The following is a 72,089-nucleotide window of genomic DNA, read 5'->3' on the forward strand; positions in this document are numbered from 1 at the left end:
ACCACTAACACCACTTCCATCACAAAAAAGGCCCAGCAGCGCCTCCACTTCCTGAAATGCCTGAAGCGGGAGAACCTCCCTCCTCCCACCCTCACCATATTCTACAGGGGCATCATAGAGAGCGTTCTGACCAGCTGCATCTCCGTGTGGTTTGGAAACTGCAAAGTCGGTGACCTCAGCCAGCTACATTGGCTCATCAAAGCAGCTGCCAAGATCATCGGAACATCTCTCCCTCTGCTACAGGACATCTTTCACAAACGCTGCATCAGTAAGGCCTCCTGCATCGTGTGTGACCCCTCACACCCCTCACATGGACTCGTTTCCCTCCTGCCATCTGGCAGACGCTATCGCAGCATTGGCGCCCGATCCTCCTGACAGATAGCTTTCTCAAAGTGTATACTCACTCCCCTTACCTCAGTCTCAAGTGTGTGTGGGCGGTTTATCCTTCAAGCTCGGGTCCTCTACCAGAGGCCTGGGAGCTTGAGGGTCCTGCGCAGTATCTTAGCTGTTCCCAGGACTGCGCTCTTCTGGACAGAGATCTCCAATGTTATTCCCGGGATCTGCTGGAGCCACTCGCCTAGCTTGGGAGTCACCGCACCTAGTGCTCCGATTACCACAGGGACCACCGTTACCTTCACCCTCCACATCCTCTCGAGCTCTTCTCTGAGCCCTTGGTATTTCTCCAGCTTCTCGTGTTCCTTCTTCCTGATATTGCTGTCATTTGGAACTGCTACATCGATCACTACGGCCATCTTCTTCTGTTTGTCTACCACCACTATGTCCGGTTGGTTAGCAACCACCATTTTGTCCGTCTGTATCTGGAAGTCCCACAGGATCTTAGCTCGGTCATTCTCCACCACCCTTGGGGGCATCTCCCATTTTGACCTTGGGACTTCCAGGTTATACTCGGCACAGATGTTCCTGTACACTATGCCGGCCACTTGGTTATGGCGTTCCATGTATACCTTGCCTGCTAGCATCTTGCACCCTGCTGTTATGTGCTGGATTGTCTCTGGGGCATCTTTACACAGCCTGCACCTGGGGTCTTGCCTGGTGTGATAGACCCCAGTCTTTATGGATCTTGTACTCAGAGCTTGTTCTTGTGCTGCCATGATTAGTGCCTCTGTGCTGTCTTTCAGTCCAGCTTTGTCCAGCCACTGGTAGGATTTCTGGATATCAGCCACCTCCTCTATCTGCCGGTGGTACATACCGTGCAGGGGCCTGTCCTTCCATGATGGTTCCTCGTCTCCCTCCTCTTTCTTGGGTTTCTGCTGCCTGAGGTATTCACTGAGCACTCGGTCAGTTGGGGCCATCTTCCCAATGTATTCTTGGATGTTCGTTGTCTCATCCTGGACTGTGGTGCTGACACTCACCAGTCCCCGGCCCCCTTCCTTCCGCTTAGCGTACAACCTCAGGGTGCTGGACTTGGGGTGAAACCCTCCATGCATGGTAAGGAGCTTTCTTGTCTTTATGTCAGTGGCTTCTATCTCCTCCTTTGGCCAGCTTATTACCCCAGCAGGGTACCTGATCACGGGCAGGGCGTACGTGTTGATGGCCCGGATCTTGTTCTTACCATTCAGCTGACTCCTCAGGACTTGCCTGACCCTCTGCAGGTACTTGGTGGTTGCAGCTTTTCTAGCGGCCTCTTCATGGTTCCCATTCGCCTGCGGGATCCCCAGGTACTTGTAACTGTCCTCTATGTCTGCAATGTTGCCTTCTGGTAGTTCAATCCCCTCAGTTCTGACTACCTTCCCTCTCTTTGTTACCATCCGACTACACTTCTCCAGTCCGAATGACATTCCAATGTCATTGCTGTATAGCCTGGTAGTGGATCTGGATCAGTGAATCAATGTCTCGTTCACTCTTGGCATACAGCTTGATGTCATCCATGTACAGGAGGTATTCTTCTTATTCTTATTTTTCCTATATTTATTGTTGCTCTTTTGCACTGTATGGAACTGGAGCCTCGTCGTCTTGTCTCTCTATGTACTGAACTGTACATAGCAGAGATGACAATGAGGTTGACTTTGACTTTGACTAAAAGTGCTTTATAAATGTGTGAGTGAGCTATGCAGTAATAAGCACTTTGAGTGCTCAACTGAGTAGGAAGTTACTAAATAAGTTTATTTAACATAACATCATGCCATCTTTACATTTTTTCTTAATAAGAGTGTTTTAATACACTATGTCTATGACACAAACTTTTATTATTTGTAATTTCGCATCATGAAGAGAATAATAAATGATATTTATAAACACCATCAACTGTGAACAGCTTTATTTCCCGTAACGCTGTGAACCACAGAACAGGGGGCTGTAAATAACCACAAAGCTGCACAAAGTTCATATGTTAATGCAAACTGACACTTGTAGGAAAACACCTTCTTACTACATGAACCCTACTATAAGCTAAACCAGAACACCTAGCAGTGCAAATTCTTTTTTTTTTTCTTTTTTTTTTTTTTTTTTTGTGTCCCGTTTGGATCTTTAGCCATCAGAATTGTTGTTTTAAGGCCAAGAAAGATGCCAAGCGGATTTATTTTACCAAGTGGATCATCATGGCCTTGCCATATTGGTCCATTTAATTGACCTTTTATTATAATTATGAATTTATTTTATTTTCGGTTTCTACAAACAGGACAGTCATGTCTGTCCCGTTTGTAGCAGTGCAAATTCCGATCAGTGTCAGACTACAGTTAACTGGAAACAACAAGAGGGAAGAGGTGCTGTGGTCTTACACAGAACTTTAAAGTGGTCAAAATGATTGAAGGTCAGTTTGAGCTACAGGTAATGACAGTTAATGATCTTTTGTCTGTTCAGTCTTTCTAACAACTTGTTCAGCTTCTTCTAGGCTGCTTTATTTTCCCCTTTGTGCACTGCTGGAATGTTCAAAGGCCCAGATGTGGTTTAAAAGTCACAACACGTCTGACTTTATAAAAGCTTTAACACATGAAACCCTTGGTGAATAAGAGCTTGCCTGCCTTTGCAAGAAAATAATGGATATAGCAAGCTCTGCATCTTATCTTAAAGACCTCTTAGTACCATCATTCCAATAGAGCTCATCGCTCTCAGACTGGAACTTGTTGTTCCTAGAGTATTTAAAAGTAGAATGGGAGGCAGAGCCTTCAGTTTTCAGGCCCCTCTTCTATGCAACCAGCTTCCAGTTTGGATTTGGGAGCCAGACGCCATCTCTATTTTTAAATTTTCCTTTTTGAGAAAGCATATAGTTGGGCTGGATCAGATGACCCTGAATCCTCCCTCAGTTATGCTGCAATAGACGTAGACTGCTGGGGGATTTTCAAGAGTGTTTCTCCTTTACTTAGAATGCGTTTATAAACCTCTCTGATTTAAATCATTCATTATTATTAATCTCTCGCTCTCTTCCATAGAATGGCTTTTTTCTGGTTTCTCTCCCTTCACACCCCCAACTGACAGTGGCAGATGGCTGCTCCACAATGTAATGTAATGTTGGACAGACCATCACACCATAATTTGAAGTAACAACTGAATTTAACGGATTGTATTTTGTTAGATCATGAAGCATTCATGCATCAACCCCCCACCCCCACGCCCCCACAGTCTGAATCTCACCTTCACGTTTCCTGTAAACACGTTGTGTCACCAGCAGAACCACCAGAGAAACCAGTAGAACCAGAACACAGACTGTTCCAACAAACAACAACACATTGGTAAGAGGAGGTGTGGATGTAGGTGGAGGTGTGGATGTAGTTGGAGGTGTGGTGGTGTGTTTCTCTAAAACAAAGCAAACACAGTCATTAAGTTGTCGTCACATAGTGAATGTTGAAACCTGCAGAAACACAGACAGGTGAGTGTGTCACCTGTGACAGTGATCCAGCTGGATGGAGACTCTCCATGACCGCTGATGTCACACTTGTAGAGGCCTTCATCAGACCTGGAAACATGCTGGATGGTCATGTGACCTGTAGGCTGCTTCCTGATGAGGGAGCCATCTTTATAGAAAGCAGCTGGGAGGTTGGAGGGAGTGGTCTTTGTTTTACAGAGCAGAGTGACGTCATCTCCCTCCATCACAGGGAGGACAGGACTCTGCAGGATCACTGATCCACCTCAACACAGAGACAAACTACAGCATTTCATCCATTTACACACAGCTTCATCAACACTAACTCCACACACTCAGCTTACCAGTGACTGTCAGGTTAACCATGTTACTGATGGGACCCTCTCTGGACTCACACCAGTAAACTCCAGTGTCCAATGGGTCGATGTAGCTGATGTTACAGGAAGAACCAGCTGGTTTTCCCCACCCATCTCCACACTGAGTCTTCTGTCGTGTCTTTGGGTTTCTCCTCAGAGTCCATCCAGCAGAGCTGTCGTCCTCCTCACAGCTCAGAGACACAAAGTCGTCTTTAAAAAACTGAGAGCTACTCGGACTCACAGTCAGACGAGCAGCCAGGAAGAGGATATGATGTGAATCAATTTTCAAAAGAGAATGACCAACTGAGTTTCATAATCTTTTACTGTTTCAACAACAGTAACACAGCCACCCAAAATAAAACATATATTGCACTATAAACATATAATGCAGTAAACATCACGTGTCTTCAGTATTCCTAAATCACTTTACATTTAAAATGTGATACTGATAGTAAAGACAGTAGTCAAGCATGCAGTCAGATCCTGGCTGGTCCAGGTTCAGTACTCTCAGATGCACAGTTATAATTAATGTTATTAAAAACACCAAAAAAAAGGTGGTTTTGGATTTAATGCCTCAGTTTATAGAGACAAGCTTTATTGAAAGTTTATACGTGGCAGACAGCATTAAAAATAAGATGCAGAAAATGTCTATTTAAGACTCTTTGAGATGTTTTGGATGATCACGATGAGGTCATTGACCTTGGTTTGTTGTGCAGCACAGCAGTAAGTTCAGACCTAAAGAGAAATGATATCAGTCAATCTGAGTTTTCAGCTGGTTCACATTACAGCAAAGCTCCTTCTGGTACCATGTCTCCCCTTTAGGGGACTTTTAGCTTCTGCTTAGGCCTTTTCTAGCTGTTCGTTTGTCTGTTTTTGTTTTTAAAACTATATCCATAAATATCATGAATGTGTCACAGAGACACAGACAGCTGCTAATCATTGTCAGTAACAGACAAATAAAATAGGTTCAGTTTCCCACTTCTGGGATAGCTGAGGTGAACGGCAGCAGACAGAAGGTACAGCCCCCTGTGTCAACATCCACCTGTCAATCAAACAGGCCACACCTACAATAATATCAACTTTAAGCCTTCATTCCTCAAGAAACAAATTAAAAATACACACTTTAAAATATGTTCTTTCCTGATTTCTCGGTTTTATGTACAAACAACACTGGTTCATCTGTGATTCATAAGTCAGTGTTAAATAGCTTAATGCTTAAAACTGTGGCTCAAGACTTTTGCACAGTACTCTGTCTCACAACATATGTCACCACCCTTGTATAACTCAGCTGATATACTATAAAAACAGTTAACTGCATTTGGAAGTGAAAGATTGAACTTACAGAGCAGCTGCTGAAGAGATGCTGGGTTCATCTTGACTGAGCTCAGACACAGCAGTTAAATCAACTTCCTTCTGCATGCAAGGCTACATTTACTGCTTTGTGGTTTTCTTGTTGACATTACGACAGCTGATTTAAAATAGCACAGATGATCAAACTCCATGTGACCATGTGACCTTTCTATGTTATGCTTTAAAGCGTTGTACTTTTGTTAAAATGGTAAAAAAAAACAACAACCCTGTTTTTCAACTGTCAACTTGAGAAATAATGTTTAGCAGGTAGCTGTTGTGTGTTTGGGGCTAGTATGAGACCCTCTCTCTCCCACCCTCCCCCACTAAGTGAGTTGGAGGAAGGAGCTGTTGTTAAGGAAAGAGGGCCATACAAGCAGGAGGCCTAAAATAGTTAGTGCATACCTTTGTCAGTGTGTTAACTCCAAATGTTTGTAATTCACTTCTTCAGTCAGCAAACCCAGGGAGTAGAACTCTTTGAACACAACCATTTTTCACCCAAGCCTTTGGTGATTGCAGAGATACTCAGAATTCCACCTTAAGGCATAGTAGACCCTAAATTTCATCACAGCACCCCTAAAAATAACTACAGTAATACTAGTACTGATGATGTATTTTACTATTATTTTGATATTGTTTTCTAATGTTATATTTGCCAACTGGAGAGAGTGAAAAGCGGCCAGTATTGTTGATGTCTTAAAGAGACAGTGACCTCACACAGAGGCGTTTCTGCTTGTTGATGATGAAGAGGTAATTTAATGACACAAATCAGTGATGCCGATTTAAAGAACACTTTAACTACGGCAAAAGTTCAAATTGTTCTGATGTTGTGACTTTGTCTGCTTCTTTATATTTGTTCTCTAAACAGCGTCAAAAAAGTGTCGCAAAGCACGAGACATAATCCACATGTAAACTAAGCTTTGCAAATGTGTGCAATGATTTGCGTGTAAATTTTGAGGACCCACACGCAGGTGCTTCAATCCACACACATATACAAGGCAATCTGACCACCACGTAAAACTATTTTACAAATGTGCAAAAGCCAAATAATTACTGATCGTTTAAGCACAGTTTACTAAGTTCAGCTTCCTGAATTTGAAAATTTTACCTTTTGAAAACCTTTCTGAACGTACAAATATCTAAAAGTACACACGACATCACTCTTGCCCACAAAACCTTATCCTCCTAGGACCCTGCGTCCACATATGTGGACATCACATTTTGGGTTATTTAGACCAAAATACTCAATTTTGCTCTACATGGGCCTGATAGCCACTTACGAGTACATTATACTGCTACTCTTGTATCAAAATTTTAAATGAATATCCTCATATGTGGCTCTTATTTTTCTTAAAAACAAAAATAAGGTAAAAAAAAAAAATCTGGTAATTCTTTATTTTCACATTCATCGGGCCCCAATATGCCCAAATATCAAAGAGAAATTAAAAATGCTGTGGAAGAGTTCGGGTCTTAGGAGGTTAAATATGTGTGTGCGAATCACCGCACGGATCACTTCTCACACCCATGTGGGGTTTGAGACAAATGTAACGCTGGCAGCTTCCCACAGAGCCACATATGTAAGATGCGTTCAAGTCCCAGGGTAAAACTGACATCTGGGCTTCCACTGCATGTATGTGTTTTTTTCTTTCAAATAAAATGCACGCTTCTTTTTCTACATAAACGGAACATAGATTTACCATTATCAGCTTTATTATTTTACTTTGTTAAACATTTCTATTCCTATTGAAGATCAGGGGTGTGTGAGTATACCCACTCCTGTTTCTTCACATCCCAACTCTGGATTAAAATGTAAAGGTGCAAAAAAACGAAACTGTCACAGCTGTCGAGGAGAGCCGTGTGGAGGTAAAAGGACCCTAATGCAGGCAGTTGACTGATAGTGCAAGTGACGTTTATTTACAAGTAATAGAGTGACGGAACAGGCAGTGAGGAATAGTGATGTGACGTTCTGTATCGAGGCTTCAAAGCTTGTGTCGAGTAATGGAGGGGGCGTTTCCGCGATGCGCGTTTCGAGGCTTGCTTCATTTATGGGAGGAGCTGAAAATGATGACGTCCGAAGCCTCGCTGCCCGGCTGTACCACGTGACTGGTTCATGAAGTGGTTCGAACTTTGCCGCGAGCTATGACAGCGATATAAACCCCTCAGACTTCATTCAAAATGTAGGTGTTTGATGGAGAGTTGCGGTTAGTGAGAGTTTGGAGACAGTTTGGAGGTTTATGAGAGTGAGGAGAGAAAGTCAGGAGAGAATGGAGCCAGCTAAGAAGAGGAGGATGTCCTCCCCTGTGTGGGAACATTTTAATTTTATTCCTCCCAGCAAGGTATGTAAATTTCCACAGAAGATGTATTTTCATAATACTGATGGTGCAATACAATTTATGTTAAGCTGTCTGTACTTTTGTAAGGTGAAGTGTTTGCTATGTGCCAGGGAGCTGGGATATAACAACAACACCTCATCCATGCTTAGGCACTACAGAGCTTTGCATGAGAATAAGAGGAACACCGAATGTGGAGCAAGACCAGGTGAGCCATCAAATGCCATGATAATATAGCATGCAGTAATGTTACTAAATGATATAACAATATTATACAGCTGTAATAAGTTACGTGTGTGATATTTATATTTGTGCTTTGTCTTTATTGTCTTTCCTCAGGAGAACAATCTCAAATAGATGAAGACCTGGTTAGCATGGTGATTGAGGACTCCCAGCCATTTAGCATTGTGGAGGACAAAGGATTCAAAAGATTTGTTAAATCATTAAATCCTAGCTATGTTCTCCCCACTAAAGGTCATAAAAGCAGTGAAAATTTAGTTTTTACAGAATAAAATGTGAACAGGCAGGACTGAGGCCTCAGTGTGTAGCTGTCCATACCTCAACGTTACAAAAGCACAACCACTGTCCACACCCCAACCACACCTCACCTCACAGTAAATGATCATTTTCCATACTGCCAGTATAAATATACACAGTATACTGCCATCTCAGGAGACTGAAAAGATTCGGCATGAGCCCCCGCATCCTCAGGACCTTCTATCACTGTGCCATTGAGAGCATCCTCACTGGATGCATCACCACCTGGTATGGCAACACCACCGCCTACAACTGCAAAGCTCTCCAGCGTGTAGTGCGGTGCTCTGAACGGATAATTGGAGGTGAGCTTCCCTCCCTCCAAGACATCTACAGGAAGCGCTGCCTGAGGAAAGCGGGGAGGATCATCAAGGACTCCAGTCACCCCAGCCATAAACTGTTCAGACTGCTTCCATCAGGAAGGAGGTTCTGCAGCATCCGGTCCCGTACCAGCAGACTGAGAGACAGCTTCTTCCATCAGGCCATCAGACTGCTGAACACGTCATAGACACCTCAGCTTCACTACTGGAACTTCAACACTATGCACTCCACACACTGTACAATAATGCCACTGTTTTGCACATATTCAACTCTGTATATTTTTATATTTTATTTTTTTTTTACTATTTAATTTGTAAAAATGTGTACACACACACACACACACACACACACACACACGTAGGATAATATTTAGTATACACATCCAGAAATGCATACACTATTATATATTGTACATATATTTATTAGTTTCAGATTAGCCATTCTTGTATTTTGCTCGTTTGTGTTGTTGTGTTTGCATATCCCTGTTGCTTGTGGGGCTCGCACACAAGAATTTCACTCGCATGTGCTGTGCCAGTGTGCCTGCACATGTGAGGTGACAATAAAAGTGATTTGATTTGATTTGATCACTACAATATAGATGTTTGACACACTCCTTTTGTTGTTGACATTTGCAGGCTGTGTGCAAAAGGCCACGCTCTTCAAATTCATGCCAACTAATATTTCTACGTCCAGTAGGTGTCCTACTAGAGCACATGAAGCTTCACGCTGGGGTGAACCAATTGGATTAAGAGCTTCAGTGCTTCATGAAGCTTCATCTGCCCATCACTAGTGAGGAATGACAAATGACTGGAAAACCTAAACTGGGAAAACTAAATGACAAACATAAGAAACGGGGTGCAGCGCAGAGAGCCGCAGACAGAGGAACAAAACACCATGAAACACAGACGAACAGGCAGGAGAACACACAGGGCTTAAATACACACAGCAGTAATCAGGGGATGAGAGACAGGAGGGCAACACAGCTGGGAGAAATCAGAGCTGAGGGGACAGGGGAAACGTAACCTGAACACACTCACATGAGACGGAGACCTTCAGAATAAAACAGGAAACTCAGACACAGAGAACCAGACAAGACAATGAACCACACAGACAGATTCACAAACAGACAGTGTGACACCAGAGGCAGACAGAACACAGAAGTGGGACCAGGGCAGGCACAGAACAGAAACCTAACAAATGGCAAATTATAACAGAATACATACTCAGAATAAACAAAAGCATAAAGAAACACAAAACACTGAGTCGGCAGACTCAGGACCATGACAGAAACAAACAGCCTCAATGTCCTGTCATCAGTGACAGGACCGTGATGGATGCCTGGTGGAATTCTGACTGACTGTCAGCTGGTGGGTGACTGTAACCATATCCCCCACCTGTGACCAGGACGATGCAACCATGATTATTAAATCCCATAATAGCATCACTTACTACATTTATAACTTTCAAATGTGTTCAGGGATTTATAATTATCACAGAATCACAATGTTGAGGCTGACTATAAAATATTGATGTACGCTTACAGCAAATAAAACACAGGTTGTGCACACCTGACAGAAAGTGATGCTTGCATTTTATGATTTTATGATTATTGCTGACTGGTGTTTCTGAACATGAATGATTATTTTATTGCACAGCTCATGGTCTAATGTTCAAATGTAAATACATTATGTGTAAATACTTTTGGCAGTAGTGTATATGCTGACAGCCTCCTGCAGCAGCTCACCCACACTGGACACCTTTTGAGAAGAGAACTGTTTTCCCTCCCGATCAACCTGACAGTTTGCCAATTTTTTTTAGAGGCAGACCAAAAATCTTTTTCAATTTTTAACATCTTCATCATGTTTTGTACAATACGTCCACCACCCCTCCTGTGGACAAGTCCTTGCTTTTCTTCCATCTATTGTCCCTCACACCCAACATATCTGTCCTCCTCCTATCTTCATTCTCTCTGGTGTGATTTTACAGAACATAAAAACATTTACAGTGACTGCTCTCATCAGCACAATCCTGCCTTTCCTGCTCTCCTGCTGCCTCCTAACATTCTTTTTTAATGACCTCCATGTTTTGCAGTTGCTTCCTGACACATTTCCTTCCTGACAAAGCCCTGCCCATGTATGCGGGTTTGAGATCGACAGTAAGAGTGCATACTGGGCTGGGCTTCCCTGTCGTGTACACACTCTGTACTACAAACATTTATCACACTTTCATTGAGAGTTTTAATGCAATTAAGCATTTATTTTCTGCTATACAAAGACTCTACAGGTGCCTAGAGCTCTACACCTGTAGATTTTTTTTTTTTATCAAGCTAAGCTTCCTCGTGTGATTAGTGAAATACTTCCATGCTTACCAAGTGTAGCTTATAAACAATGTAAGCTGCAAAGAGAGGGAAGCAGTGGTTTGTGTTTTTGGAATGATAGATAAAAGTCCTCATCAGTGTAGTAGGACTTGACTTAAGCGGCCAAAGAAATGCAGGAGACTGATGCTGTCACCGTTTTGTGACCCAAACAATATTTACAAAGAAACAAATAAGAAACTCAACTCCAAATTAACTCAGTTCAAATAAACATAACTGAACTTAAATCAATGAAAATTACGGTCAAACTGCACACAGCTACACTGACCTGGTCCTTTCTCCTCAAACACCTGAGTTCTGCTTAAATAATAATAATGGATTGCATTTATATAGCGCTTTTCGGGACCCCTCAAAGCTTTAAAATACCACTATTCATTCACTCTCACACACTGGTGAAGGCAAGCTACAGTTGTAGCCACAGCTGCCCTGGGGTAGACTGACAGAGGCGAGGCTGCCATATCGCGCCATCGGCCCCTCTGGCCATCACCAGTAGGCGGTGGGTGAAGTGTCTTGCCCAAGGACACAACGACCGAGACTGTCCGAGACGTGGCTCAAACCGGCAACCTTCCGATTACAAGACGAACACCCAACTCTTCAGCCACGATTACCCCAAATAATCCACTTAACCAAACAATTTCACCACTGGACTATTCCATTCAGTAGGTAGATAAGATGAAAATGATTATATTCAAACCTCTACTGCCACTCTTTACTAGCAACATAAACTCTGGTGTAATCAATACACATGACAATAAATCTATTTCTCCATAAACCCTCTAAAATCAACTTTCTTAAATTACAAGAGTTTTCCCCCTTCGCTTGGTCTCTTCCTGTGACCTCAGATGAACCCAGAAGGTATAAAGCAGGAAGTAAAACTACTTTCCTCCTTTTGTTTCTGGAAGACAGGTAGGTAAGGTTAGTTCTAACTAAACCAATTAACAGTTGAAATAAATAACATGTTAACTTAACAAATTTGTAGGAATTGATTTAAACCAAAATGTTATATTATATAATCTGTAAAAGTGCAAAACATAAACAAACCCGGGATAGTAGACGTTTGCCTATTGCAGACTACATATGAAATATGGTTAAATCGTGATCGTGTGGAAACGTAACCTGATCGTGGCTCAAGAGTTGGGAGTTCGCCTTGTAATCGGAAGGTTGCTGTTTCGAGCCACGTCTTGGACAGTCTCGGTCGTTGTGTCCTTGGGCAAGACACTTCACCCACCGCCTACTGGTGATGGCCAGAGGGGCCGATGGAGCAATATGGCAGCCTTGCCTCTGTCAGTGCGCCCCAGGGCAGCTGTGGCTACAACTGTAGCTTGCCTTCACCAGTGTGTGAATGGGTGGATGACTGGGTGTGTAAAGTGCTTTGGGGTCCCTAGGCGGGACTAGCAAAAGTGCTATATAAATACAGACCATTTACCAATATTATCATAAAATAAATAATGTATTAATGACTTAAAAAAATCACACTTTTTAAACTCATGTAATGGTTTATTTAACTCCTGGTAAAGGTGTATAAACTCTTAATTTAGCCTTTGAAAACCAGTTCTGAAGTTCATGATTTAACATACTAGATGTGTGACTGTAGCTGGGTGTGAATATATAATAGAACTTATAAGTTAAGTTATATAATAAGTTATAACTTATAAAATTGTAAAAATTATCGTAAAGTGTATAATTTATTAACAACTTTTTTTTTAATCACACTTTTTAAACTCGTGTAAATGTTTATTTCTGACACCCCTGGTCCTCCATACTGATCAGGTGAAACAGTGGTTTATTAGCTGGTATGACATCATACCATCCAATGAAGGCCTCACATTATTATTTTACATTCATTATTAACATTTAACCTTCACACCTTTAGAAGCTTTTACATTTTAAACTATGATCTTTTTGAACTCTAACCTAAAACAGAAAAAATCTTTTTACTAGATTCTAAACACTTGATTATACAGACAGACGAATAGGCGCCACCTTACCTCATAATTTCCTGTAATTTCCTTTTTTCATGCAGTGGAATTTCCTCTCACAGGGGCACAGGGATATTGCTCAGGGTATCAGTCATACACCGCATAAAATAACTTTAGGTAAATTTAATAGCTTTAAAGAGCATCTGTATATTCTTTATTATTGTTTTTTTAATCCAGGAAACTACCAACAATGAAGCTGTGGGAGATAAGAAAGGAAATGCTGTTAAAAACAGCTTTAACCGCGTTTGTCCTCTCATGTTTCCTGGGACGTCTGGACTGTGAAGGTAAGATGTGTTAATCCTGTAAAACATTAAATTGTAGTTAAATTCAAATGCTAATATACAGTACAGGTTCAGTACATCAGCCTCTCAACTGTCTGGCCTTATGTACAGGTCCTTTAGAAATAAACTATGAAATAAATAACAAGCCATCGCTGTCTGGTACACAAACATCAACAAATTTCTGTATTAAACACCCTGAATGTGACTGACAAGTACAAACAGGTTTTTATACCTTTGTTTTATCATTTTGTACAGACTCTGGCCTTTTCCACAGAGTATGTGAAGCCATTTTACCCATTTTAGCTCAGTAAAACCCACACCACAGTCTACAAATGTTAAAAAAAAGCGTATAAACTCTGAAGTTAGACATTCAAAACCCACTGAAGTTCATGATTTAACATGCTTGTGATGGACCGAGTTGAAAAACAGGAGGAGCCCAGGAATTATTAGAAAAATATGGTTTCCATTTATTTAACCCCCAAAAATTATATTTACAAGACTAATAAAGGTTGAGCTCATAAAACAGGTCACAGAAACAAAACTGAACCCAGGCAAAGACTGCAAACTTAAACCAAATGACTGCTCAAACATACATAATTGACCTAAACATATTTCATGTTTAGGTCAATTATGAAAAATGACATACAAGGGTATATATAATGGCTGATCAGACCATTGTGACACATGAGGGGTAACAAACAAAACACAATCATAAATCACAAACGATGCAGTACAATCTAGGTTGTTAATAAACTAAACACTAAAGAAGAAAATCAAAAACCCCATTAAACCCTAAACTCAAATATTTAATTAAATACAAATACTTTGTTTTTAAAGTAAAGAAAACACACATCCCCCCCCCCCCCTTCTGCAGGAAGTGGTGGTATGGTCCAATTATCTTCCTTTGTATTTAATGGTTTCAAACCCTGGCTACCATCTTTTTGTCCGGCAACTCCCAGGGATGATAGCAGGTAAGAAATAAAAAGACAAAGGTTAGTCAGAAAGCAAAGAAATGAAGTGGTATGAATACATAAGTAAACTAAATGTGCGCGCTTACAAATAGAACAAATGTATCCAAACCAATCAATAAAGTTATTGGAAACTAAAATGTATTACTATGTTCAAATGAAGAATGAAAATACGAAAGTTACCGACTTTAGAGTGTGGCCACGGGTTTGGCCATCACAATGCTGGATGTGTAAACATATCTGGGTCTGAATGTAACGCAGTAAAGCTTTTTTTACTCGCTTATAAATTCTCACAGAATTTACACAAAAATAAAAACTCAGGTTTCTGATATTTGAAGCACAATAATAAGCGTGTTTGAATTATTGGATGCATATTATCTTTATGACTGACCTGTTTTCTTCTTATTTTAGAGCTAACAGTCAAACAAGCAAAGGATGTAACTCTGGAGTGCTATGGCCCCAGTGATGCTAACATAATGATAAGCTGGCAAATGCCTGACCTGCAGTCAGAGTATTATGTGTTCTACTTCAGCGATGAACACATTCACAAAGACAAACAGCATGAATCATTTAAAGGTCGAGTGGAGCTGAAAGATCCAGAGATAAAGAATGGAAACTTTTCTGTGATTCTCAAAAATGTCGCCATGAACGACGCTGGAAAATATGAATGTTATGCTGGATACAACAGACAGAGACCTCAGCTTTTGAAGAGCATCAACCTGAAGGTAAAAGAAGAAGGTGAGTGTGAAGTTGAGCTGCTTCCTGGTTGATGATGTTTGTTTCTAAAGATGTTGTTGATGAGACTTTGTAGAAAGCATCTGGTCTGAGTGATGTGATCAGAGTGCAGTAGATAATGTCTGACAGCAGTTTGAAGAGGAAATGGATTCTGTTCTGTTCTTCACTCATCACCTACCTGACAGCTGACACCTCACACCTGTTTCTCACCTGCAGGTCAGACAGTACTCGATAAGGACAAAGACCAGAGGAGTGGAGCTGATGGCGTAGAAGTTGACATGTCGATTTCCGTTGTGCTTGCTGCTGCTGTTTTGTTGTTTTAGCCGTCTGTTGAACTGCAGCCAGTTTGAAAGGCCACAGATGGAAATATCACAGTGTATATTCACTCCACCCACCCACTCAGCATTCACAGTGACAGATGTGCTGAGGACAGACAGAAGTTAACGATGCACAATTAAACTGGAATTTAGCACCTGGAGGAAACATTAAGTTATGTTCGTGTTTGTGATTATCTGAAGTTTCCTGCTCAACATACATGTTTGTTTACATTGTTATCTGCTGCCTTTTTTAGTCACCATCAAATATCACTGAGCTATTATGAATTCTGAATTTTACATTTTGATATTTTTGTCCTACATATTTTTCATTTTACATTTTATTTTTATATTTTACATGTTTTTTGCATTTTTAAAGGCTTAAAATACTGTTGAGAAGGAAGGTTACATTATATGGAAAGAAGGCCAAATATAAGCCCTGACGGCCATCACTAGTCCACTGGATGACTTTGAAAAATATAAAATGTGAATTAGAAAAGAAAAAGTAAGATGTTGGACTATTTACTGTATTTTGTCATTAACAGTGGATAACATCATGAGAATCGATCATAGATTAATTTTTTAAAAACTATTAGTATAAAGAACAAAGTTTTTATAACAAATTCTCAGGATTGATGAATCTGTAACATCAGCAAAATGTTTTACACTTGGTCATGTGCAATAAAGGACATGTGAATGAATCCAGTGCATGTACGAGCAGATTAACACCAGCCTGGCTTGCAACAAACACTCTGAGAGATATCGTTGTATTATTGTTAGATATGCTGTTTCTACTACTTTACTTTCAAACCATCTGTCCTCTCTGTCCAAAACGTGAACATCGGCATCCTTGAAAGTGTGACCTTTGACCTTTAGGTGCAGATGTAGAGCTGAGTCTTGCCCTGTCGAGGTGGCGCGTCTGTTTTGTGGCTGTTTGGTCTCACCAGTGTAGAGGTCTGAGCACTCCTCGCTGTACTGCACAGCACACACTATGTTGACTGGCTTGTGTTTGGGAGTTTTGTCCTTGGGATGAAACATCTGTGAACGACCATCTCTGAACAGAGGAGGTGGCTCACAACACCGACTGTCCGCCACCTACAACCCAGTTTTGAGATCTTGATCACATCCTGCAACAGCTGATCTCAGTAGGTCACATGACAGGATGAGGCAAGATCTCACAATGGTGGTAAATGTGGTATTGGAACCATTTTACCGGTTGTAGGTTGATTGGTGGGTGTGATTGCAAACCTGCTTGATCAGGGATGAGTTCATTCCTTGTGTTACAGTGCCATCTTGTGGTGGTTTTGAGAATCGTTGCGAATAGAGTTTGTGCAGTACATTTAAGAATGGTGCGCTTCTTTAATCGGACTGTTAAGAGGCCCGTTCCAATAATTTTTATTCCATATTTATGCTGTAATGATTTTTGTCCTTTTTCAGAGAATCCACATATTATTTAACACTCATCTACTATCACACTACATATAAAATGAATTGCATCTCTTACAGCTCGATCCCGTGGTGTAAGCCTCTCCTAATGACCGAGGATAACCAGAGTAGCACAAAGTTGAACAGACGCGCCTCATTCTGAGCAGAATTATTCAATTATGTTTTCATACATGTGCGGATGCAGGTGTGTGAGTGAGAGAGCAAGAGAAGGACTGAAAGAAAGCATGGAGGACTTGACTAAACCATGTAATCAAGATGTAAATCAACTTTGGGTTTGAATCAGCTCCAAGTACACAGCTGAGTGTGACAAGTGTTGTTGGCTTGTTTAGAAACATTTTGTGTCCTGATAGAATCAAAATTGTATTAACATCAGCTTCTTTTCAGCAGTTAGTAAGTTTGTGTCTCTTGACACTGTGGGGAAAATTGTATTTCATCTTATTTAACCTCACTGTATAAGGCAGGTACCTACATGACCACGACAAAAAAACAAACAAAAAAAACCTTCCTACAGCTGATTCTATCCACTCATGAGTTTTTTTCTCTTCTTTTCATCCTGCATTGATTCCTTTGCAAATGATTTTATTAATAAATCTGAGGATATCAGTTTTGGTTTCAATGGTCAGTTTATTTTTCCACAGCAGATGCCAGCTGGATTGGGAATTATGACCATGTTTAGTTAGATCTGGTGACTACTCTTTGCTTCTTTGCCTCTCACTGGCAGGTCACAGTATATGTTAAAAACAGTATATGCTAAAAGTACACAGGGTGGGTCAAAATTTGACCACCTTTCACAATTTTTTCCCATCATGTTGGAGGCTTCGTAGCTTCATTAGTACAGATGATAAACTGATTAAGTGCTAATCAAAAACTGCAACCAAAACAGTTTTATAATCCCAATTCCAAAAACAGGATCCCGTGTAAAATGTAAAGAATCACATAATGCAATGATTTGCAAATCTCAGAAACACAACTTTTAATCACTGTAGAAAATAAAATCGTCAAATGTTTAAACTGGTAAAATGAACTGCTTTAAGAAAAAAATGTCTGCTTAATTTGTATTTAACTTATAGAGAAAATTGATGTAGAAAACATCAGGCAGGATCTTTTAGGCTGTGTTTGGCCCTGTGTCATCACACAGACAAGTATCTGCCTTTTTCCCTAAAGCCTCTTAAGATCCTGCTGAAACAGGTCATAAGATTGGGACCGGAATCTCTGTGGTGACAAAAGAGCCTAGAGAAAGTGTGTAAGCAGCCTCATACAGTCAGGAGGAGTGAAATGTATCATTAAACTCACAGCTCAGCTCCTGGAAGCAGTCTCCTATAGACGGGTTGGACTTAGACTGGAGTTTCCCTCAGTGAGAGGCAGCGAGAGGGCATGAGTGTTTCTCCGGTTCAGTACCTGTAAACTGAGGTTTCCTGTGATGGATGAGACAGTTGTCTTATTTCACTTTGAGCTGAATGTTTGTAAAAGGACCCAGAAATACTATTCAAGTGCACTGAAACCTGGCAGTTCATCAGTCACCATTACAGGTCTGGGACCCTGCATTCTCACGCTGTATAATCTGCTGCTGTCACTTCATTCGGCTTGGTGCTCTCCTGCCTGCCATTGTGTAATAATGACTCTTAGCTTCTTTGTTTGTTGATGTTTTCTGTTCCATAAATCTGTCTGATACAACACCCTATGTGACCGATCTCCTTTACTCACTCGATTAGTTTCTATTTCGGTGTAATTAAAAAGCAGTATGTCCAAAACCAACAACAGGCCACCAGGAAACAGATTTAAAGGCTGCTCTGAGAGTCCTGACAGGGACTAGAAAGAGAGAGCATATTTCTCCTGTTTTGGCTTCCCTTCATTGGCTTCCTGTTAAATCCAGAATTGAATTCAAATCCTGCTCCTCACATACAAGGTCTTAAATAATCAGGCCCCATCTTATCTTAATGACCTTGTAGTACCATATCACCCTATTAGAGCACTTCACTCCCGCACTGCAGGCCTACTTGTTGTTCCTAGAGTATTTAAAAGTAGAATGGGAGGGAGAGCCTTCAGTTTTCAGGCCCCTCTTCTGTGGAACCAGCTTCCGGTTTGGATTCGGGAGACAGACACTATCTCTACTTAAAACTTTCCTTTTTGCAAAAGCATATAGTTAGGGCTGGACCAGGTGACCCTGAATCCTCCCTTAGTTATGCTGCAATAGACGTAGGCTGCCGGGGGATTCCCATGATGCACTGAGTATTTTTTCTTCAGTCACTTTTTTCACTCACTATTTGTTAATTGTCCTCTCTGCATTAAATCATACTTGCTATTAATCTCTGGATGTTTTCCACAGCATGTATTTTATCCTGTCTTTCTCCCCTCACCCTCAACTGGTCACAGCCCTCCCTGAGCCTGGCTCTGCTGGAGGTCTCTTACTGTTTTCCTTCCCTTTGTTGCCAAGTGCTTGATCATAGGGGGTCTTCTGATTGTTGTGTTTTTTCTCTGTATTATGGCAAGATCTTCACATTACAATATGAAGCATCCCAAAGGAAACCGTTGTTGCGATTTGGTGCTTTTGTATTGACATTATATTGGATGGGTGTTCTAAACCAGAATTTGTCTTATACTGTCACAAGATACATCATTTCTATGAGGCCTTTCAGGTGAAGCTCTTTTTTAAAGATGAACAGCTCTGAAACAGGATCCTGTGTTTTTTAGAACTCCACCCTTGTTTTTCTTTTTCGTTCTGAAACAGATTAACTCCACCTTCCTTGAAAGGCAAACACAGCGAGCTGCTGAAAATAAACACACCAGTCATCCCACTCACTTTAGTTCAACAACTTTGGGGTAATGTAGGCAGATCTAAGTCTCTTTAACCTTCCTAACATTAAAGATAATATTTTAATAACACCGCAACATATTTACTTTTACAAATAGAGACAATATGAACCAGAAAAACCTGTGTGGGCCTGTCACTGTGAAAATTTGAAGCCTCCAGTTTTTGTTTTTTTGTTTTATCTGAACCAGGAAGTGTTTTGAATGCAGGGCAGAGCTCTGACTCTGCAACAAAAGGGTAAGGTTGAGGGTAAAAACCTGTTTCAGTGTAGCGTACAGGTGTTCAGCAGTACTGGGAACAGTGGGTGTGTTAGTGGAGGCGCTTAATGAAATGATCCCAGGAAGCACTGAGTGTTTATACACCCACACACCATCAGGCTGTTTAACTCCTCTCTGGAGGGGAGAGGGAGGGGAAACAGGAGGACAAAGGAGGGGGGAACAACTAAGCTGTAGTGCCTCTTCACTGTGCAAGGCTTTTTGTTAATAACCAACGGTGCAACAGACTCACAATACTTGAAATGTGCAATTCCCTTGTATTCTTATTCCTATTTATTCTATTTATCCCTTTTGTATCCTCTGTATTTATATATGTGTATATATGCTATTCTGCTCACATTCTGTAACTTCTGTCGGTGCTGTGCTATTGGAAACTGAATTTCCCAGAGGAATCCACCCGAGGGATTAATAAAGTTTTATCTTATCTTGTCTCTCTTGTTGTTCTTCCGTCAGCCCAAACAACAAAGATTTGGGATATTTAACAAGGTGTAGCAGGCCTCCTATTTTCATTACAGATAACTCGGTTCAAACTTTAAATGTTGTTTGACAACATCTCACAGCTGTGTTTCAACATGTTTTTTGACAGCATTTCCTTTATAACCTTTTAACCTTTATAATAGGTAACTGACTTGAGAATCCAAACATGGCTCTCAGTGCTGCGTTACTATTTGTGAATCCAGCTGAATTTAAAGCGAGTTCAGTGTCACCTGTAGAGGCAAACAGGAGGCAGGGAGTGAAATCCAGCAAACAGACACACATGTCCCAGCAGGCATTTCATCCACTTCTGCTCACCAAAACTGAACAAAACTATTCTGAATTTCCAAATGATGAACAGAATAATCTGTGTCTTCTGATGATGGATGTGTTAAAGTTCTTTATTATGAAATCTGAGACTAATCAAAAAACACGCCAAGGGTTGATGGTGCACCAAAACATAAATACAAATAAGTGCCTCTAATTATTTTATGGTGTCTGTTTCCACACGTGCCCCGACTGCAGTGAGAAGTATTTCTTACTTCCGCCGCGGGGGTTGTGTTTTTAGTAGCGTTTGACACATGTGCATTCAAACATGCTACTCCCTTGAAATTAAAGATAACACACAGATAAGGAAGACAGGAAAAACTGTTTGTTACTCTACCTTTATTTCCAAAACTTTATAGTTAACACACACAGACCCTGTTCGTTTCTGCTGTTTCCTAAGCACAGAATGTTTTTCATACCTTTTCTGCAAGAGTGTGTGGAGATACAGAAATTCTTTTATTGCTGCCATATAACCTACAGCATTACAATTGGATTAATAACATTCTTTACAGCATTATTCCATTTAATAATATTTCTCACAGTATTGATATTGCATTAAAGTCGTTTATTGAAGATGTTAATTTAGGGATCCTTTTATTATGTTAACTTTTATTACAGGTACGGCCAGGAGTATTTCGTACACATTGCATATTTGTGCTTATTTCGAGTTGATGTTCGGTTCATTAAAGGTTTTAAGCTTCACTGGTGTGACTGTCCACGTGATCCATGGTGTGGGAAACTAGAACATAGAAGGATGATTGGATGCATGCTTACAATACATATAACACAGATAATCTAGGAATGTGTCAGGCCTGAGGCCTTAACTCATTTAGCTTCCAACTGCATTTTGGTCTACTTGGTAACAGATGACTGGAGTTGACAACCAGCCCTCAGAGACCTTGAAGGCTTGAAGTTATTACCTTGTTTGGAAGGTGTTATAGAAAAGAGTAGTTCTATGTCTGTTTATAGCCATCTAAGATGTACCATTTACTGTAACTGCCGTCTTTAACCTATTTTTACGCCATGTGGGGGGGGGGGGGGGGGCGTGTACCTCACTGCTTTATAAGTGTTCTCAACATGTATTTTTGTCAGAAGACGTATGCTGATGTTTTCTCCTGGGTGTTAATAAACTCACCGTTTGATTACACTTTTCTGGGGCCTCCGTGGTTTGTGACACTGCTCTACATTGATTGATTTCACGACAAGTGTTTTTTTTATGAGTATGTGGGTTGTGTTAGTAATGAGGGTGTTTACAGAGTTAGACTGACTCTAATGAGAAGGATGTTAAATAAATTAGAATGGGATTTTCTATAAGTCCCAAATGTTGACATTTTGCAGTGTTTTCATGAGAAACAGGGAACATGAGAGCTCGTTGTAGCTGTTGCAGGCCTTCAGATGGGCCTGTTTTATACAGAAAAACACGAGCAGGAGACACAAGTTGTGTTCAGTCTGCAAACTCTTCCTCATCTATTTATTAAACAGAATTTCACCATCTTTTTTTGTCCATGTACACATTGTCATCTTGTCGTCACTTAAAAACACAACGTTAACTCAGGTTAAGATCTTTAAACCCACCTGGTTACCTTGTTTGTTTAGGTGTAAAATTACACAATATTGACCTTTTATTGATCCCTTTTACATGCAGTGTAACTTACAACTAAATCCTCCTGCTCTGCAGCTTCAATAATATATCTGAGCAGATTCACTAACACTGATTAACCTGCTTATTATTAATCACTTTGTAAACTCTCTTTATCTCAGGTGTTAAACATCTACAACCCACTGAGCAAACTGACCTCGGAGTGACTTTTATCTGCCATTTCTGTAACACCAGATGAGGTCTTTCAAGTTGTGGACCTAGTTTGGATATATAGATGTTCAGAATTGGTCATGGACTGATGGACCCAGTATAGACATGATCTGCACGTCTATCCCATGTCCAATGTTTAGTGGGTAGGTGACTTAAGGTTCACCTGTCGAGTCATCTGAGGTCTGGATCAAATCTTCTTCTCCTGTGTTTTGGGTATTGTGAAGGTCATACAAAAAGCAAGAGCTAGCGTAACAAGTATAACACTAACTGTTAAACAAAAGTCCAGTCCAGAGGATACATCCTCGTTCCCTTTGCCTTTCCTGTGTCCTCCTGTCTGACCTGCAGGTGAGAAACAGGTGTGAGGTGTCAGTTGTCAGGTAGGTGATGAGTGAAGAACAGAACAGAATCCATTTCCTCTTCTAAATGACTCACCTGGAGGAACAACTCTCAGGTAGACGGTGCTGATATACTCAAAAATGCTTTTCCTGCCATTTGTTCCTCTCTGGACCACGTAACACTGAAATGTTCCAGTGTCATCACTCGTCACATCCTTCAGAGTCAAAGACGCGTCTCCGTCCTTCATCTGTCTGTCCTGCAGATCCACCCGGTTCACAAACGATGGAAGCTGGTTGAATGAAACAAACTGCTCACCCCGGTACATGAGAACATGTCCTTCCTGCAGGTCAAGTCTGAACCACTCCACAGCTCTGATGGGCATGCTGATGTTTGGAGTTTGACATGGCAGAGACACGTTCTGTCCAGACTCAGCTTTGATGATTTTCCCATCTGAAACAGGGGAGAACCTTATTAGTTCACAGACAGAGAGCCCGCAGAGCTCAGCTGAACTAAAAAGTCTTTTTAATCTGAGATATGGTGAGAGATAGAAGTATCTGACACACCGTGAGTTCCTGCAGTATGTAAATACATTCAATTAAATCAGAGGGAACATTTATAATAAATAGTTAACTGAGTATTCTAACAATTACCCACAAAAATGTTTACTTTAAGTTTTCATCTCAGATAAGTGTGTGTTAGCTTTGGCAAGCATGCATACATCATTGATTAGTTTATGTGTAGATTTGCCAAAGTGTTGAAATATATACCTTATTTTAAATAAAACCGTTTTAAAGCCTTATTTCAGACTCACTGTTGCAGTAAGATCAGAAGGACCTGTTTTATTATTATTATGAGCAAACAGGATATGTTGACAAACCAGACTTACAACAACAACACAGATAGGAAACAGTCATTACACATTCAACAGCTGTACACAGATCTGCATCTTAAGGATAAAGGACACTCTTTTGAGGATGCCAATGTTCACATTTTGGACAGAGAGGACAGATGGTTTGAAAGAGGAGTGAAAGAAGCCATCTATGTCCACTGTGAGCGACCATCTTTGAACAGAGGCAGGGGTTTACGACACCAACTCTCTGCCATCTATAATCCAGTTTTGAGATCCCTTCCCAGACGCCTTAACACCCACTCACATCCTGGGCCATCTGACCTCAGGAATTGGCATGATAAGGTGGGGCCAGGTTTCACAATGAACTCACCCGAAACTCTGGCAGATTGGGACCCACGCCCAGTTTCCCACCTTGGCTCAGGCAATTAGAGGATCATCAGGGGGTCCTTTTGTCCTCTGTGGGGGGTCACTCCCACTAGGTTTATATCTGGGACTCTCCACCATTTGACATTAGAACTGAAGAAGCTTCTCGGATGAGAGGTGAAGTCCAGATGCTTTTCTTTGCAAGCTCCTTTGACTATTGTAGAGACACTGACGCTGCCCTCAATGTAATAAAGGCCTGACTCTGTCGTGAACTTAGGAGTAGATTGTAGGAGACCCCTCCCCCACTTGAACTGTGAAAGTAAAACAGAGAGGAGTTAATGCTGAGTGGAAATTCCCCAGAGAATGTTTGGGTGGGGGTCTCAACATTTGTAACTGGATAACTGTGGTCTGGAAGGGAGAGGGGTTTTATGACCTCTAGGGAGTCACCTACACCCACAGTGTTTTAACTGTCACGCACACACATCCACATGCACACTCACTCATGTGCACTCACACATACACACAGGTATGCGTACACAGTCACACACGAGCGCTCACATAGACACGAGGGAACGCGCACATGTAGGCATTCATGTGCTCGTGCACATAGACACAGACAGAGTTGGCAGCACACTGTGGGGGGTTTTATGATGGGGACGCTTCTATAAAGCTGGCTGTAACGAACAAAGGGGTGAAGATTTTGCAGAGGGGCACCGGCCTGGCAAGTCTTCCCTTCTAGAAGATGCATGCTTAAATGAAGATGAATGAAGATGAGTAAAGATGAATAAAGGCTTTGTGAAAATGACTACTGAGTCCGGTGCCATCTTTGGATGCTCGAGGAATAAAAAGAACCGGGGTAAAACTGATTTCGCAACACTATCAGCGTGGTAGATAACACAGTTGGGGTCACTATATTGAATACTTGGTATGAAATGAATTTTCTTACTCTATAGTGTTTGAAAGCAGAGTTTTTTAGTTAATATTTCTTAATATTCTGTTTTAATTTTTTTATTTTTCAGTGTTGCAATTTGTAGACAGTCCCTTAAAACTTAGGCTCATGTATGTCTGAGATCAACTCCTTTGAATGAAAATGAGGTTGTAGATTTTTTAATAACATGAAACGATGGTGTTATTGGAGCTCTGATGAAATTTCTGATAGAAGTTCAAAAATGGTGAATTTCAAGTTAACCTTAAAAAGGGAAGCGATGCAACTCTAATTGAGAAAAATAAGAACTTGATTTCAACATGTGTTTTGATAGCATTTTCCAGACCTCTCATTCATAAACCTTTGACATAAACGCCATAACCATATTAATGCGGCAAATCTCCGTTAGCGAGTTAACATGAATCGCCCCGTGCATGGTCCTGCACAGTGCTAACGAGTTAAGGAGCTAACGTGTTCTGTCCTCACTAGATGTGGGCGTGATTTAGCTTATCCAGTTTGACAGACAGTGAACAGAATGAGAAGAAGAGAATGCTTTGAACTGAGATTCTTCTTTACTTCGATCTGCATCTCCAGTTTACAGGCCATGTTACTGAGGCTTCTTATACATGATATCCTTTATCCATTTTCATTACTCTCCTTTCTCTTTTCTTTTTGTAAAAAGGCATGCGTGGGCAAAAGTTTCACCTCCACTGAGCACTTGTAGCAAACTAGCTGGGCATAACAACTTCCCAAATCAAAAACCCTGGATTAACGGAGATGTTCGCGCGGCACTGGCGGCACGGAGCACCGCCTTTGCCTCCGCGAACACATCGGACTACAAACACGCACATTACCAACTCCGGAAGACGATCAAAGCAGCCAAACGTGAGTACAGGGACAGGGTGGAGCAACAGTTTGACAACCCTCAGAGTATGTGGCAGGGACTAAACACGATCGCAGACTTTAGAGGGAAAACCAGCACACCGCAGACCACGGCCTCTCTGTGTGAGGATCTAAACGTATTCTACGCTAGATTCGACACAGCGAACACCATGAGACCGGACAGTGTGCGCACCGCGGATGACGTCAGTGCGCACACTGTGTCTGAGGAGGATGTGCGGAAGTGCTTCAGGAAGGTGAACGCACGCAAAGCTACTGGTCCGGACGGGATTCCCGGCCGCGTCCTCAGGTCATGCGCGGCTCAGCTGGCTGGAGTGTTCACGCACATCTTCAACCTTTCCCTCTCTCTGTCTGTAGTCCCAGCCTGCTTCAAAATGGCCACCATCGTCCCTGTACCCAAATCCTCCACCATCTCCTCATTGAACGACTGGCGACCTGTAGCCCTGACCCCCATCGTAAGCAAATGCTTCGAGAAGCTGGTCAGGGACTTCATCTGCTCTGCACTACCCGACTCACTGGACCCTCTACAGTTTGCATACCGCCACAACAGGTCCACTGATGATGCCATAGCCCTGACACTACACACTGCCCTGTCACACCTGGAGAAGAGAGACACGTATGTGAGGATGCTGTTTGTAGATTACAGCTCAGCATTCAATACCATCGTTCCCTCGAAGCTGGACAGGAAACTGCAGGATCTAGGACTGAGCAGCTCCCTCTGCAGCTGGATCCTTAGTTTCCTGTCTGACAGACGCCAGGTGGTTAGACTGGGCAGCATCACCTCATCCCCCATCACACTGAACACTGGTGCTCCACAGGGGTGTGTACTGAGCCCTCTCCTGTACTCACTCTACACCTACGACTGCACAGCCACTAACAACTCCAACATCATTGTGAAGCTTGCGGACGACACTACAGTGGTGGGTCTTATCACCAACGGTGATGAGACGGCTTACAGGGAGGAGGTCAGCGCCCTGACCCACTGGTGTCAAGACAACCATCTCACCCTCAACGTCGCAAAGACAAAGGAGTTGATAGTGGACTTCCGGAGGTGCAGAGAAGTACACACCCCCATCACCATCAACGGCGCTGCTGTGGAGAGAGTGAGCAGCTTCCGGTTCCTTGGCGTACACCTGGCTGAGGATCTTACGTGGTCAGTACACACAAACAAAACAGTGAAGAAGGCGCAGCAGCGCCTCTTCTTTCTCAGGAGACTGAAAAGATTCGGCATGAGCCCCCGCATCCTCAGGACCTTCTATCACTGTGCCATTGAGAGCATCCTCACTGGATGCATCACCACCTGGTATGGCAACAGCACCGCCTACAACTGCAAAGCTCTCCAGCGAGTAGTGCGGTGCTCTGAACGGATAATTGGAGGTGAGCTTCCCTCCCTCCAAGACATCTACAGGAAGCGCTGCCTGAGGAAAGCGGGGAGGATCATCAAGGACTCCAGTCACCCCAGCCATAAACTGTTCAGACTGCTTCCATCAGGAAGGAGGTTCTGCAGCATCCGGTCCCGTACCAGCAGACTGAGAGACAGCTTCTTCCACCAGGCCATCAGACTGCTGAACACGTCATAGACACCTCAGCTTCACTACTGGAACTTTAACATTATGCACTCCATACTGTACAGAAATGCCACTTGTTTTGCACATATTCAACTCTGTATATTTTATATATTTTATTATTATTATTATTATTATTTTTTTTTTTTTTTTTTTACTATTTAATTTGTAAAAATGTGTATACACACACACACACACACACACACACACGTAGGAAAATATTTAGTATACACATCCAGAAATGCATACACTATTATATATTGTACATATATTTATTAGTTTCAGGTTGGCCATTCTTGTATTTTGCTCGTTTGTGTTGTTGTGTTTGCACATCTCTGTTGCTTGTGGGGCTCGCACACAAGAATTTCACTCGCATGTGCTGTGCCAGTGTGCCTGCACATGTGATGTGACAATAAAAGTGATTTGATTTGATTTGATTTGAGTACCAACTGTGGCCACAAGAGGGTGCCAAATCATACAAACAAAAGCATATTACCACATTAAAGTTATACCAACACATAACGCGTACAACATTTACTAAAATATTTGTTACTTTGTATATTTAAAACACAATTTTAAATGTAATCTAAATATTACAGGAAACTAAATATTTAGCTAACATGCAAATTTATATTACCGGTCAATGGAAATACCAAAATAAAAGCTTTACGAAAACCTCCAGTGCTAAAGTGTGCAGTAGTGGTCCGGTTCTTCTTACTGCCATAAGCTGCTTCACTTCTTGCCTACCAGCACAAACACGATTTAGCTGAAAACATCAAAAGAGCCATCCAAAGGTTCAGCAGTAGTGCACCCTCAGCAGCTGCAGTCTCCACCTCACAATCACCGCAGCACATGTCCAGCTGAATCTCTGGAGTTTAAATGAACCCATTTTCTCAACCATATCTAAGGCTTAACAAAATCAGAACTTTCACTGACTCTACTTTCTGGAGCAGGGGCTCACATCTTTAAAAACTCCTCAGTAGCATCTGATCGTGTCATGTACTCATAGACAGCAAGAATCCAAACATGGCTCTTCGTTGTGTGTTTCTATTTGTGAATCCTCTTGAATTTAAAGCAAGTTCAGTCTCACCTGTAGAGGAAAACAGGAGGCAGACAGACAGTAAAATCTGGCAGAGAGACGAGCTTTTCCCAGCCGGCATTTCATCCACTTCTGCTCATTCAAAGCTAAATAAAACTATTCTAAATGATTAAGCCTTTTTCCCCCAGGAAGAACAGAATAACTATGTTTTAAACCTGACTAGGTTAAACACTGGTCAGTGTCATATCAGCTCTGCATGCTTATTTTCAGCCTCTCTCTCTGACTGTCTCATGAGGAAAGAGGAGTTGATGTTGATTATGAAATCTGGGACTATTTAAAAAACAATGCCAAAGATAATGACGTTCGTATATAAAAATAACAGGGAGTGCCTTTGTGGGAGAGCAGACTGACTTCTTTTCTTTCATTAGTTATTTGAGGTGTGTGTTTTAACAGATGCCCTGATGAATACATTGTCTCCACCCAAGCATTACATGGGTGTCATCCTTTCTGTCAGTAAACACTATTACTCAAGTACTTTTGATTTAATTATAAAAAAATTTAGGGCTGTAGAGTGGGTTCATATTAACAGTCAAAACATTTGTTTTACATTGACCAAGTCTTCCAGTTCAACTTGATGATTTATTGTCCTAAAACTGAAAAGAAAAACCGTAAAACTGCTATTAGACTTGCAAGTGCGTTAAGGAGATTCTTTGTCCCCACTGGGGAGTGATCATTACCAAGAGTGGCTACAGATACTGTCAGCAACCATGTCTATATGGATGACATAAAGCTATATGCAGGAGTGAATGAGCCCCCCCCCCCCCCCCCCTGTGAGTGCCAGAACCAATATCCTGGATGAAACAACAGAGATCCATGAGTACATTAGGAGGGTGGCCACAACTGGCCATGTGATTAGTTATTGCATCAGGCAGCAAAAACCTGAGAAAGAAGAAGGAGCGAGGAGAGGAGTCATCATAGAAGGACAGGTCCCTGTATGGTATGTACCACCAACAGAGAGAAGTAGTGAGACAATCCAGCGCAAAGCAGCTGGTACATGGTGCTAGCAGTCAAGGCATACAGGGAACACCATAACAAAGGTGCTGTGCATAATATACAGAAACATCTGTGACAAGTATGGCCTGGAAGTCCCGAGATAGTTGAGAATGACCAAGCCAAGATCCCATGGGACTTCCAGATACAGATGTGGGAGTGATGACAACCAATAAAATTCAAAAAGATAATTTATTAGGACAATGATCATAAAAATGAAGGGCTAAAATAGTCCAGTTTCGCACTTGCAATAGGGATCAAACACACAGTCCAAGGCCAGAGTCAGCTACACTACACATGCCAACAGCTGTAACAGTGAACAGCAGTTGTCCTCCACCCACCACCCTGAAAGTAGTAATCCAGCAATCACCCCGGCCTCAGCAGACAAACTCTGCCTTTAGGCTGCAGCATATACTAGGCCCTGGCCTACACAGAGAGACAAAATATCACATCAGTGTTTGTAGTGTGGACTATAAGTAGACCAGAGGATCAGTACAATCAAATACACCTGCCTTCAATTAATCCAACACACAGCTTGCTCACAGCAGTTGTGAAACACACAAACAACTCCCATGCTAGTGCCCATTTCCCACAGCAAACACAGAGATGAGTTAATATAGGCAATACTGGTCCACCATGTTAGTGACTTTGCCTAATCATGAACATTGTAATAAAGTATTTTTTATTTTATTTTATTTTATTTTGAATAACATAATATGTTTATTTATATTGTAAGTAAGTAATCACTAAGTAAGCAAGTAATTACAGTACTTACTTATTTATATAGCACCAACTTACAACAACAGTTACCTCAAGATACTTTTTATTGTAAAGTAACCACGTTACAATAACAAAAGGTGAACGATAAATGATAAAAGCTGAAGTTATTTAAAACTCGTGCACATACGCACACATCACAGGTTCTGTTCATGCTCCTGCAAAGTATAACAACAACATCTCATTGATGACGCATGAAACACGTAAATACCGTGATAAAAATCTTATACGTATATTCTTTGGACTGATTCCAGATCAGATTAAAGCTGCACCAACTGGTTTAACAGGATAGAAAGTTCTTGCCCTCATTCTCTCCACGACGAAGCAAAATCTCTCTCAGATACATACACACACACAGCAGCTGCAGCACCTAGTGCCAAGTACCGTATCATTTTTACATTTGTTTAAAAATATTAATGTCCTTGCAGTGGATTTCTTAGTAAGCAAGGACAAGCAAGTAGCTGTGGGACCTTCCTGGTAGTGGGTCCTTTTGTCCTTTCCCCTTTGTTACAGGTGGTTGGATGTTACACTCTGGAAATGGAAGTAAGGTGAGTAAGTAAGGTGAGTGTTATTAACCCTCTGTGGTCCACGGACACGCTGCACCTCCACATCACATGACTGATTTAAGCTGACACAGCAACAAGCTGCAGCCACGTTGACTCTCTATTTCAGCCCATATTGAATGTTCGGACTTCTAAGTTTTTAAATTTTAATTACAGGCCAGTAAATCCACAGTTGTTATAATTTATATAAGCCATGCCATGCCATGCCAAAAACTGTTGTCACGTTTTGCTTTGTTTTTGTGTGTGTTTTTTTAAGCGTATTCTAAGGACAGCGCGGAAACACTAAAAGAAAGAAAAAAGTCACCTCTTTCCCGTTCTGTCAAAAAATGTCTCATGTCCACCAATTAAAAAGAAAAGTCACCACCAGGTTATGCTTGTTTAGGAAGAGGGGAAGGCAGGGCAGGAGACAGAGCGAGCAAGTTAGGGAGAGAGAGAGAGAGTTTTTAGATGTGGGCAGTGTTGGGCAAGTTACTTTGAAAAAGTAATTAATTATAGTTACTAGTTACTTCGTCAAAAAGTAACTGAGTTAGTAACTGAGTTACAATATTCTAAAATTAATTAATTAAAGTAACTATTGAGTTACTTTGAAAAAAATGTTTAACCCTCTGGGGTCCAGGGTATAATTGGCCATTTTTAACTACTTTTGATTTTTCCTCCACATTTTACCTTTAAAAACTATTTACTTTGCCTTGTTTTCATTTTTACATGTATTGTATTAACACAATAGATCTAAAATCAGAAAAAAAAGGAAAATCTGAGTAGAAAAAGTTATATTTTTTACTGTAACAACCACAAACATGTTTAATGAATCATATTTCATAACTTTAAATGCAAGTATAAATTGTCAATTTTAAAATCCTATGAACAAGTTTTGCAAACAACAAAGTTATTTGTTATAGGTTATACACTGTAAAAACTGTGATTTGGGTTAATTAGTATCTAATAGGAAAGTAATAGTAACTATTACTCAGTAAAAGCATGTATGTGTTGTTTTAATTAAATCTAAGCAAAATTAAACATTTTTGAGATGTTCAGTTATGTAAATTTACACAATTTTGTTTGGGGTAAATTAAGCAATAGTTTGTTGAGCAGATCTAACAAAAATGTATGAGTACCGTGAAAAAATAAGAAATCTAATAGATTTAACTAATGAAAGCATTTTCATTTCAATCATTCTACACTTCCGCCTGTTGTCTGTTGTGCCACGTGCAGAACACACACGCTTCAGCAGTGGATGATCTCCATTTGTCCGAGGTAAGATTGTCTTAATTTGTACGAATATACGACACGTTTTAAACAATAACGTATAGCAGTTTTGAGTAAAAGTTCTAAACAGTATGATACTTCAAAATTAGATTAATAATGACCACACAGTATTGTATTTTTACGCAAAATGGCATGAAGTGGACTGCTAGCATAAGGTCATTTTCCAAGCCTTCGTGGCTATGTTACTTCATAGCTTTGACTAACCACGTTTTACCATATTAAAAAAATATATCAATGATGTATTTCGATGGGCTGTAGCCTCCCTCATTTACTTTTAAAATTTTTGAAAAAGTTTTGCACTCAGTGGTGAGTGATGTAGTTAAAATCATTTGTGCATACAGAGATACAGAGATGACCTTGTGTAGATTAAAAGGACATCTTTTCAAATATGGGAAGATATATACAGTATATAAATACACAAATAGTGTTATTTTATGTCATGATCTGTCACCAAATCAGTACAGAAAATAGGGTCCCCTTTTTAATCTAATAAAGAGTTTCATTGTTTTATATGTGAACCTCACCTTTAAAAATGTTTGTATTAATTCAAATTTGTCTTTAACAATTTGTGTGTGTAAAATTTTTACTTTGGAGAGTGTGATTGTTATTAATGTTGTGTTCTTTTTAGTTGTTGGAAGATCCCTCAACTTAAATTCAGCTGATCAGTATGTAGACTATGCATTTTGAATAGGTTTTGATGGATGATTGTATTGAATTAAACTACTAGTTCTGAAATTGAAGCAGCAGAAAATGACTAAGTTGACCCTACTTAATCTAACTCAACTCTGCCCATTTACATTTCATTCTAGGTTGAACGAGATAGAGCTCCATGTAATCACTGATGACCAAATGGAGAAGTTGTTTCTTCCATCAGGGATCCCACTAACAGTAGAGGAGCTGCAAAGTGTTGTGAAGGATACCTTTGGGATTTCAAACGACTTCAGTCTTCAGTCTTTAAAGTAAAGACTGACATTCTCGAGAAGTTGGCTGAAACTGTATTTTCAATTATGGCCTATTCTTCCTATTATTTTGGGGCAAGCACTAGTGAAGAATTTCAGTGCATACAATCTAAATTAATCAGAAAAATGTTATATTATAAATTTTGTATATGTTTTATATTCCACAATAAAAACAATTACTGTTTGAATGTTGTCTTTGTGAAATTGATTCATTTTACTCAGAAAAGAAGTTAAATTAATTTGAGTTTCTCTTACTATTCAGTCATTAATTATAAAGTTTAATTGGAAAATTAGTGAATCCAATTTGAGTTTTAATTAAAAACAAAAAGTTTTCATTTCTTTGTAATGGATATTTTAGTAATTTTTTACTAAACCTTTGCTAAATCGTTAGTAAATTCAAAGTAATTTTTCTCAGAGATTCATTTCAAATGAACAAATTTTTTGTTACAATTAGGCAATTTTAACCTTCAATTTGAGATTTTGTCCCTAAATTCGACACATATTTACAAGAGAATGTTAAAAATATCTATTATTGTTTTTTGTTGAAATTTAATTAACATTTTATCTAAATTTTACATAAATCACTTGAAATTTAAATCTAGTTAAATAAATTAAGTGTCGCTTTGTTGCCATAGGTTTTTTAAGTAACCTCTATTCACAGTTATACAGTTATACACACACACACACACACACACATATAGTGCCTTGTTTTAGAACCGGGGGGGGGTTACGATGGGAGGTGCTTGTGTTGTGTTGTGATGTGTACTGTAACTGTCATGTCAATAAAAAGGCTACGAGGACAGCTGCTCTTTGAAGGATTTGGGCTAGAGACAGGTGATGAGCATTATGCTCCACCGCCTGGTTCAGACCAAAGCTCTCCCTCGTTAGCAAGTTAAAAACCAGTTGAAGATGTTCTGCTATGTCTTGTGTTCGTCATGAGGAATAAGTCTCTAAACTAGCGGGGCATGTGGAAACACAGACCCAACATTTAACAAATTTATTACTGCTGGAAATAAACTAAACTGGAGCACACGTTTCCAAACAGCAGAATCAAAGCTGTTAATCACGAATTAACCTCAGCAAGCAAATAATCAAAGATCAAAAGTGATAAAAGAAAAAAAAACTTAGGAGAAAAATTATTTTGGTGAAAGTGGATTGCAGCAGTGTTTAATTTACTGGCTGCACTATACGGACTTCATTGGCATTATTACCTTTTAACAGCAACATAATAATGAAGAAGACAATGAAAATTAACTTTGTTTTTAAATGTCCTTAACAATACTTTTAAGTAAAAAAGAGAAAAACGCTAAAAAATTCAATTGTATTTGTGTTAAACGTCTACATTTCATTGCTGGATGTCCATCGCTGCTCCCTACAACTCTCAGGTAGACGGTGCTGATATGATCAACAGTGCTTTTCCTGCCATTTGTTCCTCTCTGGACCACGTAACACTGAAATGTTCCAGTGTCGTCACTTGTCACGTCCTTCAGAATCAAAGACACATCTCTGTCCCTCATCTGTCTGTCCTGCAGATCCACCCGGTTCACAAACGATGGAAGCTGGTTCATTGAAATAAACTGCTCATCCCGGTACATAAGGACATGTCCTTCCTGCAGGTCAAGTCTGAACCACTCCACCACAGATCTGATGGGAATGCTGATATGTGGCGTTCGACATGGCAGAGTGACGTTCTGTCCAGGCTCAGCTTTGATGATTTTCCCATCTGAAAAAGGAGAAAAGTGTTTGTACACAGTGAGGAGCAAACAGAGAGATAGATGAGCTGAACTAAAGAAACCTAATTTCATCTTTTTGAATTGAAATGTAAATTATTTGGCACGCATTTCAGGATGGAAATCCAATTTATTAAAGCTATTAAAGCTAATGGAAGTAGCTCTAACAAAAGTTACAGTTTTCTTGCAATTGACCACAAAAATAATTACTTTAAGTTTGGACTGACTCAAACTCTATAGGATAACTGTGTGTTAGTAATAGCAAATATGGACACTTCACTGATCAATGGATGCGTATATCTGTCAAAAACTTGAAACATGTTTCATATTTTCATATTTTCATATTCTAAATAAGACAGATCTAGTGTGTGTTATTCCTTACTCACTCTTGGATCAATAGCTTTACCTGGATGTATGAGTTAATATTATTAACGTCTGAACCAAATGCATTGAGTACAAATGGTCTGGTAAATAGTCTGTATTTGTATAGCGCTTTACTACTACTACTATTACTTTACAGGCAAGCTACATTGTAGCCACAGCCACCCTGGGGCGCACTGAAAGAGGCAAGGCTGCCAGACACTGGCGCTACCGGGCCCTCTGACCATCACCAGTAGGCAACGGGTGAAGTGCCCAAGCACACAACGACTGAGACTGTCCAAGCCGAAGCTCGAACCGGCAACCTTCCGATTACAAGGCGAACTCCCAACTCTTGAGCCACGATCGCCCCACAAGGACCAAGAAGACTTATAATAGCAGCACAGAGTGGAAAACATCCAGGGAGAGTAGAAATATATAGAAATAGAATAGAAATATAAGTGTGTGTATGATGTGAACACGACGTTTATGGGCCTTAGTCAGGGAGGTCGTCACATTCCCTAGTTTTCTGACTTACAGTCCATTTGTAAGTCTGAGTTATTCGTTTGTTCCTCTTGAGATCCGATGGAAATCTAAACACTTGTGGTCGCAGATTTTGAAGCCATCCTGATAAACTTATCCCACCAATAATGTGGAGCTCTAAGCTGTCAAGCTGTCACATGGGCGCAAGAGTGCAACTTTGCTGATTTTAGTATCGCTGATACGTTTGTGGCTACAGGGCAAAAGCCTTTTGTAAGAGAGAGACAGTATGAAAATGGAACGAAGTGTGATAAAATTAATGCTGGAATTGGAGATGTGAGTAAAGAAGCTTTGGTAAGCACTCAAAGAAATGGCAAGTCTTTGAGTTCCTGTTTTGCCGCCACTATCGCTTCTGGGCAAAGCGCAACCCTTCCCCGTTTTTTACTGCAGGATGGCCTGCTCACGAGGTGGTGGTCCTCAGATTAGTGGAACATTGAACGTCATGCGGGTGGTGGTACCATCCCATCATCGTGATCGGGTGCTAAGCTTAGCACATGATATGGGCATGGCATCTCGGAATAAATAAAAAGTATTACTTTTTTATTTATTTATTTTTTTTGCCTGTCCCGTTTGGCTCTTTTGCCATCAGAATTATTGTCTAAAGGCAAAGAAAGATGCCCAACGGATTTACTTTACAAAATTGACCATCCCAGCCTTGCCATAATGGTCCATTTGATTCACCTTTTATTGTTTATTTTATTTTCACTTGCTGAATACGGGACAGACTTGACTGGAGAAAGAAGGAGAGAAAGAAAGAGGGAAAGAGAAACAGCTGAGAAGAGGGACGGGGGAGAAGGGCAAAAAACAAAAACCAACAGAATGGGCAGAAAAAAAAAAGAAAAGAAAAAAAATGCATATATCGATCACCTGGATCACCTGTTGAGAAAGAAAAAGGAAAACAAGCCGAAGAGAACAAGAGTAATAGAATAAACAACATCACAATGATATTTGGGAATATGACAGTAAATACTAAATATTAAACATTATTGTGCAGCACATAAGATCAACAGAACACAGTGTGCTTTGAGGTAGGAGCCAAAAGGGGTGTAGTTTGTGTGTGTGATCACCCGTGTGTACACCTGTGAGCATGGACGCGCTTGTTTTTTTTAAAAGGTTCCTTCATGTAATAATCTGCTAGAGGGTGTGGGGGGGGGGGGGGGGGGGGGGGGGGGGGGGCCACAGCCCCGTCCTCCATGGCATGAAGCAGGTATGGAGGAGATCAAAACTCCAGACATCCAGAGGCCCCAGAACACAAGAGACCAAGGAAGACCAACAGAGGGGCAGCCGCGCCACTGTCCCAGAAAGAGCTGAGGAGAGTCCCAGATGAGGGTTCACCCAGCAGCCGCGGAGCAGAAGCCAGGGGGAGTTGCAGTGACGCGCCCGTGAGCTCCGCCGGCAGCCAGCTGTGCCTGAGTGACCGAGCCCCAGGCCGAGAGGCCGGGGGCATCCCACCTCCGAAGTGGCCCGAGCGAGCCCCAGGCTCCGGGCCCCGATAAGCGGCCGCCAAGGAGTGAGCCGGCGTGTACCTGGACGCCCATCCCCAGACACAAAGAACCACCAACGCACAGATGTCTGAGGAAGTCGGCCACTGGCAGGGGAAGTGGTGGTGGGGGGAGATAGGCCTCCAAACCTTGGAGGGCCTGAGATGTCCCCAGAGAGGTGGCGTCTGATACCCAACCTGACATATAGACACAGACATACAGGCACACACAGATACAAACATCCATTCCCACCCTCATGCTCTCATATGCACTTACTCCACACTCAACCAACGTGGAGACAGACATAAAGAGACACTGTACACACAATCACACTCCCCAAGCGTACTCTACGAACCGGGTCTAGGTACCCTTGCCCCTGGAGGGGGGAACTGCACCCAGACCCAGGTGGTTTTACCCTTTTCCCTGCGGTGGGGAGAGGCAGACCGCCCCGACTCCGCAGCAGCAGGGAGGCCCCACACTCCAGACCGCAGTCGGACGGCCAACTCCTCCTCCTAGCCCCCCCGCTCCAGCAGGCCGCAGAGAACGGAGGTGAGAGAAGACTCCAAACCTCCCTCCACCCGCTCATTGTAATGTTGATGCATGTGTGTTCTAAGGTGCAATAAAAAGTATTACTGAGTGCTGAGCAACTTCTTTTGGCCTGGTTTAAAAAAAAAAACATGTTGTTGCTTACAGTCGGTCGTGCGCCACATGCACCATGCAACCATCACCTACCTTGGAAAGCAGGTGGGTCAAGGGTGATGTGTCGGTCGTGAACGAAACTGCTCTTAGAGCCGTATCTTTGAAGTGAGCAGTTTTGGGTAAGTTACTTTAAATTAGTAGCTTAGTTACATTACTAGTTACTTCTATCAAAAGTAACTCAGTTACTTCAAGTTAGTCATTACTTTCAGAGTAACTAGTTACTCAGGAAAGTAACTTTGGTTTTACTCAGAATTCTCTTGTTAATGTGTTGCTTCCGTAACTGGATACCCAGCAAGAGTGCCAGTCTTCTAGCTTGCTTACTTGCCTCAAGTGCACTGTGCCACCTACGATTAGAAAGGAAAAAAATAATGTCCATATTTCCACAAGAGAAATAGTACTGACTTTTTCGTAGTTATGCTACAAAAAAGTCAGCATAACTAAAAAAAACTATACCTGAACTGACCCAGATAGACTGCAGGTCATAACTTCTTACCTGAAGTTCACCTGACACTTGGACAGCGGCCGCCTCACCATTTCCCTCATCCACCTGCTGGCCTCCACCACTTGCTAATGTTACTGAATCTCTGGAAGCTCCGCAATAGCCACCACACGAAGTAACGAATAACGAGCTGTGTTTCTTTTCCCCTTTCTCTTACCCGCTCTGTCTCACTCTTTTCACTTCACACCGCACTTGAGCCTTGTGTTTGCGCTGAGCAGAGGGGGGAGGGGCGGTGGTTACACTCGCAGTAGCAGAGGAACAGAGTGTGAAAGAGAGAAAGAGAGACAGGGGCAACAAGACACAACATCAACACATTAGAAAGGCATGGTAATAAAAATGAGTGACACCAAGAAAAGAAGCAAAATCTGGAGCAATTTCAACTTTACTGAAAACAAAGACAGAGTGTAAAGTCTGTAAGAAAAAGATATCATGCAGAGCCGGCTCCACAAACAACCTGCACAGGCACCTGAGAACTGTCCACCCATCAGTGCAATAGGAATATAAAACAGTCAGTTGAGTGTGATATTAATGAAGGTGCCAGTGTGTCTACTGCAACTGTTGCTGCCACTGCATCTACAGCATCTTGCAGTATACCTCCAAAACCACCTAAACCAACCCAGAGTTCGATTAGACTTTTTGCAGAAGTCTGCGACCCCAGCAAGACAGAACTCAAGTGATAAAGACCTGGCAATGTTTGAGAACACCTCACAGAGGAGGAAAGGTGCAAACGCATAGAAAAATCTGCGTTTTCAAAAATACCCGGGTACGTGTGGACGTAGCCTCAATCTCTACAGAGTCACGGAGTTAGAAAATGATTTAAATAAAACAGTATGAATGAAACAGGAGTAGCAGGAAGCATCAGACAGAAAACTGATGCTCCTAGGGTTGTGTTGTGAATCCTGTTGAACTTAAAGCAAGATCAGTCTCACCTGTAGAGGCAAACAGGAGGCAGACAGAGAGTAAAATCCAACAGAGAGATGCCCATGGCCCAGGAGGCATTTCATCCACTTCTTGTCATCTAAAGCTAACTTGATGCACCTTAAAACTGTGCTAAATTTCAAAACGACAATGTTTTTTTTTCCCCAGGAAGGACAGAATTAAACCTGACTAGATCAAACACTAGTCAGTGTGACATCGGGTGTGTTTTTTTTCATGAGCTGCTCTCTCAGTCTGTATTCCGTGTCAGTCTTCAAATGACACCCCAAAGGGCAAATGATGCTCTGGTACATAAACATGTGGGAGTGTCATTTTAGAGAGCAGACTAACTTGTTTTTAGGTATTTGCAGTGTGTATTTCCACATGTGCGCTGACTACAGTGCTTTCTTTTTTTTCTTTTTTTTTGCCTGTCCCATTTGGTTCTTTAGCCATCAGAATTGTTGTCTGAAGACCAACAAGGATACCCAATGGATTTACTTTGCCAAATGGATCATCGTGGCATTGCGGTATTGGTCCATTTGATCGACCTTTGTTTTTATTATTTATTATATTTTATTTTCAGATGTTACAGACGGGACAGACATGAGTGAGGGATAGGAAAGGGAGAGAGAAAGAGGAAGGAAAAGAAAAACAGAAGGGGAGAGGGACAGTGAGAAAGGGGGGGAGAAAAAAAATCTCCTGGATCACCTGTTGAGAGGAGAAGAATAGAAAACAAGCAAAAAAAACCCCAAAAAACCCAAAAAACCAAAGCAACATACTAAACACAACACCATCGCATTAATCTAGCTAAGTGTAAACAGCAGTAAATACTAAAAATTCAATGTTGTTGTGCAGCACGCAGGACAGACAGCGCACAATGTGCTTTGAAGTAGCAGCCAAGAAAGGTGTAATTTAAGTCTACGAGCAGTGAACACCCGTGTGCATACCTGTGTGGATCAGCGTGCTTGTATTCAAATGGTTTCCACATGTAATGGTCTGCAAGAGGATGTAGCGAGCCATAGCCCCGTCCCCCAGGGCATGAAGCAGTCATGGAGGAGATCCAGGCCCCAGACATCCAGAGGCCTCAGAGTGCGAAAGCCCAAGGAGGACCACCGGAGGGGCATCCGTGCCACCCTCATGGGAAGGGCTGAGGATCCCCAGACGAGGCGTCACCCAGTAGCCACCGAGCAGAAGCTAGAGGGGGCTTGCTGCCGGCGGCCATCTGTGCCAGAGTGAACCGAGCTGCAGGCCCAGAGGCCAGAGGCCCGAGGGCCCCCCGCACACCGGAGGAGGCCTGACCGAGCAACAGGCGCCAGGCCCCGCCAGGTAGCCACCGGGAGTGAGCCGGTACATACCTGAGTGCCCAGCCCCGGACACCAAGAACCACCAATGCACCGACCACTGAGGGCATCAGTCACCGGCAGGGAGTGTGGTGAGGTTAGATAGGCCTTGGAGCGCCTGGGAGTTCCCAGAGAGGTGGAGTCTAAGACCCGACCTGACATATAGACACAGACAAACAGGCACACACAGACACAAACATGCGTTCCCAACCTCATGCACACATATACAAACACTCAGCACTCACCCAACGTAAGGATTGACATAAATGGACATGTACACACAATCACACTCCCCAAACATACTCTATACCCCGGGTCCAGGTACCCTCGCCCCCAGAGGGGGAAACAGAACCCAGACCCAAGAGATGTTACCCTTACCCCCGGGGTGGAGGCAAGCAGACCGTCCCAGGCTCCGCAGCAGCAGGGAGGCCAATCGGACAGCCAACATCTCCTCCCAGCCCCCCCGCCCCGATGGCTAGCAGAGAACGGGGGTGTGTGAAGACCCCATACCTCCCTCCTCCCGCTCATGTGTAGTGTTGCTGCGTGTTGCTCTAAAGTGCATTTAAAACAAGGGAGAGCATGGTGCTGCTGCCAGAGAGCAGCAGGTGTTAGCACGGCCCCTCCCGAGAACCCTCAATGTCTACATGGATTTAAAATTGAGAGGTGGGCTACAGTGCTTTCAACAAAAGTGTTCATTATGTAAGTGGAAAGATAAATTGCCATATTTAAACTTCAAATAAAAGAAAAGTAAATAAATTCAGTTTGTTATACTCTCATTCCAAATGTGACAGTAAAACACAAAGAGGACAATTCGCTCAGCAGTGGGAACTTCAAATATATTCGAACTTCTGCTGTCAAAACCTGATCGGAAATCATATTAGAGCTCCACCTTGTCCCAAACACAATATTAAGGCACACAAATTTACAAGATTATTTTCATTCACATGTGTTGACATCAGGCCTTCGGACATTTAGGAGATGCTCAGAGAAGAGCCGCTACTCCTCCTGATCTAAAGGAGCCAGTCGAGGTTTTCAAGGCCTGTCATACTAGAAGGAGGGCAGAGGGCAGACCCATTATGCGATTAAATAAATTCTGTTATGTCTTAATGAAGGGAAGTTTAAATTTGTTCTTCATCACATACAGCTTCTCTTTGTTTCTGGTGTTTTTGTAAGAAAGGTTTCCGTATGTGTGTGTTGTTAGTAATGGAGGTGTTTTTAAAGTTATTGTCATCTAAAGGATGTGTAGTTCTGTCTGTGTCCCTCTTGCCCACATGACAGCAGGTGTTATCAGATGAAGGTTTAAGGCCACCCCCACCACATACACTCCATCTTACAGCTGGATTCTGCAGCTCTCCACCTTCAAAAATATATCTGTGCATTATCACTGGGATCTCTTTAACTTTTAACACATGCAATAACACATCACATCTGACAGTAACCATCAAACATGTTCCACGATCTCTGAAAGAAATGTATACCAGGCTGTATTTACAGTGTAGAAACAAAACAAGTGAGAACTAGATTGTGTAGAAATCCTGTTAGTCGATCGGAAAACCTTCACTAAACATTGGAATATAAGAGGTGTGACCTGGAGCTACATGTGCATGAAAAATAAAGCATATACAGTAAGGTGGGCCATCTTATTACACTACATACATGTGGAAAAGCCAGGTAGGGCATTAACAGGGAAAGTGGGACACAAAAAATACTTTTCTTTCTTATTCTCATTTAAAATATCTGGCTTTTATTAAATAATTATCTGACTCTTACGACCAACGTTTTTATCTGACGTAAAATGTAGAGAAATCATTCATATACCAACAGGACAGTGTACATCACTGTCGCAACAGCTTTTGTTTTCATTCAAAGGCTTTATGGCTTTAATACCTGGTGGGCCGGTCTCTAGTCAAAATGCCTGGGCCGGTTTTTTGTCCCAGTCCTGCTCTGGGTTATAAACTGCTGACTAAAAGAGCCCGCGATAGTTGAAATCAGCGAAGTAGCAGAGCCTTGACCTGAATTTTAAAAATATTTGGAAAAAAGGACTATGGTGCTAAAAAATGAAAAATAAATATTTACAAAATATCTGGATAAATGTTTATTTTACGTGTTTGATGTTTGTGGCAGGGCGTGGTCTGCAGTGCCGCTGCAGGGGAGGCATACGCACCTGAGCGGCATCTCTCCGGCTTAAAGTCTGTGCTCTCTCGGCTGTTGTGTTGGTGTGTGTCGGGCTGTGAGTTGAAAAGCTACAGCTGGCTGTGTGGGTACAGCAACCATGTGTGAAAAGTGGTCAATAAAGAAATGCTAAAAAGCGTGTTAATGCAAAAATCGTCAAGTCTGCCGTGGTACATTTGGACTTCTGCTCCTGAACCTCTGCGCACGTCTGCAAATCGCGGCTGTACGAAGTCACTTCATCCTTACGCAAGACTGTAAGCTGTCATCTGTGAGGCACGAGCGGTGTTTGGTTTTTACCATAGTTCATGGTGGAGAATAGCTGCTCTAGTGCGTTTTGTTCCCTGTAGTCATATGAATGGCAAACTACACTCATTGGCAGTAGAATAGAATAGAATAGAATTCAACTTTATTGTCATTGCACATGCACAGGTACAGGGCAACGAAATGCAGTTTGCATCCATCCAGAAGTGCTTTAGTGATATAGATATATTACAATAAATATTAGCAATAATATAGATATGTAAATATATTACAGAAATGGGTCTATTATGGAATGTTATAATGTACACGGTATGAAGTATGTTGTGAATATTCTATAACTATAAGTATGTACAGGCTGTAGTGAGTACAAGCTATGTACAGGCTATGAACAGGATATAAATATGAAAAACTATACAGAATATGAAATAAATAACTTTACAGAATCTGAGATATACAGCTATACAGAAATGGGAACTGTGCAAGTTGTAAACAGTTGTAGGGTTAAAAATTATCGTATGTACAGAATGATTATTACAGAGCTATACAGTAGTGCAGTTAAGATAAGTGAGATATGTGGATAATTCTACAGAGGCTATATAAAGTGCTGGTGGTTGTGAGTGGTGGTTCAGTCCATGTTATTATTGTGTGTTTGAGGGTACAGTTGTCCATTGTGGGTGTGTGTATGTTCAGTCCAGGTTTTAACGTGGGTCAGATGTCAGGAGGCAGAGTTCAGGAGTCTGACAGCTGTGGGGAAGAAGCTGTTCCGGTACCTGGTGGTCTTAGTCCGGAGGCTCCTGTAGCGCCTCCCAGAGGGCAGGAGGGTGAAGAGTCCATGTGATGGGTGACTGGGGTCTTTGATGATTTCCCCAGCCCTTTTCAGACACCGCTTCCTGTAGATGTCTTTTATGGCAGGAAGTGGTGCTCCGGCGATGCGCTGGGCAGTTTTCACGACCCTCTGCAACGCCTTCCGGTCCGAGGCAGAGCAGTTCCCGTACCAGACTGTTATACAGTTGGTCAGGATGCTCTCGATGGTGCAACGATAGAAGTTCACCAGGATGTCTGAGGACAGGTGGTTCTTCCTCAGAGTCCTCAAGAAGAAGAGGCGCTGGTGAGCCTTCTTGACCAGCTTGGAGCAGTTGGTCGTCCAGGTGAGATCCTCGGAGATGTGGACTCCCAGGAACTTGAAGCTGCTCACACGCTCCACAGCCGTCCCCTTAATGTGGATGGGTGGATGTGGGTCAGCATTCCTCCTGTAGTCCACGATGAGCTCCTTGGTCTTCTCGGTGTTAAGCAGCAGGTTGTTTGTGTCGCACCACTCAGCCAGACGATCCACCTCCTCCCTGTAGGCGGCCTCATCGTTGTCACTGATGAGGCCAATCACCGTGGTGTCATCTGCAAACTTAATGATGGTGTTGGAACCATCAGCAGGTCTGCAGTCGTGGGTGAAGAGGGAGTAGAGGAAAGGGCTCATCACACAGCCTTGTGGTACACCGGTGTTCATTGTGATGGTAGATGAGCAGTGGTTATCCAGCCGGACATGTTGGGGGCGGTTGGTCAGGAAGTCCAGTAACCATTTGCAGATGAGGGAACTGATGCCCAGGTCTGTCAGTTTCCGGATGAGTTGTGAGGGGTGGATTGTATTGAACGCTGAACTGAAGTCTATAAACAGCATTCTGGCGTATGTGTTGTTGTTGTCCAGGTGTGAGAGGACAGAGTGCAGTGCGATGGAGACTGCATCCTCTGTGCTCCTGTTCTGGCGGTATGCGAATTGGTGGGGGTCCAGGGTGGGGGGGAGACAGGATTTGAAGTGTGCTAGGACCAGTCGCTCTAAGCACTTAGTGATGATGGGGGTGAGTGCTACTGGGCGGTAGTCATTGAGGCAAGATGGGTTGGAGTTTTTGGGTATCGGGACGATGGAGGTGGATTTGAAGCAGGCCGGTACCACAGCGTGGGCCAAGGACAGGTTGAATATGTCTGTCAGCACTCCTGCAAGCTCCCCAGAACACGCTCTGAGAACACGCCCGGGGATGCCATCAGGACCTGCAGCCTTGTGGACATTGATCCTGCTCAGCACCGCTCCTACATCGGTGGGGGAGAGAGTCAGAGGTTGGTGGTCTGGCTTCACGTCTGCTTTGGTTGTGGTTGTGGGGTTCCCTCGCTCAAAGCGAGCATAAAAGTTGTTGAGCTCGTTGAGGAAGGAGACATCAGAGGATGCGGGGGAGGGTTTGGTGGTCCTGTAGTCTGTGATGGTCTGGAGTCCTTGCCACATGCGTCGGGGGTTGGAGTTGGAGAAGTGTTCTTCTACCTTCTTTTTCAGAATCAGAATCAGAATCAGAATACTTTATTGATCCCTGGGGGAAATTATTTTTTGTTACAGTGCTCCATTTTAAACCAACATTAAGACAAGACAGACAATACACTAACTAAGAATAGTACAATATATACATATATATACATACATACATACATAAGTCACTCATAAATAAATAGTTGGAAAAGAAACATGTGTAGCTGTAGCAGCAAACAGTGTGTTAAGTGGATGCGTTGTACAGGGAGATGGCCACAGGCAGGAATGATTTCCTGTGTCGTTCAGTGGTGCTTTTCGGTAATCTCAGTCTCTCACTGAACGAGCTCCTGTGACTGACCAGCATGTCATGGAGTGGGTGGGAGGTGTTATCCAACATTGTCTTTATCTTGGACAGCATCCGCCTCTCCGACACCACCTTGAGGGAGTCCAGCTCCATCCCCACAACATTGCTGGCCTTACGGATCAGTTTATCGAGTCTGTTGGCATCTGCGACCCTCAGCCTGCTCCCCCAGCATGCAGCAGCATAGAGGATCGCACTGGCCACAACAGACTCATAGAAAATCCTCAGCATTTTCTGGCAGATGTTGAAGGACCTCAGTCGCCTCAAAAAATAGAGACGACTCTGGCCCTTCCTGTAAAGTGCTGTGGTGTTTTTAGCCCAGTCCAGTTTATTGTCAATGTGTACTCCAAGGTATTTATAGTCCTCCACAATGTCAACACTGACCCCCTGGATTGAAACAGGGGTCAAGTGTTTCCTGGTCTTCCTGAAGTCCACGATCAGTTCCTTGGTCTTTGCCACGTTGAGCTGCAGATGATTCTGCTCACACCACGTGACAAAGGAGTCGACCACAGCCCGGTACTCTGTGGTGGTTGGATGCATCAGCAGGGATGATGAGACAGAGTCATCAGAAAACTTCTGAAGATGGCAGGTCTCTGTGCAGTGGCTGAAGTCTGTGGTGTAGAGGGTGAAGAGGAAGGGGGAGAGGACAGTCCCCTGTGGTGCCCCTGTGTTGCTGATCACCTTGTCAGACACACACTGTGGGAGACGTACATATTGTGGTCTTCCTGTCAGGTAATCAACAATCCAGGACACCAGAGAAGCATCCACCTGCATCGCTGCTAACTTATCACCCAGGAGGGTCGGCCTGATGGTGTTGAAAGCACTGGAAAAGTCAAAAAACATGACCCTCACAGTGCTCGCCGGCTGGTCCAGATGGGTGTAGACACGATTGAGCAGGTAGATGATGGCGTCCTCAGTTCCGAGACGAGGCTGATAAGCGAACTGAAGGGGATCCAGATGTGGTCTTACTATGGGTCGCAGCTGGTCCAGGATGAGCCTTTCCAGGGTCTTCATGATGTGGGAGGTCAGTGCCACGGGCCTGTAATCCTGGGGGCCACTGGGACGTGGCGTCTTTGGTACAGGGACGAGGCATGATGTCTTCCACATCACCGGGACCCTCTGCAGACTCAGACTCAGCATAAACAGTTTATGAAAGACTCCACACAGCTGGGGGGCACAGGTCTTGAGGACGAGGGGACTCACTCCGTCTGGTCCAGCAGACTTGCCTGAGTGAAGTCTCCTCATTTGCATCTCAACCTGGTATTGAGTGAAGGTGATGGGTGGGGGAGGGGTGTCAGGAATCTCACAGGAGGCAACATGTGAAGAGAGAGGCTGGCACAGTGGTGTGGCTCTGGATTCCAGGCTGACTACAGGTGAGGTTGTGGGGGTGGGAGCAGACACTGTGGTGTCGAATCTATTGAAAAACAGATTCAACTCGTTGGCTCTATTCTCACCTCCCTCAGCTCCCCTGCTGTTGGTTGGCCTGAATCCAGTGATGGTCTTCATGCCCCTCCACACCTCTCTCATGCTGTTCTGCTGGAGTTTCCACTCCAGCTTCCTCCTGTAATTGTCCTTAGCCTCGCTGATCTTGTCCTTTAGTAACACCTGGATCTTCCTCACCTCCTCTTTGTTGCCCCCTCTGAAAGCCCTCTTCTTGTTGTTGAGGAGGGCTTTGATGTCCTTAGTCACCCACGGCTTGTTATTTGGGTAACAATGAACAGTCTGAGCTGGAACAATGGAGTCGGTGCAGAAAGTTATGTAGTCTGTGATACACTCAGTAAGCCCATTGATGTCCTCGGCGTGAGGCTCACAGAGTGTTTCCCAGTCGGTCACCTCGAAACAGCCCTGTAGTTCTCCTAAGGCCTCCTCTGACCACCTCCTGACAGTCCTGGTGGTCACAGGTTCCCTCCTCACAATTGGCACATAGCGGGGGGTGAGGTGAATCAGGTTATGATCTGACCTACCAAGTGGGGGGAGGGAGGAGGAGCTGTATGCATCCTTGACGTTAGCATACAGTAAGTCTAAAGTTTTCTCTCCCCTGGTGGGACAGTCCACATATTGTTTGAATGTTGTTAGTGTATTGTCCAGTGATACATGGTTGAAGTCACCCGAGATCACAATAAAGGCACTCGGGTGCTGAGTCTGTAGCCGAGCTATGGCAGAGTGGATAGTGTCACATGCAGCTGTGGGGTTAGCAGAGGGGGGAACATAAACAGCCACCAAGATGACGTGAGAGAATTCCCTGGGTAAATAATACGGCCTGAGTCCAACAGCACACAGTTCAGTGTCCGGGCAACAAATCCTTTCTTTGATTGTTATGTTGGCAGGGTTACACCACCGGTTGTTAACTAGAACAGCAAGCCCACCTCCTTTCCGCTTACCGCTAGCAATGCTGTCCCTGTCCGCCCGAACAGTGTGGAAGCCTTCCACGGAAGCATTCTCATCGGGAATGTCCTGGTGCAGCCATGATTCGGTGAAACACATCAGGCTACACTCTCGGTATTCCCTCTGACTCCGTACCAGTGCTGAGAGCTCGTCGATTTTAATTGCCAACGATCGCACATTACCCATCACGATAGACGGCAGACACGGTTTAAACCTCCTCCTCGCTTCGAGCCTCCGCTGTCTCACCGTCACCTTTTTTCTTCTCTTCTGTCCTTGACCTCTGCATCCCCGATGTGTTTTCCTCCAAATTTCAGCTGGTACTTCTGCGGGCCTGGCCAGCGAGCTGGCCGGCATCAGGGCGATCAGCTGATCTCTGGAGTAAACAGTCTGTGCGTGTAGGAGATGTGCCGCGGTCCCGTTCCTTGATAAAAGTAACAGTTCCACGGCCACCAGAAGAACAAAAACTCTCTCAATCCACATGATTGAGTAAGAGATAGAAAACGGAGGAAAATACAAGTCAGAAAAAAAAGAATACGTAAGAAAAAAGAGCTAAACTAAGAGAAAAGCAGGAGCGACTGTAACAGGCTGCACGCTGGTTGGCGCATGCGCACTAAAACAATTGTAATGGTGTTTGGCTTTTTTGATGCCCTTCTTTAGATTAGCCCTGGCTGTACTGTAGGCGTGTGCATCTCCTGACCTAAAGGCGGTGTTGCGGGCCTTCAGGAGGAGACGAACATCCCGGTTCATCCAAGGCTTCTGGTTGGGGTACATGGTGATCCGTTTCTGGGTGGTGACACTGTCTGTGGTTTCGGAGATGTAATCCAGTACAGATGAGGCGTACTGGTCCAGGTCTGTGTGCGTGAACATATTCCAGTCTGTGTTCCAGTCCGATGGTCCGATTGTCCAATGTGGGGGAGGGGTGTTGCTTTGTAGGCTCCAGCCAGGTTGGAATACACATGGTCTAAAGTCTTGTCTCCTCTGGTGTGGCAGGAGACATGTTGGTGGAATCTGGGGAGGACTGTCTTTAAGTTGGTGTGGTTGAAGTCGCCAGCAACAATAAAAGCAGCCTCGGGGTGTTTATTCTGGTGTTTGTTAATGGCTGCAGAAAGTTCTTTCATGGCCAACCTAGCATTAGCGTCGAGGGGTATATACACGGCAGTGAGTATGATAGAAGTGAGTTCTCTGGGGAGGTAATAAGGTCTGCATTTGACCATTAAAAACTCTGCATTAGGTGAGCAGTGACTCTCAGTAGTAGTGGAGTTCATGCACCAAGCATTGTTAATATAAATGCACAAACCTCCACCTCTGGTCTTGCCGGAGTCATCTGCTAGCCTGTCGGCTCGGTGTGTGTGGCGTCCTGCTAACTCGATAGCATTGTCCGGGCAGCTGTTGTTCAACCATGTTTCGGTTTTGCATGCAGACTGCGCCGGGATCGTAAACAAAGGCGAGGTAGGCGCGGAGGGCCTATGCTATTTAGCCTATGCTACTCAAAAACCATGTTTTCGAGTAGCATAGGCACACTAAAATTTATTCTGAAAAGTTCGCTGTCTAGTTGCTTTTTATTGTGGTTTAACCTGTCAAGGACAAACATGTACTGAAACTCTGCATCAAGTCTTGAATGGTGGTTAGTGCTGTTGCCTCACAGTAAGAAGAGCCTGGGTTCAACTCCACAATCTGGCTGGTTTGCAGTGATTTCTCTCTGGGTATTCTGGTGTCCTCCCATAGTTAAAAGTCATGCAGTTATTAGAGTTAGGTTAGGTTAATTGGTGATTCTAAATTGCCGGTGAATGTAAGTGCAAATAGTTGTTTGTCTCTATGTGATGGACTGATGAGCTGTTCAGGGTGCACCCTACCTTGTTACCTATCGTGTCCCAGCCTTCCCCCTGCAACTTTATCCTATAGGATTAAGATAGGATGGTTTTTGTTGTAGATCCATTCAATTTTTTTTATGTTAACCAGCGTCTAGACTTTGAAAATTATGTAAAATAAAGACAACATGTAGTATTTAAGTGACCAAGTAGTATTGGGGTAAAAGTTATTGAATACTGTTGAAATAGAAAGACAAAATTGTGAAGGATTAAAATTTAAAAGAACAACTCGATTCAAACATGTTTAGATGAAGTGTGTTTTATGAACACAAAATGCACAGGTTTATTGAACATGAATAAGTTGTGTTGATTTAATTCAGTAGTTTAAGTTTCTGCCAAAGCATAATATTTGTGTCCACTATTGAATTAACTATGTGTGTGGTTTTATATGTATGACTCGTCCCACCACAGGATGTGATTTGGGTCTTTCTCTCTTTACACCTGGGAGGGAGAAGCATGTCTTGATGGAGACAGGTGCCTGCTGAGTGGTTGGACTGGATAATTACTTGGAGAACAGGCTTTTAACCGCCTCGCCCCTCCCTCCTGGCCTCCACCACCTAACAAACAGCCTGAGTTTCTCCTGGTAGCATTGAGTGTTTCTGTGTGAAAAAGGTCAAACCGTTCCTGAGTAGAAGCCAATTTGTGTGTGGTGTTGTGAGTGCTAGACCAGACCTTTGTAAACAGTTGGAGGTAGTTTTGTGAATTAGACAACTCGTATTGTTTCACTGTATTTAACACTGCAGCAGCCTCGTAGGAGTGAGAAACTTTTTCTCCTGAAACCTGGTTTCTCTTGTTTGTCGCAGTAGACATTTATGTAAGCAAAGTGTCTTTTGTTCGACTTTTATTTTGTGCATGGAAGATTATGGAGCTTTAGAGATCTTTTGTTTGTAATTTTGGCATAGCTCACTGCCAAAGTCAATAAAAGGCTGCATGGGGTTTGCAATTGCATAGTTTTGGCTCTTTCTTGGGTGGAGTTGGAGTGGGGTGTCACATTTCACCTGCAAACTGTGATTTGTATAATAGACAACACTGTCAGAGCAGTTACACATGCCAAAGGTGTGTAATGCTCCTGTACATATCTGGGAGTGCCTGTTGTGAGAGCAGACTGACCTGCTTTTAGGTATTTGCAGTGCTTTCAATGGAAGTGTTCATTACCGCAGTTGAGAAGGATATATTTGCATATTTAAACTTCAAATAAAAGATTTAAGCAAATAAATTCAGGTTGTTATACTTTGTTTCCAAATGTGACAGTCAAACACAAAGAGGACGATGAGTTCACTCAGCAGTGAGAACATGTTGCAACATTATGCCAAATTCAACTCAATTTCATTTGAAAAAGAAATTTGAAAGGTTGCCAGAGCAGATGTGTTCATATACTTTCAAATTCATATATTTCAACTTCTACTGTAAATACTTGATGTGAAATATTATTAGACCTCCAACAACTCCACCTTTTCCCAGTCATATTATTAAGGCAGACAAAAATTGTAAGCTCATTTTCATTCGCGTGTTTAACACACGTCAGGCCTTTGGACATTGGGGAGATACTCAGAGGAGAGTCACTACTCCTCCTCACCTAAAGGAGCCACCCGAGGTGTTCTGGGCATGTCCCACCAGGAGGAGGGCAGACCCAGTGTGGGATTAAATAAAGTCTGTTATGTCTTAATGTTTTTAAAGCGACTGTCATCTAAAGGATGTGCTGTTCTCTGTGTGTCCATCTCGCCCAGAGGTAAATTCCACAGGACAGTGTTAAGTGTAATTGCTGAATGTTGCCATTGTGTTTCTTAAATTTGTACAGTCTTAGTTCAAGCAGTAGGATCAAAGCCATCCCTTTGATCCTGACCACCTCTCCAACCAGTCTGTGTTGGGGGAGGTTTATTGTAGATACATCCTATCTGAAAGATCTGTTTCTTTTGATGTAAGCTTCCTGGGTTTACGACCCTTTGGTCAGCAGGAGGTCTGACACACACACACACATTCTCACATAACACACACACACACACACACACACACACACTCTTACAGACGTTCACACATACACATAAAATGCTTTGTCTTAGAACCAAGGGGGCGTGGCTTTGTTCTGACGTGTTTTGTGTGAACTGTCTCTCAATAAAAGGTAGCAGGAGGAGGTCAGATCTGGGGGTCATTTTCGTGGTGGACACAGACGAGGCCTCCCTTGCGCAAATAATCGATCGATCGACTGTCTTGTTTTCTTCATGATGAATAAGTCTCTAGAATTAGCGAGGCTTGTGGAAACACAGACCCAACAGACAGCATGACCGAGAAGGTTGAAGGCCACCCCCACCATATACACTCCAACTTACAGCTGAATTCTGCAGCTGTCCACCTTCAAAAACATATCTGTGCAGTAGCATTAACACTGTGATTAACCTGCTTATTATTAACTTTGCAAACTCTTTTTATCTGTGAACACATGCAATAATACATCGCATCTGACAGTAACCACTAAACATGTTCCACCATCTCCCAAATTAAATATATACCAGGCTGTATTTACAGTGTAGAAACAAAACGAGTGAGAACTAGATTGTGTAGAAATCCTGTTGGTCACTCAGTAAACCTTCACTAAACTTTTTGGAATACAAGAGGTGTGGGCCTGGAGCTGCATTTTACATTGAAAATAAAGCATATACATTAAGGCGGGCCATCTTGTTACACTACATACAGTGGGACAAAAAAGTATTTAGTCAGCCACCGATTGTGCAAGTTCCCCCACCTAAAATGATGACAGAGGTCAGTAATTTGCACCAGAGGTACACTTCAACTGTGAGAGACAGAATGTGAAAAAAAAATCCATGAATCCACATGGTAGGATTTGTAAAGAATTTATTCGTGAATCAGGGTGGAAAATAAGTATTTGGTCAATAACAAAAATACAACTCAATACTTTGTAACATAACCTTTGTTGGCAATAACAGAGGTCAAACGTTTACTATAGGTCTTTACCAGGTTTGCACACACAGTAGCTGGTATTTTGGCCCATTCCTCCATGCAGATCTTCTCGAGAGCAGTGATGTGTTGGGGCTGTCGCCGAGCAACACGGACTTTCAACTCCCGCCACAGATTTTCTATGGGGTTGACGTCTGGAGACTGGCTAGGCCACTCCAGGACTTTCAAATGCTTCTTACGGAGCCACTCCTTTGTTGCCCGGGCGGTGTGTTTTGGATCATTGTCATGTTGGAAGACCCAGCCGCGTTTCATCTTCAAAGTTCTCACTGATGGAAGGAGGTTTTGGCTCAAAATCTCACGATACATGGCCCCATTCATTCTGTCCTTAACACGGATCAGTCGTCCTGTCCCCTTGGCAGAAAAACAGCCCCATAGCATGATGTTTCCACCCCCATGCTTCACAGTAGGTATGGTGTTCTTGGGATGCAACTCAGTATTCTTCGTCCTCCAAACACGACGAGTTGAGTTTATACCAAAAAGTTCTACTTTGGTTTCATCTGACCACATGACATTCTCCCAATCCTCTGCTGTATCATCCATGTGCTCTCTGGCAAACTTCAGACGGGCCTGGACATGCACTGGCTTCAGCAGCGGAACACGTCTGGCACTGCGGGATTTGATTCCCTGCCGTTGTAGTGTGTTACTGATGGTGACCTTTGTTACTTTGGTCCCAGCTCTCTGCAGGTCATTCACCAGATCCCCCCGTGTGGTTCTGGGATCTTTGCTCACCGTTCTCATCATCATTGTGACCCCACGGGATGAGATCTTGCGTGGAGCCCCAGATCGAGGGAGATTATCAGTGGTCTTGTATGTCTTCCATTTTCTGATGATTGCTCCCACAGTTGATTTTTTCACACCAAGCTGCTTGCCTATTGTAGATTCACTCTTCCCAGTCTGGTGCAGGTCTACAATACTTTTCCTGGTGTCCTTCGAAAGCTCTTTGGTCTTGGCCATGGCGGAGTTTGGAGTCTGACTGTTTGAGGCTGTGGACAGGTGTCTTTTATACAGATGATGGGTTCAAACAGGTGCCATTCATACAGGTAACGAGTGGGGGACAGAAAAGCGTCTTACAGGAGACGTTACAGGTCTGTGAGAGCCAGAGATTTTCCATGTTTGAGGTGACCAAATACTTATTTTCCACCCTGATTTACGAATAAATTCTTTACAAATCCTACCATGTGAATTCATGGATTTTTTTTTCACATTCTGTCTCTCACAGTTGAAGTGTACCTCTGGTGCAAATTACTGACCTCTGTCATCATTTTAAGTGGGGGAACTTGCACAATCGGTGGCTGACTAAATACTTTTTTGCCCCACTGTACATGTCGAACAGCAACTCCCATTTAAACTGTGGCAAAGTTCACATTTGTGTCTCTTTCAAAATGTATTTAAAAAAAATTAAGATCACCAGACTAAAACATCTTTTATATCCTTATTTATTCATTGTGGTTCAGTAACTCGCACGACTACGGAGCCCCCCAGGGGACATGGGAGAAAAAAAAATTAGGGAGAAAAAAAAAAATTAAGACGGACTTTTGCGAGATCTCGCAAAAGTATTGCGAGCGCTCGCAAAAGTATTGCGAGATCTCGCAAAAGTATTGCGAGCTCTCGCAAAAGATCCCGCTCCTTTTTGATAGCGTTTCAGTTGAAGGGTGCGGTGCTACGGTATGGGGCTCCATACGGTGCGGACATGGAGGAGGATTTAGAACATTTCTTGCGGTCAAGAGAGGTCCCACACGACGACATCATGCACATGCAACAAGACAAAGTACGTATAAACAACAAAGCATTAAACACCGCGGTTCAAAAGGCGAGTAACTTGTTGAAAAACCGAGGTCGTATATGCAGGCCTTTAATGTTAATTCTTGTAAATATGTTCAGGTTCATTAAATGCACATATGTTTTGAAATTTCAAATCGTGTCCAAATTCATGGGCTGCATCCTCCCGAGGACTCGGGCTTCGTGGTCTACGTGGGCCGGGTCCTCAGAACGGCTGGGGAAATTGGACGGTCTAGCCTTCTGATTAGCGTCACCGCTGTCTCGGTGGAGTGTAATAAGCTCGTCCGTCTGCTCCTTTCTATCTAAAATATAAGACGACACTGGAGTAAATTCTCGACCATCTCGCACTTCTGTTTAATCAGTTTTCTGTGTGACGTTGATTAAGCGCTGTAAAACCAATGTGGAACCCACCCAGGGGATTAATAAAGTTTTATTTTATCGAATTTAATCTAATAACTTTAATCTCAGCCAAACCGTTTTACTCACGAACAAATGAAACACTGAAAAAAGCCAAACATTAACATTTTTAGGTTGTCTAAGTGTTTTATATATTAAGTTTAGCCTGAGTAGCTAAAGTCCGCGGTGATCTGAGAATAATATGCCGGGAGTTGTGCCGTTCTTGGCGGCTTTAGTGACCCTTGAGCTCTCGGCTACCTATCGAGCTGGTGGGTAACAGACATCAAGGAAAACGTCGAAGCACTTTTGCAAATATGCGATATCTTGATAAACCGAGAAGATATTTCAAGTTTATACACCCACGTTCTCCCCTGAAATATATTAAAAAAAAATTTGTGACCCAGAAAGATTAATAACGGTCATTTTAAAACTTATTAACGGCCGCCATTACCGGAAATGGCGGCCGTGTCCTCCCATAGTTAAAAGTCATGCAGTTATTAGAGTTAGGTTAGGTTAATTGGTGATTCTAAATTGCCGGTGAATGTAAGTGCAAATAGTTGTTTGTCTCTATGTGATGGACTGATGAGCTGTTCAGGGTGCACCCTACCTTGTTACCTATCGTGTCCCAGCCTTCCCCCTGCAACTTTATCCTATAGGATTAAGATAGGATGGTTTTTGTTGTAGATCCATTCAATTTTTTTATGTTAACCAGCGTCTAGACTTTGAAAATTATGTAAAATAAAGACAACATGTAGTATTTAAGTGACCAAGTAGTATTGGGGTAAAAGTTATTGAATACTGTTGAAATAGAAAGACAAAATTGTGAAGGATTAAAATTTAAAAGAACAACTCGATTCAAACATGTTTAGATGAAGTGTGTTTTATGAACACAAAATGCACAGGTTTATTGAACATGAATAAGTTGTGTTGATTTAATTCAGTAGTTTAAGTTTCTGCCAAAGCATAATATTTGTGTCCACTATTGAATTAACTATGTGTGTGGTTTTATATGTATGACTCGTCCCACCACAGGATGTGATTTGGGTCTTTCTCTCTTTACACCTGGGAGGGAGAAGCATGTCTTGATGGAGACAGGTGCCTGCTGAGTGGTTGGACTGGATAATTACTTGGAGAACAGGCTTTTAACCGCCTCGCCCCTCCCTCCTGGCCTCCACCACCTAACAAACAGCCTGAGTTTCTCCTGGTAGCATTGAGTGTTTCTGTGTGAAAAAGGTCAAACCGTTCCTGAGTAGAAGCCAATTTGTGTGTGGTGTTGTGAGTGCTAGACCAGACCTTTGTAAACAGTTGGAGGTAGTTTTGTGAATTAGACAACTCGTATTGTTTCACTGTATTTAACACTGCAGCAGCCTCGTAGGAGTGAGAAACTTTTTCTCCTGAAACCTGGTTTCTCTTGTTTGTCGCAGTAGACATTTATGTAAGCAAAGTGTCTTTTGTTCGACTTTTATTTTGTGCATGGAAGATTATGGAGCTTTAGAGATCTTTTGTTTGTAATTTTGGCATAGCTCACTGCCAAAGTCAATAAAAGGCTGCATGGGGTTTGCAATTGCATAGTTTTGGCTCTTTCTTGGGTGGAGTTGGAGTGGGGTGTCACATTTCACCTGCAAACTGTGATTTGTATAATAGACAACACTGTCAGAGCAGTTACACATGCCAAAGGTGTGTAATGCTCCTGTACATATCTGGGAGTGCCTGTTGTGAGAGCAGACTGACCTGCTTTTAGGTATTTGCAGTGCTTTCAATGGAAGTGTTCATTACCGCAGTTGAGAAGGATATATTTGCATATTTAAACTTCAAATAAAAGATTTAAGCAAATAAATTCAGGTTGTTATACTTTGTTTCCAAATGTGACAGTCAAACACAAAGAGGACGATGAGTTCACTCAGCAGTGAGAACATGTTGCAACATTATGCCAAATTCAACTCAATTTCATTTGAAAAAGAAATTTGAAAGGTTGCCAGAGCAGATGTGTTCATATACTTTCAAATTCATATATTTCAACTTCTACTGTAAATACTTGATGTGAAATATTATTAGACCTCCAACAACTCCACCTTTTCCCAGTCATATTATTAAGGCAGACAAAAATTGTAAGCTCATTTTCATTCGCGTGTTTAACACACGTCAGGCCTTTGGACATTGGGGAGATACTCAGAGGAGAGTCACTACTCCTCCTCACCTAAAGGAGCCACCCGAGGTGTTCTGGGCATGTCCCACCAGGAGGAGGGCAGACCCAGTGTGGGATTAAATAAAGTCTGTTATGTCTTAATGTTTTTAAAGCGACTGTCATCTAAAGGATGTGCTGTTCTCTGTGTGTCCATCTCGCCCAGAGGTAAATTCCACAGGACAGTGTTAAGTGTAATTGCTGAATGTTGCCATTGTGTTTCTTAAATTTGTACAGTCTTAGTTCAAGCAGTAGGATCAAAGCCATCCCTTTGATCCTGACCACCTCTCCAACCAGTCTGTGTTGGGGGAGGTTTATTGTAGATACATCCTATCTGAAAGATCTGTTTCTTTTGATGTAAGCTTCCTGGGTTTACGACCCTTTGGTCAGCAGGAGGTCTGACACACACACACACATTCTCACATAACACACACACACACACACACACACACACTCTTACAGACGTTCACACATACACATAAAATGCTTTGTCTTAGAACCAAGGGGGCGTGGCTTTGTTCTGACGTGTTTTGTGTGAACTGTCTCTCAATAAAAGGTAGCAGGAGGAGGTCAGATCTGGGGGTCATTTTCGTGGTGGACACAGACGAGGCCTCCCTTGCGCAAATAATCGATCGATCGACTGTCTTGTTTTCTTCATGATGAATAAGTCTCTAGAATTAGCGAGGCTTGTGGAAACACAGACCCAACAGACAGCATGACCGAGAAGGTTGAAGGCCACCCCCACCATATACACTCCAACTTACAGCTGAATTCTGCAGCTGTCCACCTTCAAAAACATATCTGTGCAGTAGCATTAACACTGTGATTAACCTGCTTATTATTAACTTTGCAAACTCTTTTTATCTGTGAACACATGCAATAATACATCGCATCTGACAGTAACCACTAAACATGTTCCACCATCTCCCAAATTAAATATATACCAGGCTGTATTTACAGTGTAGAAACAAAACGAGTGAGAACTAGATTGTGTAGAAATCCTGTTGGTCACTCAGTAAACCTTCACTAAACTTTTTGGAATACAAGAGGTGTGGGCCTGGAGCTGCATTTTACATTGAAAATAAAGCATATACATTAAGGCGGGCCATCTTGTTACACTACATACAGTGGGACAAAAAAGTATTTAGTCAGCCACCGATTGTGCAAGTTCCCCCACCTAAAATGATGACAGAGGTCAGTAATTTGCACCAGAGGTACACTTCAACTGTGAGAGACAGAATGTGAAAAAAAAATCCATGAATCCACATGGTAGGATTTGTAAAGAATTTATTCGTGAATCAGGGTGGAAAATAAGTATTTGGTCAATAACAAAAATACAACTCAATACTTTGTAACATAACCTTTGTTGGCAATAACAGAGGTCAAACGTTTACTATAGGTCTTTACCAGGTTTGCACACACAGTAGCTGGTATTTTGGCCCATTCCTCCATGCAGATCTTCTCGAGAGCAGTGATGTGTTGGGGCTGTCGCCGAGCAACACGGACTTTCAACTCCCGCCACAGATTTTCTATGGGGTTGACGTCTGGAGACTGGCTAGGCCACTCCAGGACTTTCAAATGCTTCTTACGGAGCCACTCCTTTGTTGCCCGGGCGGTGTGTTTTGGATCATTGTCATGTTGGAAGACCCAGCCGCGTTTCATCTTCAAAGTTCTCACTGATGGAAGGAGGTTTTGGCTCAAAATCTCACGATACATGGCCCCATTCATTCTGTCCTTAACACGGATCAGTCGTCCTGTCCCCTTGGCAGAAAAACAGCCCCATAGCATGATGTTTCCACCCCCATGCTTCACAGTAGGTATGGTGTTCTTGGGATGCAACTCAGTATTCTTCGTCCTCCAAACACGACGAGTTGAGTTTATACCAAAAAGTTCTACTTTGGTTTCATCTGACCACATGACATTCTCCCAATCCTCTGCTGTATCATCCATGTGCTCTCTGGCAAACTTCAGACGGGCCTGGACATGCACTGGCTTCAGCAGCGGAACACGTCTGGCACTGCGGGATTTGATTCCCTGCCGTTGTAGTGTGTTACTGATGGTGACCTTTGTTACTTTGGTCCCAGCTCTCTGCAGGTCATTCACCAGATCCCCCCGTGTGGTTCTGGGATCTTTGCTCACCGTTCTCATCATCATTGTGACCCCACGGGATGAGATCTTGCGTGGAGCCCCAGATCGAGGGAGATTATCAGTGGTCTTGTATGTCTTCCATTTTCTGATGATTGCTCCCACAGTTGATTTTTTCACACCAAGCTGCTTGCCTATTGTAGATTCACTCTTCCCAGTCTGGTGCAGGTCTACAATACTTTTCCTGGTGTCCTTCGAAAGCTCTTTGGTCTTGGCCATGGCGGAGTTTGGAGTCTGACTGTTTGAGGCTGTGGACAGGTGTCTTTTATACAGATGATGGGTTCAAACAGGTGCCATTCATACAGGTAACGAGTGGGGGACAGAAAAGCGTCTTACAGGAGACGTTACAGGTCTGTGAGAGCCAGAGATTTTCCATGTTTGAGGTGACCAAATACTTATTTTCCACCCTGATTTACGAATAAATTCTTTACAAATCCTACCATGTGAATTCATGGATTTTTTTTTCACATTCTGTCTCTCACAGTTGAAGTGTACCTCTGGTGCAAATTACTGACCTCTGTCATCATTTTAAGTGGGGGAACTTGCACAATCGGTGGCTGACTAAATACTTTTTTGCCCCACTGTACATGTCGAACAGCAACTCCCATTTAAACTGTGGCAAAGTTCACATTTGTGTCTCTTTCAAAATGTATTTAAAAAAAATTAAGATCACCAGACTAAAACATCTTTTATATCCTTATTTATTCATTGTGGTTCAGTAACTCGCACGACTACGGAGCCCCCCAGGGGACATGGGAGAAAAAAAAATTAGGGAGAAAAAAAAAAATTAAGACGGACTTTTGCGAGATCTCGCAAAAGTATTGCGAGCGCTCGCAAAAGTATTGCGAGATCTCGCAAAAGTATTGCGAGCTCTCGCAAAAGATCCCGCTCCTTTTTGATAGCGTTTCAGTTGAAGGGTGCGGTGCTACGGTATGGGGCTCCATACGGTGCGGACATGGAGGAGGATTTAGAACATTTCTTGCGGTCAAGAGAGGTCCCACACGACGACATCATGCACATGCAACAAGACAAAGTACGTATAAACAACAAAGCATTAAACACCGCGGTTCAAAAGGCGAGTAACTTGTTGAAAAACCGAGGTCGTATATGCAGGCCTTTAATGTTAATTCTTGTAAATATGTTCAGGTTCATTAAATGCACATATGTTTTGAAATTTCAAATCGTGTCCAAATTCATGGGCTGCATCCTCCCGAGGACTCGGGCTTCGTGGTCTACGTGGGCCGGGTCCTCAGAACGGCTGGGGAAATTGGACGGTCTAGCCTTCTGATTAGCGTCACCGCTGTCTCGGTGGAGTGTAATAAGCTCGTCCGTCTGCTCCTTTCTATCTAAAATATAAGACGACACTGGAGTAAATTCTCGACCATCTCGCACTTCTGTTTAATCAGTTTTCTGTGTGACGTTGATTAAGCGCTGTAAAACCAATGTGGAACCCACCCAGGGGATTAATAAAGTTTTATTTTATCGAATTTAATCTAATAACTTTAATCTCAGCCAAACCGTTTTACTCACGAACAAATGAAACACTGAAAAAAGCCAAACATTAACATTTTTAGGTTGTCTAAGTGTTTTATATATTAAGTTTAGCCTGAGTAGCTAAAGTCCGCGGTGATCTGAGAATAATATGCCGGGAGTTGTGCCGTTCTTGGCGGCTTTAGTGACCCTTGAGCTCTCGGCTACCTATCGAGCTGGTGGGTAACAGACATCAAGGAAAACGTCGAAGCACTTTTGCAAATATGCGATATCTTGATAAACCGAGAAGATATTTCAAGTTTATACACCCACGTTCTCCCCTGAAATATATTAAAAAAAAATTTGTGACCCAGAAAGATTAATAACGGTCATTTTAAAACTTATTAACGGCCGCCATTACCGGAAATGGCGGCCGTGTCCTCCCATAGTTAAAAGTCATGCAGTTATTAGAGTTAGGTTAGGTTAATTGGTGATTCTAAATTGCCGGTGAATGTAAGTGCAAATAGTTGTTTGTCTCTATGTGATGGACTGATGAGCTGTTCAGGGTGCACCCTACCTTGTTACCTATCGTGTCCCAGCCTTCCCCCTGCAACTTTATCCTATAGGATTAAGATAGGATGGTTTTTGTTGTAGATCCATTCAATTTTTTTTATGTTAACCAGCGTCTAGACTTTGAAAATTATGTAAAATAAAGACAACATGTAGTATTTAAGTGACCAAGTAGTATTGGGGTAAAAGTTATTGAATACTGTTGAAATAGAAAGACAAAATTGTGAAGGATTAAAATTTAAAAGAACAACTCGATTCAAACATGTTTAGATGAAGTGTGTTTTATGAACACAAAATGCACAGGTTTATTGAACATGAATAAGTTGTGTTGATTTAATTCAGTAGTTTAAGTTTCTGCCAAAGCATAATATTTGTGTCCACTATTGAATTAACTATGTGTGTGGTTTTATATGTATGACTCGTCCCACCACAGGATGTGATTTGGGTCTTTCTCTCTTTACACCTGGGAGGGAGAAGCATGTCTTGATGGAGACAGGTGCCTGCTGAGTGGTTGGACTGGATAATTACTTGGAGAACAGGCTTTTAACCGCCTCGCCCCTCCCTCCTGGCCTCCACCACCTAACAAACAGCCTGAGTTTCTCCTGGTAGCATTGAGTGTTTCTGTGTGAAAAAGGTCAAACCGTTCCTGAGTAGAAGCCAATTTGTGTGTGGTGTTGTGAGTGCTAGACCAGACCTTTGTAAACAGTTGGAGGTAGTTTTGTGAATTAGACAACTCGTATTGTTTCACTGTATTTAACACTGCAGCAGCCTCGTAGGAGTGAGAAACTTTTTCTCCTGAAACCTGGTTTCTCTTGTTTGTCGCAGTAGACATTTATGTAAGCAAAGTGTCTTTTGTTCGACTTTTATTTTGTGCATGGAAGATTATGGAGCTTTAGAGATCTTTTGTTTGTAATTTTGGCATAGCTCACTGCCAAAGTCAATAAAAGGCTGCATGGGGTTTGCAATTGCATAGTTTTGGCTCTTTCTTGGGTGGAGTTGGAGTGGGGTGTCACATTTCACCTGCAAACTGTGATTTGTATAATAGACAACACTGTCAGAGCAGTTACACATGCCAAAGGTGTGTAATGCTCCTGTACATATCTGGGAGTGCCTGTTGTGAGAGCAGACTGACCTGCTTTTAGGTATTTGCAGTGCTTTCAATGGAAGTGTTCATTACCGCAGTTGAGAAGGATATATTTGCATATTTAAACTTCAAATAAAAGATTTAAGCAAATAAATTCAGGTTGTTATACTTTGTTTCCAAATGTGACAGTCAAACACAAAGAGGACGATGAGTTCACTCAGCAGCGAGAACATGTTGCAACATTATGCCAAATTCAACTCAATTTCATTTGAAAAAGAAATTTGAAAGGTTGCCAGAGCAGATGTGTTCATATACTTTCAAATTCATATATTTCAACTTCTACTGTAAATACTTGATGTGAAATATTATTAGACCTCCAACAACTCCACCTTTTCCCAGTCATATTATTAAGGCAGACAAAAATTGTAAGCTCATTTTCATTCGCGTGTTTAACACACGTCAGGCCTTTGGACATTGGGGAGATACTCAGAGGAGAGTCACTACTCCTCCTCACCTAAAGGAGCCACCCGAGGGGTTCTGGGCATGTCCCACCAGGAGGAGGGCAGACCCAGTGTGGGATTAAATAAAGTCTGTTATGTCTTAATGTTTTTAAAGCGACTGTCATCTAAAGGATGTGCTGTTCTCTGTGTGTCCATCTCGCCCAGAGGTAAATTCCACAGGACAGTGTTAACACTAGGAAGGCCCAGAGCCCAGCCATTTGGCTTTTCTACCTTTAAAACCCGGAGAGCAGCCAAATGGCTGGTAGGCTTTTAGCTAAGCTTTAGCTTCAGGCAAGTGGAAGCTAAATTGGCTAGTCATTCATATGTAAATTGGGTTGTTACCTGGGAATTCTGGAGGGAGGGGAGTGGGGGTGTGTGGATGAGGGGGTGGGGGAGCTGCTAAAAGCGGTGAGCTTCCTTTTGTTTCATCTTGATGCATTCTCAATCATCCAGGGAAACAAATCTCCAAAAGTCACCAACTTGGAGTGTTTCAGTTTGCCATCTTAGGGAGAAATCAACACACATGGGTGTATGTCCTTTGTTGCTGAGATTTATTGATAAAAACAGTACAAAAAATCAACCATTTGTACACATTTTTACAAATAATTATAAAAAGTGAGTGAGTACATTTCAACATTTTCAGCAATCACTCACAATCCTGGCACTGCCATGGTATCTGTAGTCTGCATTTACCTTGGCTTGGCTTCCTGATCAATTGTCCACTACCAAAAGGAAGCCAAGCCCTGCCACCCTTTACAACAAAACAAGGTGTGATCACAGGGCTTGGCTTCCTTTTGGTAGTGGACAATTGATCAGGAAGCCAAGCCAAGGTAAATGCAGACTACAGATACCATGGCAGTGCCAGGATTGTGAGTGATTGCTGAAAATGTTGAAATGTACTCACTCACTTTTTATAATTATTTGTAAAAATGTGTACAAATGGTTGATTTTTTGTACTGTTTTTATCAATAAATCTCAGCAACAAAGGACATACACCCATGTGTGTTGATTTCTCCCTAAGATGGCAAACTGAAACACTCCAAGTTGGTGACTTTTGGAGATTTGTTTCCCTGGATGATTGAGAATGCATCAAGATGAAACAAAAGGAAGCTCACCGCTTTTAGCAGCTCCCCCACCCCCTCATCCACACACCCCCACTCCCCTCCCTCCAGAATTCCCAGGTAACAACCCAATTTACATATGAATGACTAGCCAATTTAGCTTCCACTTGCCTGAAGCTAAAGCTTAGCTAAAAGCCTACCAGCCATTTGGCTGGTGGCGGGTTTTAAAGGTAGAAAGGTAGAAGCCTGGGCCTTCCTAGTGTTAAGTGTAATTGCTGAATGTTGCCATTGTGTTTCTTAAATTTGTACAGTCTTAGTTCAAGCAGTAGGATCAAAGCCATCCCTTTGATCCTGACCACCTCTCCAACCAGTCTGTGTTGGGGGAGGTTTATTGTAGATACATCCTATCTGAAAGATCTGTTTCTTTTGATGTAAGCTTCCTGGGTTTACGACCCTTTGGTCAGCAGGAGGTCTGACACACACACACACATTCTCACATAACACACACACACACACACACACACACACACTCTTACAGACGTTCACACATACACATAAAATGCTTTGTCTTAGAACCAAGGGGGCGTGGCTTTGTTCTGACGTGTTTTGTGTGAACTGTCTCTCAATAAAAGGTAGCAGGAGGAGGTCAGATCTGGGGGTCATTTTCGTGGTGGACACAGACGAGGCCTCCCTTGCGCAAATAATCGATCGATCGACTGTCTTGTTTTCTTCATGATGAATAAGTCTCTAGAATTAGCGAGGCTTGTGGAAACACAGACCCAACAGACAGCATGACCGAGAAGGTTGAAGGCCACCCCCACCATATACACTCCAACTTACAGCTGAATTCTGCAGCTGTCCACCTTCAAAAACATATCTGTGCAGTAGCATTAACACTGTGATTAACCTGCTTATTATTAACTTTGCAAACTCTTTTTATCTGTGAACACATGCAATAATACATCGCATCTGACAGTAACCACTAAACATGTTCCACCATCTCCCAAATTAAATATATACCAGGCTGTATTTACAGTGTAGAAACAAAACGAGTGAGAACTAGATTGTGTAGAAATCCTGTTGGTCACTCAGTAAACCTTCACTAAACTTTTTGGAATACAAGAGGTGTGGGCCTGGAGCTGCATTTTACATTGAAAATAAAGCATATACATTAAGGCGGGCCATCTTGTTACACTACATACAGTGGGACAAAAAAGTATTTAGTCAGCCACCGATTGTGCAAGTTCCCCCACCTAAAATGATGACAGAGGTCAGTAATTTGCACCAGAGGTACACTTCAACTGTGAGAGACAGAATGTGAAAAAAAAATCCATGAATCCACATGGTAGGATTTGTAAAGAATTTATTCGTAAATCAGGGTGGAAAATAAGTATTTGGTCAATAACAAAAATACAACTCAATACTTTGTAACATAACCTTTGTTGGCAATAACAGCGGTCAAACGTTTACTATAGGTCTTTACCAGGTTTGCACACACAGTAGCTGGTATTTTGGCCCATTCCTCCATGCAGATCTTCTCGAGAGCAGTGATGTGTTGGGGCTGTCGCCGAGCAACACGGACTTTCAACTCCCGCCACAGATTTTCTATGGGGTTGACGTCTGGAGACTGGCTAGGCCACTCCAGGACTTTCAAATGCTTCTTACGGAGCCACTCCTTTGTTGCCCGGGCGGTGTGTTTTGGATCATTGTCATGTTGGAAGACCCAGCCTCGTTTCATCTTCAAAGTTCTCACTGATGGAAGGAGGTTTTGGCTCAAAATCTCACGATACATGGCCCCATTCATTCTGTCCTTAACACGGATCAGTCGTCCTGTCCCCTTGGCAGAAAAACAGCCCCATAGCATGATGTTTCCACCCCCATGCTTCACAGTAGGTATGGTGTTCTTGGGATGCAACTCAGTATTCTTCGTCCTCCAAACACGACGAGTTGAGTTTATACCAAAAAGTTCTACTTTGGTTTCATCTGACCACATGACATTCTCCCAATCCTCTGCTGTATCATCCATGTGCTCTCTGGCAAACTTCAGACGGGCCTGGACATGCACTGGCTTCAGCAGCGGAACACGTCTGGCACTGCGGGATTTGATTCCCTGCCGTTGTAGTGTGTTACTGATGGTGACCTTTGTTACTTTGGTCCCAGCTCTCTGCAGGTCATTCACCAGATCCCCCCGTGTGGTTCTGGGATCTTTGCTCACCGTTCTCATCATCATTGTGACCCCACGGGATGAGATCTTGCGTGGAGCCCCAGATCGAGCGAGATTATCAGTGGTCTTGTATGTCTTCCATTTTCTGATGATTGCTCCCACAGTTGATTTTTTCACACCAAGCTGCTTGCCTATTGTAGATTCACTCTTCCCAGTCTGGTGCAGGTCTACAATACTTTTCCTGGTGTCCTTCGAAAGCTCTTTGGTCTTGGCCATGGCGGAGTTTGGAGTCTGACTGTTTGAGGCTGTGAACAGGTGTCTTTTATACAGATGATGGGTTCAAACAGGTGCCATTCATACAGGTAACGAGTGGGGGACAGAAAAGCGTCTTACAGGAGACGTTACAGGTCTGTGAGAGCCAGAGATTTTCCATGTTTGAGGTGACCAAATACTTATTTTCCACCCTGATTTACGAATAAATTCTTTACAAATCCTACCATGTGAATTCATGGATTTTTTTTTCACATTCTGTCTCTCACAGTTGAAGTGTACCTCTGGTGCAAATTACTGACCTCTGTCATCATTTTAAGTGGGGGAACTTGCACAATCGGTGGCTGACTAAATACTTTTTTGCCCCACTGTACATGTCGAACAGCAACTCCCATTTAAACTGTGGCAAAGTTCACATTTGTGTCTCTTTCAAAATGTATTTAAAAAAAATTAAGATCACCAGACTAAAACATCTTTTATATCCTTATTTATTCATTGTGGTTCAGTAACTCGCACGACTACGGAGCCCCCCAGGGGACATGGGAGAAAAGAAAATTAGGGAGAAAAAAAAAAATTAAGACGGACTTTTGCGAGATCTCGCAAAAGTATTGCGAGCGCTCGCAAAAGTATTGCGAGATCTCGCAAAAGTATTGCGAGCTCTCGCAAAAGATCCCGCTCCTTTTTGATAGCGTTTCAGTTGAAGGGTGCGGTGCTACGGTACGGGGCTCCATACGGTGCGGACATGGAGGAGGATTTAGAACATTTCTTGCGGTCAAGAGAGGTCCCACACGACGACATCATGCACATGCAACAAGACAAAGTACGTATAAACAACAAAGCATTAAACACCGCGGTTCAAAAGGCGAGTAACTTGTTGAAAAACCGAGGTCGTATATGCAGGCCTTTAATGTTAATTCTTGTAAATATGTTCAGGTTCATTAAATGCACATATGTTTTGAAATTTCAAATCGTGTCCAAATTCATGGGCTGCATCCTCCCGAGGACTCGGGCTTCGTGGTCTACGTGGGCCGGGTCCTCAGAACGGCTGGGGAAATTGGACGGTCTAGCCTTCTGATTAGCGTCACCGCTGTCTCGGTGGAGTGTAATAAGCTCGTCCGTCTGCTCCTTTCTATCTAAAATATAAGACGACACTGGAGTAAATTCTCGACCATCTCGCACTTCTGTTTAATCAGTTTTCTGTGTGACGTTGATTAAGCGCTGTAAAACCAATGTGGAACCCACCCAGGGGATTAATAAAGTTTTATTTTATCGAATTTAATCTAATAACTTTAATCTCAGCCAAACCGTTTTACTCACGAACAAATGAAACACTGAAAAAAGCCAAACATTAACATTTTTAGGTTGTCTAAGTGTTTTATATATTAAGTTTAGCCTGAGTAGCTAAAGTCCGCGGTGATCTGAAAATAATATGCCGGGAGTTGTGCCGTTCTTGGCGGCTTTAGTGACCCTTGAGCTCTCGGCTACCTATCGAGCTGGTGGGTAACAGACATCAAGGAAAACGTCGAAGCACTTTTGCAAATATGCGATATCTTGATAAACCGAGAAGATATTTCAAGTTTATACACCCACGTTCTCCCCTGAAATATATTAAAAAAAAATTTGTGACCCAGAAAGATTAATAACGGTCATTTTAAAACTTATTAACGGCCGCCATTACCGGAAATGGCGGCCGTGTCCTCCCATAGTTAAAAGTCATGCAGTTATTAGAGTTAGGTTAGGTTAATTGGTGATTCTAAATTGCCGGTGAATGTAAGTGCAAATAGTTGTTTGTCTCTATGTGATGGACTGATGAGCTGTTCAGGGTGCACCCTACCTTGTTACCTATCGTGTCCCAGCCTTCCCCCTGCAACTTTATCCTATAGGATTAAGATAGGATGGTTTTTGTTGTAGATCCATTCAATTTTTTTTATGTTAACCAGCGTCTAGACTTTGAAAATTATGTAAAATAAAGACAACATGTAGTATTTAAGTGACCAAGTAGTATTGGGGTAAAAGTTATTGAATACTGTTGAAATAGAAAGACAAAATTGTGAAGGATTAAAATTTAAAAGAACAACTCGATTCAAACATGTTTAGATGAAGTGTGTTTTATGAACACAAAATGCACAGGTTTATTGAACATGAATAAGTTGTGTTGATTTAATTCAGTAGTTTAAGTTTCTGCCAAAGCATAATATTTGTGTCCACTATTGAATTAACTATGTGTGTGGTTTTATATGTATGACTCGTCCCACCACAGGATGTGATTTGGGTCTTTCTCTCTTTACACCTGGGAGGGAGAAGCATGTCTTGATGGAGACAGGTGCCTGCTGAGTGGTTGGACTGGATAATTACTTGGAGAACAGGCTTTTAACCGCCTCGCCCCTCCCTCCTGGCCTCCACCACCTAACAAACAGCCTGAGTTTCTCCTGGTAGCATTGAGTGTTTCTGTGTGAAAAAGGTCAAACCGTTCCTGAGTAGAAGCCAATTTGTGTGTGGTGTTGTGAGTGCTAGACCAGACCTTTGTAAACAGTTGGAGGTAGTTTTGTGAATTAGACAACTCGTATTGTTTCACTGTATTTAACACTGCAGCAGCCTCGTAGGAGTGAGAAACTTTTTCTCCTGAAACCTGGTTTCTCTTGTTTGTCGCAGTAGACATTTATGTAAGCAAAGTGTCTTTTGTTCGACTTTTATTTTGTGCATGGAAGATTATGGAGCTTTAGAGATCTTTTGTTTGTAATTTTGGCATAGCTCACTGCCAAAGTCAATAAAAGGCTGCATGGGGTTTGCAATTGCATAGTTTTGGCTCTTTCTTGGGTGGAGTTGGAGTGGGGTGTCACATTTCACCTGCAAACTGTGATTTGTATAATAGACAACACTGTCAGAGCAGTTACACATGCCAAAGGTGTGTAATGCTCCTGTACATATCTGGGAGTGCCTGTTGTGAGAGCAGACTGACCTGCTTTTAGGTATTTGCAGTGCTTTCAATGGAAGTGTTCATTACCGCAGTTGAGAAGGATATATTTGCATATTTAAACTTCAAATAAAAGATTTAAGCAAATAAATTCAGGTTGTTATACTTTGTTTCCAAATGTGACAGTCAAACACAAAGAGGACGATGAGTTCACTCAGCAGTGAGAACATGTTGCAACATTATGCCAAATTCAACTCAATTTCATTTGAAAAAGAAATTTGAAAGGTTGCCAGAGCAGATGTGTTCATATACTTTCAAATTCATATATTTCAACTTCTACTGTAAATACTTGATGTGAAATATTATTAGACCTCCAACAACTCCACCTTTTCCCAGTCATATTATTAAGGCAGACAAAAATTGTAAGCTCATTTTCATTCGCGTGTTTAACACACGTCAGGCCTTTGGACATTGGGGAGATACTCAGAGGAGAGTCACTACTCCTCCTCACCTAAAGGAGCCACCCGAGGTGTTCTGGGCATGTCCCACCAGGAGGAGGGCAGACCCAGTGTGGGATTAAATAAAGTCTGTTATGTCTTAATGTTTTTAAAGCGACTGTCATCTAAAGGATGTGCTGTTCTCTGTGTGTCCATCTCGCCCAGAGGTAAATTCCACAGGACAGTGTTAAGTGTAATTGCTGAATGTTGCCATTGTGTTTCTTAAATTTGTACAGTCTTAGTTCAAGCAGTAGGATCAAAGCCATCCCTTTGATCCTGACCACCTCTCCAACCAGTCTGTGTTGGGGGAGGTTTATTGTAGATACATCCTATCTGAAAGATCTGTTTCTTTTGATGTAAGCTTCCTGGGTTTACGACCCTTTGGTCAGCAGGAGGTCTGACACACACACACACATTCTCACATAACACACACACACACACACACACACACACACACACACACTCTTACAGACGTTCACACATACACATAAAATGCTTTGTCTTAGAACCAAGGGGGCGTGGCTTTGTTCTGACGTGTTTTGTGTGAACTGTCTCTCAATAAAAGGTAGCAGGAGGAGGTCAGATCTGGGGGTCATTTTCGTGGTGGACACAGACGAGGCCTCCCTTGCGCAAATAATTGATCGATCGACTGTCTTGTTTTCTTCATGATGAATAAGTCTCTAGAATTAGCGAGGCTTGTGGAAACACAGACCCAACAGACAGCATGACCGAGAAGGTTGAAGGCCACCCCCACCATATACACTCCAACTTACAGCTGAATTCTGCAGCTGTCCACCTTCAAAAACATATCTGTGCAGTAGCATTAACACTGTGATTAACCTGCTTATTATTAACTTTGCAAACTCTTTTTATCTGTGAACACATGCAATAATACATCGCATCTGACAGTAACCACTAAACATGTTCCACCATCTCCCAAATTAAATATATACCAGGCTGTATTTACAGTGTAGAAACAAAACGAGTGAGAACTAGATTGTGTAGAAATCCTGTTGGTCACTCAGTAAACCTTCACTAAACTTTTTGGAATACAAGAGGTGTGGGCCTGGAGCTGCATTTTACATTGAAAATAAAGCATATACATTAAGGCGGGCCATCTTGTTACACTACATACAGTGGGACAAAAAAGTATTTAGTCAGCCACCGATTGTGCAAGTTCCCCCACCTAAAATGATGACAGAGGTCAGTAATTTGCACCAGAGGTACACTTCAACTGTGAGAGACAGAATGTGAAAAAAAAATCCATGAATCCACATGGTAGGATTTGTAAAGAATTTATTCGTAAATCAGGGTGGAAAATAAGTATTTGGTCAATAACAAAAATACAACTCAATACTTTGTAACATAACCTTTGTTGGCAATAACAGAGGTCAAACGTTTACTATAGGTCTTTACCAGGTTTGCACACACAGTAGCTGGTATTTTGGCCCATTCCTCCATGCAGATCTTCTCGAGAGCAGTGATGTGTTGGGGCTGTCGCCGAGCAACACGGACTTTCAACTCCCGCCACAGATTTTCTATGGGGTTGACGTCTGGAGACTGGCTAGGCCACTCCAGGACTTTCAAATGCTTCTTACGGAGCCACTCCTTTGTTGCCCGGGCGGTGTGTTTTGGATCATTGTCATGTTGGAAGACCCAGCCGCGTTTCATCTTCAAAGTTCTCACTGATGGAAGGAGGTTTTGGCTCAAAATCTCACGATACATGGCCCCATTCATTCTGTCCTTAACACGGATCAGTCGTCCTGTCCCCTTGGCAGAAAAACAGCCCCATAGCATGATGTTTCCACCCCCATGCTTCACAGTAGGTATGGTGTTCTTGGGATGCAACTCAGTATTCTTCGTCCTCCAAACACGACGAGTTGAGTTTATACCAAAAAGTTCTACTTTGGTTTCATCTGACCACATGACATTCTCCCAATCCTCTGCTGTATCATCCATGTGCTCTCTGGCAAACTTCAGACGGGCCTGGACATGCACTGGCTTCAGCAGCGGAACACGTCTGGCACTGCGGGATTTGATTCCCTGCCGTTGCAGTGTGTTACTGATGGTGACCTTTGTTACTTTGGTCCCAGCTC

General features: G+C 42.5%; 3 protein-coding genes across 3 annotated transcripts; 1 reads left to right on the forward strand and 2 right to left on the reverse strand.

The window, feature by feature from the left end:
- Positions 1 to 3,544: 3,544 nt before the first annotated feature.
- Positions 3,545 to 5,549, reverse strand: LOC146672428 (Fc receptor-like protein 1). Its single transcript, XM_085402577.1, has 4 exons — positions 5,519 to 5,549; positions 4,165 to 4,386; positions 3,840 to 4,085; positions 3,545 to 3,753 (listed from the first exon to the last, which is right to left on the reverse strand). Exons 1-4 carry the CDS (start codon positions 5,547 to 5,549, stop codon positions 3,545 to 3,547), a joined length of 708 nt encoding a protein of 235 aa, XP_085258703.1.
- Positions 5,550 to 13,148: 7,599 nt separating this feature from the next.
- LOC146672429 (CD276 antigen homolog) lies at positions 13,149 to 16,006 on the forward strand. Its single transcript, XM_085386965.1, has 3 exons — positions 13,149 to 13,345; positions 14,722 to 15,048; positions 15,262 to 16,006. Exons 1-3 carry the CDS (start codon positions 13,252 to 13,254, stop codon positions 15,366 to 15,368), a joined length of 528 nt encoding a protein of 175 aa, XP_085243091.1. The 5' UTR covers positions 13,149 to 13,251; the 3' UTR covers positions 15,369 to 16,006.
- A 6,681-nt stretch (positions 16,007 to 22,687) lies between these two features.
- LOC146672430 (polymeric immunoglobulin receptor-like) lies at positions 22,688 to 38,434 on the reverse strand. The gene is made up of 5 exons (XM_085402579.1): positions 38,394 to 38,434; positions 37,934 to 37,998; positions 34,436 to 34,816; positions 22,933 to 23,286; positions 22,688 to 22,839 (listed from the first exon to the last, which is right to left on the reverse strand). Exons 1-5 carry the CDS (start codon positions 38,432 to 38,434, stop codon positions 22,688 to 22,690), a joined length of 993 nt encoding a protein of 330 aa, XP_085258705.1.
- Positions 38,435 to 72,089: the final 33,655 nt, after the last annotated feature.

The sequence above is a fragment of the Rhamphochromis longiceps genome, linkage group LG3, assembly GCF_057381845.1.
Source record: "Rhamphochromis longiceps isolate RC_006_pf linkage group LG3, R_longiceps_female_GT1.1, whole genome shotgun sequence".
NCBI lineage: Eukaryota > Metazoa > Chordata > Actinopteri > Cichliformes > Cichlidae > Rhamphochromis > Rhamphochromis longiceps.

Excerpts from the sequence above, each read along its gene's own strand:
- LOC146672430 (XM_085402579.1), bottom strand. The coding sequence starts at position 38,434 with ATGGTGAGGCGGCCGCTGTCCAAGTGTCAGGTGAACTTCAG. Across the intron at positions 37,999-38,393 it reads AAGTGTCAGGTGAACTTCAG|ATACGGCTCTAAGAGCAGTT; the intron begins GTAAGAAGTTAT and ends CTCACTTCAAAG. Across the intron at positions 23,287-34,435 it reads TGGACATCCAGCAATGAAAT|ATGGGAAAATCATCAAAGCT; the intron begins GTAGACGTTTAA and ends CCCCTGTTTCAG.
- LOC146672428 (XM_085402577.1), bottom strand. The coding sequence starts at position 5,549 with ATGAACCCAGCATCTCTTCAGCAGCTGCTCT. Across the intron at positions 4,086-4,164 it reads GGTTAACCTGACAGTCACTG|GTGGATCAGTGATCCTGCAG; the intron begins GTAAGCTGAGTG and ends CTCTGTGTTGAG. Across the intron at positions 3,754-3,839 it reads CAGCTGGATCACTGTCACAG|AGAAACACACCACCACACCT; the intron begins GTGACACACTCA and ends GCTTTGTTTTAG.
- LOC146672429 (XM_085386965.1), top strand. The coding sequence starts at position 13,252 with ATGAAGCTGTGGGAGATAAGAAAGGAAATGCTGTTAAAAACAGCTTTA. Across the intron at positions 13,346-14,721 it reads GGGACGTCTGGACTGTGAAG|AGCTAACAGTCAAACAAGCA; the intron begins GTAAGATGTGTT and ends TTCTTATTTTAG. Across the intron at positions 15,049-15,261 it reads CCTGAAGGTAAAAGAAGAAG|GTCAGACAGTACTCGATAAG; the intron begins GTGAGTGTGAAG and ends TCTCACCTGCAG.